Here is a 60,948-nt window from a genome sequence, read left to right on the forward strand (position 1 = left end):
GGGCAGGGAGCGCAGGAGAGGGGGAGGGGCAGAGTGGGGGGGCAGGGAGCGCAGGAGAGGGGGAGGGGCAGAGTGGGGGGGCAGGGAGTGCAGGAGAGGGGGAGGGTCAGAGTGGGGGGGCAGGGAGCGCAGGAGAGGGGGAGGGTCACCGCCCCTAAAGAAGGTAATTGAGGGCTGTCAGGGAGAGAGAGGGGTATGTCAGGGTTAGGGCTCAAGGGGTTAGGGGTCAAGAGGTTAGGGGTCATCCCTAAGGAAGGTAAGGGGGGGCTGGAGGAGAGGGGAAAGGAGAGGGTGTGTCCGTGAGGGGTGTGGCTGGTTAGGGAGGGGCTAAGGAGGAGCAGGGAGGGGCTGGGGGGGACAGCACACTCTGCATCTGTCTCCGTCCGAAGGGCAGGACATTTGGTAAGGCAGTCGATAGAGAACTCCGTAGGGCACGTAGAAGGGCACTTAGGATCTGTCTTTGTGTGGAAGGATGGACACTCCGTAGTGCACTTGGTAAGGCACTCGGTAGGGCACTCGGTCTCTGTTTCAGTGCGAAGGGAAGGGCCTTCAGCAGGGAGTAGGCCTGTCTGCTGGTCTACTGAAGGAAAGTCTGTAGACTGGCCTACTAAAACGGTAAGCTGATGGTCTGTAGACTGATGGCCTATAGGCTGGTCTACAGGGTGGTCTGTAGACTGATGGCCTATAGGCTGGTCTACAGGGTGGTCTGTAGACTGATGGCCTATAGGCTGGTCTACAGGGTGGTCTGTAGACTCATGGCCTATAGGCTGGTCTACAGGGTGGTCTGTAGACTCATGGCTTATAGGCTGGTCTACAGGGTGGTCTGTAGACTGGCAAACTGAATGGTACTCTGAATGGAGGTCTGTAGACAGGCCTAGTGAGTCTGTAGACTGCTGGTCTATAGGGTGGTCTGTAAGATGCTGGCCTATTGATCTGTCTATAGACTGTTCTACTGATTCTACCGGAGCGACACAGTCTGTGACAGGAGGGGTGAGGCTGAGAGAGATGGGCTCGGACGTAGGCGCTTTAGACGTCAGACCGCCCGTGTCACCGTGGAGACCGTGGACCGAGTCTTTGCCGTGGCGACGACGCATGTTGTAAGGGGAGAAGGGTTCCGGTTCAGGGACGGAAACGGCAGACGAGGCGCGTAGCTTCTGGAGCTTTAGCCGTCCGAACTGGTCGTCGGGGAGATGGAAATCCTGGAGGTCAAAGGTTGAGATGACGCGGCCCAGACTCCCAGGGTGCACTGCTGGTCCTCCAGGGGAGAGGGAGGGGAGATGGGGCGGGTGGGAGGAGGGCAGGAGGAGAGACCACACACTCTCTACACACAGACAGAACACATGGACAGAACACACAGACAGAACACACAGACAGAACAACACAGACAGAACAACACAGACAGAACACATGGACAGAACAACACAGACAGAACACATGGACAGAACAACACAGACAGAACAACACGGACAGAACACATGGACAGAACACATGGACAGAACACACGGACAGAACAACACAGACAGAACACACAGACAGAACAACACGGACAGAACACATGGACAGAACAACACAGACAGAACAACACAGACAGAACACACAGACAGAACAACACAGACAGAACACACGGACAGAACACATGGACAGAACAACACAGACAGAACACACAGACAGAACAACACAGACAGAACACACAGACAGAACACACGGACAGAACACATGGACAGAACAACACAGACAGAACACACAGACAGAACAACACAGACAGAACAACACAGACAGAACACACGGACAGAACACATGGACAGAACAACACAGACAGAACAACACAGACAGAACACACAGACAGAACACACAGACAGAACAACACAGACAGAACAACACAGACAGAACACATGGACAGAACAACACAGACAGAACAACACAGACAGAACACACGGACAGAACAACACAGACAGAACACACAGACAGAACAACACAGACAGAACACACAGACAGAACAACACAGACAGAACACACAGACAGAACAACACAGACAGAACAACACAGACAGAACACATGGACAGAACAACACAGACAGAACACACAGACAGAACAACACAGACAGAACACACAGACAGAACACATGGACAGAACAACACAGACAGAACAACACGGACAGAACAACACAGACAGAACACATGGATAGAACAACACAGACAGAACACCACAGACAGAACACATGGACAGAACACATGGACAGAACACATGGACAGAACACATGGACAGAACACATGGACAGAACACACAGACAGAACACATGGACAGAACACATGGACAGAACAACACAGACAGAACACATGGACAGAACACACGGACAGAACAACACAGACAGAACAACACAGACAGAACAACACAGACAGAACAACACAGACAGAACAACACAGACAGAACAACACAGACAGAACAACACAGACAGAACAACACAGACAGAACAACACAGACAGAACAACACAGACAGAACAACACAGACAGAAAGGATGAAAATGTTAGTTGATAAGTGAAGTCATACTGAAAGGTAAAAACCTTCAGATACACCACAGACACGGCTCAGTCCCACCTTTGCGCTGCTTTGGTGTGTGAATGAGGGGAGAGCCACAGCTCCTTCTGAAGATGGGATAAAGCTGTTCCTCCACACCTCCAGAGAGAGGCCAGCGCTCCGGACCTCCACCGCCAGGGAGAGGCTGTGAGGCTAGGGTAAGAGTGGCCGGGGTCTGGGTGTTGTCTGGGCCTGGTGCTGGAGGTTCCGAGTCCAAACTTAGAGAGCGGCCCAGTCTCGGCCTCCTTCCTCTCCCTCTCCTCCTCCGGCCTCTGACAGGCCGAACACTGCAGGCTCTGGAAGGTAAACACTCACTCTGATTGGTCCCCGACTCCGAGGTAAGCATCTGATTGGCTGATGGCCCCTCGACTGGTGTGTGATTGGTCTGTGAGTTGGAGGGTTGTGCTAGTGAGTCTGAGAGTGTGTGTGTGTTGGACGTCCGGCCCCTGCTCCTTCTGTGGCGCCCCCTGTTGAGCTGGTTCAGAATGACGGCCTGCAGGTCTCTGAAAGTAGCATTAACAAACACGTTATATTAGATTTGTGAACCACACACACACGAGACGGAGCAGGCTCACACATGGACACACCCTCACATTCAAATTACAGAAATAGAAATGCCAAATTCAACTACATTCAGCCACGGGATGGATGTACTGCCAAATTCTCTAAAACAACGTTGGAGGCAGCTTATAGTAGATAAATGAATATAAAATTATCTGGCAACAGCTCTGGTGGAACTTGAAAACTTGAGACATCTGTGGCATTGTGTTGTGTGACAAAACTGCACATTTTAGTGTGGCCTTTTATTGTCCCCAGCACAAGGTGCACCTGTGTAATGATCAAGCTGCTTGATATGCCACACCTGTCAGGTGGATGGACTATCTTGGCAAAGGAGAAATGCTCACTAACAGGGATGTAAACAAATTTGTGTACAACATTTGAGATAAATACGTTTTTTATGCATATGGAACATTTCTGGGATATTTTATTTCAGCTCATGAAACATGGGACCAACACTTTACATGTTGCGTTTATATTTTTGTTCAGTGTAGTTAGCTGGTCCATACATCAAAAGTAGTATGTTGAAAAAATTAAATGTGGAAATTTGTATTTCAGAATCTAGACATACTCCAAAAGCACACTATTAGGAGTATAATGACTCCAAGATGTTGTCTGTATCACTTACGGTTCACGGATCATAGGGTCTTACAGGAGGCAGGTATAGAGCTACCGCTTACAAGGAACGGCACACGGACGAATACAAGAAAGGTCGCTACGACCTCCGACGAGACATCAAACATGAAAAAGGACAGTATAGGAGGAAGGTGGAATCCTATTACACCGGCTCCGACGCTCATCGGACTACAATGGGAAACCCAGCTGTGAGATGCCCAGTGACGCGGAACTCCCAAACGAGCCAAATGCCTTTTATGCTCGCTTCGAGGAAAACAACACTTGCATGAAAGCCCCTGTTGCTCCAGATGACTGTGTGATCTTGCACTCCGTGGCCGATGGGAGTAAAACTTTTAAAACAGGTTAAAAACAATTGCAAGGCCGCCGGGCCAGACGGAACACCAGGGCGCAGTCTCAGAGCATGCGCAGACCAGATGGCAAGTGTCTTCACAGACATTTTCAATCTCTCCTTGTCCCGGTCTGAAATCCCAACATGTTTCAAGCTGACCACCATTGTCAGCGTTCAACACCATAATTCCCTCTAAGCTCATCACCAAGCTGGGGACCCTGGGACTGAACACCTCCCTCTGCAACTGGGTCCTGGACTTCCTGACGGGCCGGCCCCAGGTGGTGAGGGTAGGCCACAACACCTCTGCCACAGTGACCCTCAACACAGGGGCACCTCAGGGGTGTGTGCTTAGTCACCTCCTGTACTCCCCGTTCACCCACGACTGCGCGGCCACGCACAACTCCAACACAATCGTCAAGTTTGCTGACGACACGACGGTGGCAGGCCTGATCACCTACGGTGATGACACAGCCTACAGGGAGGAGATCAGAGACTTAGCAGTGTGTTGTCAGGACAACAGCCTCTCCCGCAACGTGAGTAACGCCAAGGAGCTGATCGTGGACTACAGGAGAGTTTTAAGTTCCTTGGCGTCCACATCACTTAACATGGTCCACACACACCTGCAGAGTCGTGACGAGGGGCACAACAGCGCTTCTTCCCCCTCAGGCATCTGAAAAGATTTGGCATGGGCCCTCGGATCCACAAAATGTCCTACAGCTACACCATCGAGAGCACCTTGACTGGCTGCATCACCGCTTGGTATGGCAAATGCACCGCCCTCGACCGCAAAGCGCTACAGAGGGCGGTGCGGATGGCCCAGTACATCACTGGGACTGAACTCCCTGCCGTCCAGGACCTCTATATCAGGCGTCAGAGGAAGGCCCGAAAAATTACCAAAGACTTTAGCCACCCAAGCAATAGACTTCACTCTGCTACCGTCCGGCAAACAGTACCAGGCACCCCTAAGCCATAAGACTGCTAAATAGTTAATTAAATGGTTAACCGGACTATCTGCATTGATCCGATCTTGCACTGACTCTATGCACACGCACAAGACTACAGGTAACTGCCCAAATAATGGAAAAGCTTGAGTAAATGAGGGATGAAGTATATTGAAAGCAGGTGCTTCCACACAGGTGTGGTTCCTGACTTAATTAAGCAATTAACATCCCATCATGCTTAGGGTCATGCTGGGCAGGCCATTATTTTAGCTACCATGGCTATGCCTTCACAGGATGACAATGCCCCCATCCACAGGGCATGAATGGTCACTAAATGGTTTGATGAGCAGGAAACCGATGTAAACCATATGCCATGACCGTCTGTCACCAGATTTTTTTTGTTTTGTCATTTAGCAGACGCTCTTATCCAGAGCGACTTACAGTTAGTGAGTGCATAAATTTTTCATACTGGCCCCCCGTGGGAATCGAACCCACAACCCTGGCATTGCAAGCACCATGCTCTACCAACTGAGCTACAGGAGGCCAACCCAATTGAACCCTTATGGGAGATTCTGGAGCGGCGCCTGAGACAGCGTTTTCCATCACCATCAACAAACCAAATGATGGAATTTCTCGTGGACGAATGGTGTCGCATCCCTCCAGTAGAGCTCCAGACACTTGTAGAATCTATGCCAAGACGCACTGAAGATGTCCTGGTGGCCTAAGCTTTATGTTGGGGTTTCCTTTATTGTGGCAGTTACCTGTATATCAACTACTACGGTTCTCTACTTATATAAATAATGTATATAACACAACATATAACTTATATAACCATATATACAGGACCAGTCAAAAGTTTGGACACGCCTACTCATTCAAGGGTTTTTCTTTATTTTTACTATTTTCTACATTGTAGAATAATAGTGACGACATCAAAACTATGAAATAAAACATATGGAATCATGTAGTAACCCCAAAAAAAGTGTTACACAAACAAAATACATTTTATATTATTCAAAGTAGCCACCCTTTGCCTTGATGACAGCTTTGCACGCTCTACAATGTAGATAATAGTAAAAATAAAGAGAAACCCTTGAATGAGTAGGTGCGTCCAAACTTTTGACTGGTCCTGTAATTGGAGGACTGTAGCCTAGGGCTTTAACATGCCCTAGACCTAGGCTACACAGGTAACCTATAACAGAACAATTTCACTTCTGAACCAAGAAATATACATTTTCAAGACAAGACATGAATTTCATTGATTTAATCATTTAACGTTTACATTTTAGTTTCATTGATAAAGAGTTTTGTCTTGGAAAACATGAATTTATCTCAAATGCTCGCATGAGATCTGCATGAAAACAAGGCACATTAAAGATGTTCTGGCTCAACGCCCTATTAAGACACTACGTTGGTGTTTCCTTTATTTTGCCAGTTACTTGCATATATTTATATTTACATTCACACACACAATCTCTCACAATCCCACACACATTCACTGCATACGCACGCACAGACACACACACTTTCACACTCATCATATGCTGCTGCTAGTCTGTTCTTTAATTTACACTTATTATTATCGATCCCGATGCCTAGTAACTTTACCCTGCCTTCATCTATACAGAAGTTTACATACACTTAGGTTGGAGTCATTAAAACTCGTTTTTCAACCACTCCACAAATGTCTTGTTAACAAACTATAGTTTTGGCAAGTCGGTTAGGACATCTACTTTGTGCATGACACAAGTAATTTTTCCAACAATTGTTTACAGACAGATTATTTCACTTATAATTCACTGTATCACAATTCCAGTGGGTCAGAAGTTTACATACACTAAGTTGACTGTGCCTTTAAACAGCTTGGAAAATTACAGAAAATGATGACATGGCTCTAGAAGGTTCTGATAGGCTAATTGCCATAATTTGAGTCAATTGGAGGTGTACCTGTGGATGTATTTCAAGGCTCAGTGCCTCGAACTCAGTGCCTCTTTGCTTGACATCATGGGAAAATCTAAAGAAATCAGCAAAGACCTCAGAAAGAAAATTGTAGACCTCCACAAGTCTGGTTCATCCTTGGGAGCAATTTCCAAACACCTGAAGGTACCACGTTCATCTGTACAAACAATAGTATGCAAGTATAAACACCATGGGACCACACAGTCGTCATACCGCTCAAGAAGGAGATGCGTTCTGTCTCCTAGAGATGAACGTACTTTGGTGCGAAAAGTGCAAATCAATCCCAGAACAACAGCAAAGGACCCTGTGAAGATGCTGGAGGAAACAGGTACAAAAGTATCTATATCCACAGTAAAACGACTCCTATATCGATTTAACCTGAAAGGCCGCTCAGCAAGGAAGAAGCCACTGCCCAAAACCGCCATAAAAAAGCCAGACTACGGTTTGCAACTGCACATGGGGACAAAGATTGTACTTTTTGGAGAAATGTCCTCTGGTCTGATGAAACAAAAATAGAACTGTTTGGCCATAATGACCATCGTTATGTTTGGAGGAAAAAGGGGGTTGCTTGCAAGCCGAAGAACACCATCCCAACCGTGAAGCACGGGGTGGCAGCATCATGCTGTGGGGGTGCTTTGCTGCAGGAGGGACTGGTGCACTTCACAAAATAGACGGCATCATGAGGAAGGAAAATTATGTGGATATATTGAAGCAACATCTCAAGACATCAGTCAGGAAGTTAAAGCTTGGTCGCAAATGGGTCTTCCAAATGGACAATGACCCCAAGCATACTTCCAAAGTGTGGCAAAATGGCTTAAGGACAACAAAGTCAAGGTATTGGAGTGGCCATCACAAAGCTCTGACCTCAATCCTGTAGAAACTTTGTGGGCAGAACTGAAAAAGCGTGTGCGAGCAAGGAGGCCTACTAACCTGACTCAGTTACACCAGCTCTGTCACTGTCAGGAGGAATGGGCCAAAATTCACTCAACTTATTGTGGGAAGCTTGTGGAAGGCTACACGAAACGATTGACCCAAGTTAAATTTAAAGGCAGTGCTACCAAATACTAATTGAGTGTATGTAAACATCTGACCCACTGGGAATGTGATGAAATAAATAGAAACTGAAATAAATCATTCTCTCTACTATTATTCTGACATTTCACATTCTTAAAATAAAGTGGTGATTCTAACTGACCTAAAATAGGGAAATTTTACTAGGATTAAATGTCAGGAGTAGTGAAAAACTGAGTTTAAATGTATTTGGCTAAGGTGTATGTAAACTTCTGACTTCAACTGTATACAGTGAGGGAAAAAAGTATTTGATCTCCTGCTGATTTTGTATGTTTGCCCACTGACAAAGACATGATCAGTCTGTAATTTTAATGGTAGGTTTATTTGAACAGTGAGAGACAGAATAACAACAAAAAAATCCAGAAAAACGCATGTCAAAAATGTTATAAATGTATTTGCATTTTAATGAGGGAAATAAGTATTTGACCCCTCTGCAAAACATGACTTAGTACTTGGTGGCAAAACCCTTGTTGGCAATCACAGAGGTCAGACGTTTCTTGTAGTTGGCCACTAGGTTTGCACACATCTCAGGAGGGATTTTGTCCCACTCCTCTTTGCAGATCTTCTCCAAGTCATTAAGGTTTCGAGCCTGACGTTTGGCAACTCGAACCTTCAGCTCCCTCCACAGATTTTCTATGGGATTAAGATCTGGAGACTGGCTAGGCTACTCCAGGACCTTAATGTGCTTCTTCTTGAGCCACTCCTTTGTTGCCTTGGCCATGTGTTTTGGGTCATTGTCATGCTGTAATACCCATCCACGACCCATTTTCAATGCCCTGGCTGAGGGAAGGAGGTTCTCACCCAAGATTTGACGGTACATGGCGCCGTCCATCGTCCCTTTGATGCGGTGAAGTTGTCCTGTCCCCTTAGCAGAAAAACACACCCAAAGCATAATGTTTCCACCTCCATGTTTGACGGTGGGGATGGTGTTCTTGGGGTCATAGGCAGCATTCCTCCTCCTCCAAACACGGCGAGTTGAGTTGATGCCAAAGAGCTCGATTTTGGTCTCATCTGACCACAACACTTTCACCCAGTTCTCCTCTGAATCATTCAGATGTTCATTGGCAAACTTCAGACGGGCCTGTATATGTGCTTTCTTGAGCAGGGGGACCTTGCGGGCACTGCAGGATTTCAGTCCTTCACGGCGTAGTGTGTTACCAATTGTTTTCTTGGTGACTATGGTCCCAGCTGCCTTGAGATCATTGACAAGATCCTCCTGTGTAGTTATGGGCTGATTCCTCACCGTTCTCATGATCGTTGCAACTCCACGAGGTGAGATCTTGCATGGAGCCCCAGGCCGAGGGAGATTGACAGTTCTTTTGTGTTTCTTCCATTTGCGAATAATCGCACCAACTGTTGTCACCTTCTCACCAAGCTGCTTGATGATGGTCTTGTAGCCCATTCCAGCCTTGTGTAGGTCTACAATCTTTTGTCCCTGACATCCTTGGAGAGCTCTTTGGTCTTGGCCTTGGTGGAGAGTTTGGAATCTGATTGATTGATTGCTTCTGTGGACATGTGTCTTTTATACAGGTAACAAGCTGAGATTAGGAGCACACTCTTAAACGGAGTGCTCCTAATCTCAGCTTGTTACCTGTATAAAAGACACCTGGGAGCCAGAAATCTTTCTGATTGAGAGAGGGTCAAATACTTATTTCCCTCATTAAAATGCAAATCAATTTATAACATTTTTGACAAGCGTTTTTCTGGATATTTTTGTTGTTATTCTGTCTCTCACTGTTCAAATAAACCTACCATTAAAATTATAGACTGATCATTTCTTTGTCAGTGGGCAAACATACAAAATCAGCAGGGGATCAAATACTTTTTTCCCCTCACTGTATCTACCTCGTACCTCTGCACAGTGATCTGGTACTGGTACTCCCTGTTTATAGCTGCACAGTGATCTGGTACTGGTACTCCCTGTATATAGCTGCACAGTGATCTTGTACTGGTACTCCCTGTATATAGCTGCACAGTGATCTGGTACTGGTACTCCCTGTATATAGCTGCACAGTGATCTGGTACTGGTACTCCCTGTATATAGCTGCACAGTGATCTGGTACTGGTACTCCCTGTATATAGCTCCACAGTGATCTGGTACTGGTACTCCCTGTATATAGCAGCACAGTGATCTGGTACTGGTACTCCCTGTATATAGCTGCACAGTGATCTGGTACTGGTACTTCCTGTATATAGCTGCACAGTGATCTGGTACTGGTACTCACTGTATATAGCTGCACAGTGATCTGGTACTGGTACTCCCTGTATATAGCTGCACAGTGATCTGGTACTGGTACTCCCTGTATATAGCTGCACAGTGATCTGGTACTGGTACTCCCTGTATATAGCTGCACAGTGATCTGGTACTGGTACTTCCTGTATATAGCTGCACAGTGATCTGGTACTGGTACTCACTGTATATAGCTGCACAGTGATCTGGTACTGGTACTCCCTGTATATAGCTGCACAGTGATCTGGTACTGGTACTCCCTGTATATAGCTGCACAGTGATCTGGTACTGGTACTCCCTGTATATAGCTGCACAGTGATCTGGTACTGGTACTGGTAATATTTTCATCCCACCCTGGCGTGGAACCACTCTAGCAACCTGTGGCTCTGAGAAGAGGCCATGCGTAGCCGTCTTGTGGTTCTGACGTAGTCCTCCACAATAGAATAGAGAACAATGCAATCAAGTAGAATAGAACAGTAATAGATATTAAAAGCGACCACTAACCTGTGGCTCTGTGAGGAGGCCATGCGTCTTGTGGTTCTGATGTAGTATTCTACAGGGAACGGCAGACCTTCCACCAGAGTGCACGAGTCCAGTGCACCCCCAGTGTCACACAGCGACAGGTCACACAACCCAACGGCCCCTAACTCTGAGGCGCCCACAGCTCCTGAATCACCTCCCTCTTCTCTCTCTTTCTCTCCATCTCTCCTCAGGTTCGCCCCTTCCTTCTCTATCTCCTTCTGTCCATATTTCCTCTGTTCTCTCTCCTCTCCAGCTCTCCTTTCCTTCATTGCCTCTTTATCTGGAGTTTCCCTCTCCTCCTCCTCCTTTCCCTTCTCTCCCTCCTCCTCCTCTTTCTCTGTCCGTGCGTCCGGCTCCAGTCCATCCTCGCTGGTCTCCGTGTCATACCTCGACCCTGCCCGTCCCCCCTCGCCGCCCTGGGCCCTCCCCCTCCGCTCCCAGCGCTGCCGGCTTCTCCGTGACCTCAGCCGGAGGGAGGGGCTTCGTCTGTGACCCCCTGCCGGGTCAGGGTTAAGGTCAGGGGTCCGAGGGCAAGAGTCATCGACAGAGAGGAGGAAGCGGACGGACGGACTCCTCCACCTGGGGTTCTCAGATTCCACCAGACACGATGCCGCCACAGTCGAATCTGGACACACACACATTACAACGTCATTCCCAATACACATTACAACCTGAACCCACACACTACCACCTTAATGATATCATAGTGGTAAGCTCAAATATGCTAACGTCAAAAAACTATTTACACCACTTAGTTTCTAATACAGGCAGACTGACCTCCAGCGAGGCCTAGTGGTGAGGCCGAACCTGGGGCTGTCCTAGCAGGGCTAACCAGGGAGAGGGAGGGTAGAGCTGGGTTGGGAGAGGTGCTGGCTGTGCCTGGGTCTGTCTGGTCCTGGAGGTTCTGCTCAGAAATCCGGCTCCTCACATGCTTCCGCACGGCATCTGAACGCTCAGCTCGCTGTGTGTGTGTGTGTGTGTGTAGGGGGGATAATGTACATCAATGTTGGCAAACACATGTGCAGTAACACACACACACACACACACACACAACACAGATAGCATCACAATCATGACTGATTACTACACACACTAACCTAACCCCACCAGTGCATGCCCCCCTCCCCTCCCATCCCCACACACACTTGCTGACGCCTTTAGACACAGTATTTCTCACCTGTAATCTCTGCACTGTCCTGGAGTACTCCCTCTGTAGTAGGGCCAGTTTCCGCCTCAACTGGGACACATACAAGTGTAAACACACACACTTACCAAGCTACTTGAGAAGGAAGGTAGGCCTAGCTACATTACATTTTAAGATAGCTTACACAGGGCCCTACTATATGTCAATAATACACCTACCTTCTCCTTGTCATCGCAATGGAGCACGCTCTCCAAATTATCCTCCATTCTTGTCACGCGATCCTAACGGTCACCTTTGACAGTTAGTTAACACACAAGAGACGTTTTCCAAAAAACAATAGATTTAGCAAGTGAACAAGCCTACAAGTCACAGAATCATAGCTAGCGTTAGCTGACAAACTAGCTAGCTAACTAGTGTTAGTTGGCAAATTACTTTAACTAGCTGACATTTTCAGAATATTAGCTTGTAGCTACAGTCTTAATACAATATAATCATTGGATAAACGTACCATTCAAAGCCATTTGTTTCTATATTTATCGGCGTCAATACGCTAGTAAATCACGTTTGACTAAGGAAGGATTTCAATCCATTCGCTGTTTTTTCTGGTTCAGTCAATGAACAAAGCAGACCAGACCCAGCTGGTATCGCATTGGTGTCTATGGGAGAGCCACCCTGTTAAGGAGACCTGAACTGATCATTTTTTTAAATGGTAAACGGCCTGAGTGAACTATATTTATTTATCCCCCATTTTTGTCCAAACTCTCCCGCGACTTCACGGTGCAGACAAGACCAGTGGATAACCGAAAATGCAACCGCCGATTCACTGCCGCATTACACTGACTGCTTCTCAGAAGGAAGGACTGCGAGGGTGGAGTATATCTTCTTCTTCTTTGGTATCATGGTGTTCACACATTTTGTTTGTGCATGCTGCCACCTACTGTGCGGTGGTGTGTGTTCAATCACGTTACATTTGTGATACAAACAAATAAAACAGAGGTAGAAAAGATTGCAACCCCAACCAACCCTACACCTGTATAACACAGAGGAGGCTGGTGGAGGAGCTATAGGAGGACGGGCTCATTGTAATGGCTGGAATGGAATAAATGGGACGTTATCAAACATATAGAAACCACAGCTGTGTTCGAATACCCATACTAACATACTGTATAGTACAAACTTAATGAGTAGATGCTACATTTTAGTTAATATTAGTGTACTGTAAACGAACGGTATCCTTTCAGTTGACCGTACTAGGGCGGCAGGTAGCTTAGTGGGTAAGAGCATTGTGCCAGTAACCGAAAGGTCGCTGGTTCTAATCCCCGAGCCGACTAGGTGAAAAATATGTCAATGTGCCCTTAAGCAAGGCACTTAACCCTAATTGCTGATGTAAGTCGCTCTGGATAAGAGCGTCTGCTAAATGACGTAAATGTAATGTACTAGCGCTTCGTCTGTCTACCGGAAGTTGATGCTGTTGCTATGCAACCGCTTGTTAGCATAATAATGTATAGCTAGACATTTTACGATTTCGGGTGTGTTCGTAAATTCAATCTGGAGTGCCAGAGTGCGCTCAGAGTGTTGTCAGATTGTCAGTCCGTAAATGCAGAGCTTCTGACCGAGGAGTAGGTTGATCCGAGCGTTCTGACCTCACAACGGCAGTCAAGCACCCAAGCTAACTGGCTAACGTTGGCTAGCTTGCTAGCTACTTCCAGACACAAATGAGAGAACACCTCACTCTGACCATTTTACTCGCCCTAGCAGAGCTGGTTAGAATGTTTTCATGTTATCCAGAGCGTTGGTGACTGTAACTGTGCTGCTGGCAACAATGTAATAACACTTTTTTTTGCCGACGTTTACTGACACCTGCCATATTATATTCAACGAGTGTTGAGCGTTCGTAAATTCATCAATTATTCTACGCTCTGGTACACTCAAGCGAGAGTGCTCTGAAATCGGAGTAGATAGTTAATTCTGGCTATGTCCATTGAGAACGCACTACTATACCACTTAGCTAAGAATTACGTGAATAATTAAGTCAATAAACGTTGGGTAGTTAGTTAGATTATAGTTAATATACTGCCTGGCAAGTTTGATGTATTAGTAGCCAACTAACGTTAGGTAACTAGCTAACATAACGGTACATACTGCTGTAATGCTATGCGGTTCGTAAGGATAGCGTAGCTAACAAATTGTCAGCCATGTGACGTAACTTATTTGATAAGTAATTACTTTAACAAAACAATGCAGAGGGACTGAGTTACTGTACCTAATGCCAGAGTGTGTCTGACTGCCTGTCCGCCGGCTCCATGTACATTTTAATGTGTTGCAGGCTCAGTGTTCACCGTTACATCCCAGTCCAAGATGGCAGCATGTCAAGTCGTTTGTCTGTGACTAGTAGTCTTTAACCTACTAATAACCTATTCATTTATGGTGCAGCAAATCTACACTTTCCTTGTTGTGTAGTGCAAATTATTTAGTTTTGCTGGTGTAAAGATCGCGGGTCTCCCTCAACTCGGATAATTTTAATACCTATTTGCACTTCCCTACGCGAAGTTTACCAAATTAACCCTCTCTCTGGCTGGTTCTATCATCTGTTTCCCTCCGCGGAGTGTCTCGTCCAAGCTGCCACTCTTCGCTCTCCACCTGGCTGTCAGCGGCAGCTCAACAATCCCCAACCCGCTCTCTCAATCGACCTCCACCCCCAATCTACTCACATACAGACTCATACATACACAGTCCCTTTCTCCCCTTACTTTTCCTTGGCCTCTATTTCTTACATCTCTCAGAGAAAATGACAATTTTGGTGGCATTGCTTTGCGCACTGACTTTACTGAACTTTGGAGAAAACGAACACTGTCCCTGGGTGAGTACATCTGACAATGTGCTCTCCCGTCCATTAGACATAAGAATAAGAAGAATAAGAGCACCTCCTCCCAGCTGCCCACTGCACTGAGGCTATGAAACACTGTCACCACCGATAAATCTACGATAATCGAGAATTTCAATAAGCATTTTCCTACGGCTGGTCATGCTTTCCACCTGGCTACCCCTACCCTGGCCACCAGTTCTGCACCCTCCGCTGCAACTTGCCTGGCCAAGGCATTCGACTCTGTCAATCACCGCATTCTTATAGGCAGACTAAATAGCCTTGGTTTCTCAAATGACTGCCTCGCCTGGTTCACCAACTACTTCTCAGATAGAGTTCAATGTGTCAAATCGGAGGGCCTGTTGTCTGGACCTCAGGCAGTCTCTATGCGGGTGCCACAGGGTTCAATTCTAGGGCTGACTCTATTCTCTGTGTATATCAATGATGTCGCTCTTGCTGCTGGTGACTCTCAGATCCACCTCTACGCAGAGGACACCATGTTGTATACATCTGGCCCTTACACTGTGTTAACAAACCTCCAAACGAGCTTCAATGCCATACAACACTCTTTCCGTAGCCTCCAACTGCTCTTAAACACTAGTAAAACTAAATGCATGCTCTTCAATCGAACGCTGCTTGCACCCGCCCGCCCGACTAGAACCACTACTCTCGGCGGGTCTGACTTAGAATATGTGGACAACTACAAATACCTAGGTGTCTGGTTAGACCATAAACTCTCCTTCCAAACCCACATTAAGCATCTCCAATCCAAAATTAAATCTAGAATCGGCTTCCTATTTCGCAACAAAGCCTCCTTCACTCATACGGCCAAACATGCCCTCGTAAAACGGACTATCATGCCGATCCTTGACTTCAGCGATGTCATTTGCAAAATAGCCTCCATCACTCTACTCAGCAAATTGGATGTAGTCTATCACAGTGCCATCCGTTTTGTCACCAAAGCCCCATACAGTGAGGGAAAAAGTATTTGATCCCCTGCTGATTTTGTATGTTTGCCCACTGACAAAGAAATGATCAGTCTATACATTTAATGGTAGGTTTATTTTAACAGTGAGAGACAGAATAACAACCAAAAAATCCAGAAAAACGCATGTCAAAAATGTTATAAATTGATTTGCATTTTAATGAGGTAAATAATTATTTGACCCCTCTGCAAAACATGATTTAGTACTTGGTGTAAAAACCCTTGTTGGCAATCACAGAGGTCAGACGTTTCTTGTAGTTGGCCACCAGGTTTGCACACATCTCAGGAGGGATTTTGTCCCACTCCTCTTTGCAGATCTTCTCCAAGTCATTATGTTTCGAGGCTGATGTTTGGCAACTCAAACCTTCAGCTCCCACAGATTTTCTATGGGATTAAGGTCTGGAGTCTGGCTAGGCCACTCCAGGACCTTAATGTGCTTCTTCTTGAGCCACTCCTTTGTTGCCTTGGCCATGTGTTTTGGGTCATTGTCATGCTGGAATACCCATCCACGACCCATTTTCAATGCCCTGGCTGAGGGAAGGAGGTTCTCACCCAAGATTTGACGGTACTGTCACGAGTTGCTAAGCCAGAACCCAGAAGCAGACCAGGACAAGGTAAGTTGAAACGAAGGTGAGTGTTTATTACAAATTCAAGAGTGATGCTGAATAATCCAGGGAACAGAGCGGGCGGCGTTGATTAGTTGTTGGGGGTGCAGTGGTTGATCCCATCCTGGGTCGGCAGCCGCCGACCACCAGGCAGAGGTTGGATGAAGGTTCCGGACGGGTGACTGCAGATGGAACAAAACGGGGGTAAGTAAGCAACAAACCAACAAGGTGCAAAAACAACAAAACTAACGCTAGGCTCTAAGACTGATACTCTGGTAAACCTACTGTTCATGGCTAACGATCCGGCAGGGAATGGATGTTAGGCCAGAGCCTAAGAAGGGTGATGATCAGGACCAGGTGTGCAGATTGCTGATGGGATGCAGGTGCGGAAATCAAGAGAGCTCCCCGGAGCGTTCCCGAACCCTCGGGAAACTGGAGATCACGAACAGAAAAACTAGTCCACAGACAGGACCCGACTCAGACTGCCGGGATCGTTACAGGTACATGGCCCCGTCCATCGTCCCTTTGATGCGGTGAAGTTGTCCTGTCCCCTTAGCAGAAAATGACACCCAAAGCATAATGTTTCCACCTCCATGTTTGACGGTGGGGATGGTGTTCTTGGGGTCATAGGCAGCATTCCTCCTCCTCCAAACACAGCGAGTTGAGTTGATGCCAAATAGCTCAATTTTGGTCTCATCTGACCACAACACTTTCACCCAGTTCTCCTCTGAATCATTCAGATGTTCATTGGCAAACTTCAGACGGGCATGTATATGTGCTTTCTTCAGCAAGGGGACCTTGCAGGCGCTGCAGGATTTCAGTCCTTCACGGCGTAGTGTGTTACCAATTATTTTCTTGGTGACTATGGTCCCTGCTGCCTTGAGATCATTGACAAGATCCTCCCGTGTAGTTCTGGGCTGATTCCTCACCGTTCTCATGATCATTGCAACTCCACGAGGTGAGATCTTGCATGGAGCCCCAGGCCGAGGGAGATTGATAGTTATTTTGTGTTTCTTCCATTTGCGAATAATCGCACCAACTGTTGTCACCTTCTCACCAAGCTGCTTGGCGATGGTCTTGTAGCCCATTCCAGCCTTGTGTAGGTCTACAATCTTGTCCCTGAAATCCTTGGAGAGCTCTTTGGTCTTGGCCATGGTGGAGAGTTTGGAATCTGATTGATTGATTGCTTCTGTGGACAGGTGTCTTTTATACAGATAACAAACTGAGATTAGGAGCACTCCCTTTAAGAGTGTGCTCCTAATCTCAGCTCGTTACCTGTATAAAAGACACCTGGGAGCCAGAAATCTTTCTAATTGAGAGGGGGTAAAATACTTATTTCCCTCATTAAAATGCAAATCACTTTATAACATTTTTGACATTATAGACTGATCATTTCTTTGTCAGTGGGCAAACGTACAAAATCAGCAGGGGATCAAATACTTTTTTCCCTCACTGTATACTACCCACCATTGTGACCTGTACGCTCTCGTTGGCTGGTCCTCACTACATATTCGTCGCCAAACCCACTGGCTCCAGGTCATCTATAAATCACTGCTAGGCAAATCCCCGCCTTATCTTAGCTCATTGGTCACCATAGCAACACCCACCCGTAGTATGCGCTCCAGCAGGTATATCTCACTGGACATCCCCAAAGCCAACACCTCCTTTGGCCGCCATTCCTTCCAGTTCTCTGCTGCCAATGACTGGAACGAACTGCAAAAATCTCTGAAGCTGGAGACACTTATCTCCCTCACTAACTTTAAGCATCAGTTGTCAGAGCACCTTACCGATCACTGCACCTGTACACAGCCCATCTGTAATTAGCCCACCCAACTACCTCATCCCCATATTGTTATTTATTTTGCTAATTTGCACCCCAGTATCTCTATTTGCTCATCATCTTCTGCATATCTATCATTCCAGTTTTAATACAAAATTGTAATTATTTTGCACTATGGCCTATTTATTACCTTACCTCCATAACTTACTACATTTGCACACACTGTATATAGATTTTCCATTGTGTTATTGACTGTACGTTTTGTTTATCCTATATGTAACTCTGTGTTGTTGTATTTTTTATTGCACTGCTTTGCTTTATCTTGGCCAGGTCGCAGTTGTAAATGAGAACTTGTTCTCAACTGGCCTACCTGGTTAAATAAAGGTTAAATAAAAGTAAAAAAATTTAATTACAATAAATACATTGTGTCTGCGGGAACTCGCTCTTTTTCACTCGGTCCACTCGTCCAAGTGCCGATGCAGTTGTGTCATGATGTGAACAGTACGAACTTGTGTCACTACCAAAGTCTAATGTTTTTAAATGACTGTTTTCTATTGTCTGGAAACTCACTTGTAGAATTGGCTTGCAGTAGGTCTCTTAAAAAAAGAGAAGCCATGCAAGGTTATTAAACAGAGGTGCCTAGTTCTTTTTTTGTTGACATCAGGTAACATGTGTCGTATCGGGTGAATGGTGGCAATTATTGCTGTCAATCAAGGAGTCCGCTCAAGCTGCACCGTGTTAGAGGCTTTTATTAAAATCACGAGGTTACAGCATAAGTTATAGACCCGCGGTGTCTGGAGAACGGCGTCCCAGATTGCAATGGCCGTTCTGCCTTCTCCTTCGTTTTTCCCCCTACTTATAAACAATGCAAAAAGATGCTCCCTCTTCTGGCCAATCACCAGTCTCCCCTGTCTACAACACACTTCCTGTCTGTTGTATGTGACGTTACACTAAAACATTCCCTCTTGATACTAAAATCAACATTCTTTCAGTTCCACTTAAAAACATTTAACAACGTCATAATCTCAATACACGACATATCCCCCCTTCGAGACGAACAGTCTCGAAAACAAACAGAATAGGATTATGACAAGTAACAATTTATCTTATTGAGTATCTTTAACATTAAACCAAAAACATTCTTCTCTAGAGTGTAAATACCTTTCTATGAAATAACTGTTTATGAAGTGTGAATACATTACTATGAAATATGAACAAATCTTTATGGAGTGTAAGAGCGAAAAACTGTCCGGCAGCCATCTTTTCAGATATCCATCCATCAATCAAGACAGTAAAATTCTCTCACGGTCCCTCTGCCCCAGGCAACCACCTAGATACTCCAAATAAACTCATAAACCATGTAAATGCATTTGAAACTATGATGCAATTAAATACACATGTAAGCCCCTGCAAACAAAATCCTATCCAAAAAATATCCACTCTAAGGCTGGTCAACCCATTGGACCCTATAGTGGACCTCTCCCTGCCTAGACTCCCTGTCCCTAAGCATTCACGAAATAAACAAAAACATCTAAGATCCTCACATGTATTCAATAACATCAAACATCATTCTACAAAAATTAATACCTAAGAATATGACACAAATTATGTATTACACATGTCTATATTTCATTGCAGACACTGGAATGTAGTCCACTACACTTCATCTCCCCGTAGTCTCCTCTTCCAATGGACTGTTGATGATGGAATCGGCCACACCCTCCTTGTTTCATCTCCTCCAGTCATATTGTCCCTTCATATTGTCCTTGTTTGAGTATTTCAATCTCCACATGTCCCCCAAATGCTTCTGAAAGAAAAGGAAAGACCAAACAGTATCTTTTGCAAAACAACACTTTCAAATTGAACATCAATATCAACTAAGAATATAGAAATGATATATAAATGATGTATGAATCACATTAACCCATTTCCCCCCTTTGATTCATAAATCATACTACAAATCACACTAATATTGGAAAAAAAAAAAAAATGAAAAATGATCAAAACATCAAAAATGATATTTATCCATTCAGTTCCACTTGTCCATCTTCATCCAGATCAGGAACAGTCAACACCGGCATCTGAGTGTTGTCTCCAGGCATCACTCTCCAACCTATCTCAATATCATAGCTTTCTCAAAGGTCAGTAACAAATTACAAACATCACACACAGTGCTATCAAAGCTGCCATTAAAATGTAACCCATCACTGCCCCTACTGGCCTACCTGATCTTGCAACCAAGTCTTCTCAGATCTCCCAAACGCATCCCTTATATTCTTCAACGCATCTATAACACTTGTGATATTATCGGAACTATCTGGACTCAAAGTATACCTAATATTATCAATATGATCTTCCCAAATGTTACACCATACCATGGAAAAAGTCCCCCCTTCTCCCTTAGATTTATCCTTCAATGATAGGCTTGAAGACTATGACATGTAGCCATGTCTCTTTTCATCCAATTTCAAATATAGCTTCAGATTTCTGTGTCCGGTGCTACCCCTCTTATAATGGTAGAAACCTCATATGGAAGCTTCAACGTTGACATGTAACAACATCCTGTCTATCCATAGGGTAAGAATATATATGCTTTATCACCACAAACCCTCCAAATATCTCTAAAATTCCCAATAGTTACATTGACAGGCAAAAGGTGATCTCTCACCATCAAAGTCCTGCTCTTCTTACTACCTGGTACATAAAAAGTTACATTTATATTTCTCATTACTACCCTTAAGGTCATACATACCCAAAGTTATCATATAACATCACAATCTGATATTCCCACAAACATACCCCTTACCTCATATGTTTTATTAGAACAAAACAACTTTTAGCCCTCACTACTTTCACCTCAAACGCTCCAGGGTTCGCTGTTACCTGATTTTTCTTCCCATCTAACAAATGCACACAAGTTAATTCACTTAACCCAATAACACCTAACCCTAGGCTTAAACAAATGTTTTGACAACGACATTATTTTATCGGTTACTGATTGTTGCTGATACCACAGTCATGACAAAGCATAAGATTGACACATACTTGATAGAGGTCGAACCCCATGTCTCTAAAATGTTTGGTGCTGGAATTCTCAACAGACATGGACCCTCAAGATTCCTCACTGATATTACAGAATGAGCTGCTGGAACCTGCCCATCTATCTCTAATTTTCACAACAGAAGAATCAAACCACTCCCTTTAGTTTCTCTCTCCCCTAACGAGCGGTACTGATCAGATACCTCTCCTTGTCTGTCATTAAAATCAAAGACCTCATCCTGTACCTCCATGATGAATCTATATTCTCACTATCATTGACAGCACTCTCCATCCGTAACATAAACCCGAGTCCTTCTTGCTACCCCCTTTAATTTCAGAAAAGTTGTTGTCGGTGTCATACTTCCTACATTTGCTATTGCCATCGTATCATTAATCCCTTCCAAAGTTACCATTAAAGTAGTTGATTTAGTTGATGTATCAACCTTAATTACTTCTAGTGCGAAAGTTCCCGTTATCCTCTGTGTATTATCTACTGTTGGAGTGGCTACTGTAATCTACTCCTCCTGAACTCCCTCAATGACTGTGAAACTTCAACAGATTTCAAATCTTCCATCATAAGCGTTACTTTATGAATTACATAGCCTTTTAACCAATAATTCTTAACCGGAACAAATTCTAATGCTTGCCCTAGATAGGTATACTTCTTCTCCATAATTATCTCTCCATGTGGGAGAAACGTCCCCATCCTAACCCTAATAAGTATTTTTTCCCCTAAAATTGGTGCTGGAGCTATTGGTTCCCTTATAATCAAATGCGATATATTTATGGCTTTAATAACTATCAATGTTGAAAGAGTTAAATTGCTTCTCACTGTTGTTTTAATAGACTGAAGTGTTAATGTCCTTAGTTACTTCATCCATTTTCCAAAGATTTGAAGTCTTTGCTTGTACTTCCATCTATCACCACTAGTGTCACTTTTTCCCAACTCTCAGTCCTATCTCTAATCCCTAACTTTCAAACTTTTGATTATAAAAAATACACCTACAATTACCTTGATCTTCCTACTCTAAAGTGTCCTTCACCATTGTTCTCTCTCTTACTACTAACTTTGAAACTTAGCTTACTGTCTTAGAGTTCCTTCAACCTAGTTCTCCTAATTTATTTTAATCTAATCTTTTCTCCTAACCTTTAAAAACCTTTTCCACTGATTTATTCACAAAATCCCTTTACCACCAAATTTTTTAGAATATGTGATTGGGAAAGTCCCCACCTGCTTCTGACTTCTTTACACACAGACTTGGCAAACGACTAAACACCTTTTAGCCTAGCCTGAAATCTCTTGGTGTAAGAATGTAACCCAGAATAACAGTCACCCCTTTTAACTTTATTTTTCAGACAGATTGTCTAATAGGCAGTCTAATAGATTATCATCCTTCCTATGATATTATCTTTTGAAGCAAATATGATTCCCAAAAACCCTACTTTTAAATCTTCTATCAGACAGCCGTTTAGTGTACATCTTATTGTACAGTTCAATTTAAACAATGCATCTCTTCCCAACACTGCAATAGGTATATGTTATAATATTAGTACCTTAAGAGTAATTAACTGTTTTACTACCTCAACTCCCTATCCTAATTAGTTAATTTTACATAGTGAGATGTTTAACCTCTTTAGGCTGAACACAGATAAGTTTTTCCACTATTCACTATCACTTCTCATAGTCCTCTGGTTTTACTTCAATTGTTAGATATTTTCTTCCTAATTGGTGCTATCAGCTGACACCCCCCTTCGTATCTTCTAGGCACTAACAGGTGATCTTGACTGGCCCCTGTATCTTCCTTAAAAATGTTCTCTGTTGTTTCCTCCTGACTTGTTGCACTCACAGGTAAAGTGACCAACCTGTCCATAATTATAACAGTCTTCTGAAAGTTGCTGGAAGTGTAGCTGAAATCTTCCTCCTCCTTCTATTTCTTCTCGTCCTCTTCCTCTCCAACTCTGTGTCTGTCCAGAAACCGGCTGTGGATATGGAACACCTGGTACCCCCCTTGGCTGGTACAATTGCATTTGATATTGTTCAGTTGAAGCTGTAACAGTGATTGTTGATTTGGTTCACTCTGATTCTTCATAACCAAAGCTTCTCTTCTCCACCAGTTGTATGATTGAGTTTTCTGAGAGTTTCTTCGTCCTGTTCTTTGTTGTTGACATATCAGGATTCTTCAACAGCTTATATTCTAAGTTCTGTCCTCGAAATATCATCTTCCATCATCTTCTTACTTTTCTTCTGTGCCAGTCCTTGTAGGATAAACTCCTTTTGAATACACAGCACCTTTAGTCTCCTCTTTATCGCTGTCTTCATCTGAACTCGAACCTCATTCTTCTCTTAGTTTCCAGACATCTCGGTTTTTCTTCCTTCTGGAGTTTTGGATTCATCTTCATTGTCGTTTCTGCTTGTCCTCTATCTATTATTCATCTTCATCTCTGATGCAACAATCACCCTCCTGGATGATCACTGGAAGCTGAGGATAAACATCCCTAAGCTCTACTTCCCTTAGCCTTATCTCTATAGCTTTGTTTATCTTATCGCTGGAATCTTTTATCAGTTTTTGTTTGAGAATGAAGGGCAACTTTTGTTTCACTTGCCGGATAACCTCGCAATACTTTAGTTAAAGGATTACCATTTTTTCCCTATATCAACCGGTGTAATGACTTTTATAGCCTTGCTGTCCTTTCTCCCCATTGTAACAACCCTTTTATATTCCTTTATCGTGAATTATTTTATTTTAGACTATATAGCCTATGGCTTCCCCCCTCTAATTATTAATATAACTAAACAACTCCCCAAAAAATATTTTTATTTTTATTTTTTATTTTTAAATAAATCAATTAAAAATCATGAATAATTAAAACCAATTTTTATTCCTATATCCTATGTCACCAATTTATCAATTAGTGGTGGCTATCTTACCACAACCCATCAAATGCAAATGTAAGTTAGTCAACTTCAAAGCAATCCCAAAAACAAAGCCTGTAACCCCTTGCTCTATAACCCCTTGCTCTATAACCCCTAATTATCTTAAATTTACAGAATAATGTCAGTCCTTGATTCCCAACACAACTCCAATCAACCCCAGTGATGCACATAGCCTCCAAAATGCAATTTTTAATGAATCAGTTTGCCAAGCCTATGTAAAATTGTCATAACATCAAATATTTTGTAACCAGACCAGTCTCAAAACCTTTTTGACTTGATCCTCTGCCGCGTCACGTGATGTCACGTCAGCACTTCCTGTATCTCCTCTCTCCTCTCGCTTATCGTTCCTCTCATATGACAAAAGAACAAAGACACAGAATAACATTTTAGTAGTTAATGCAATCACTGAGTTATCTCAACCATATTCAACATTCCTTCGTTCACCCATTATTCACTCTAAGACTAAACTCAGAACTAAATAGATCGCTCAAAAACATTTTTATTTTATTTTAATCCGTAATTTAATTTAATTCATTATACTCCGTCAACATATATTTAATGTATAAATTCACTACATCTCAACAAATAGTTTCATGTTCAAACACCAGCCGCTTTAAAACTATAAGATTCGTGTTAAAATTTCTCCTCTTTGTTCCCTCGTCTGTGTCTCCCTGTCTCCCCCTGCAGTGTAACCCCACAGAATATGACACGTTACCCACAATGCCGTTTTGTAGTTTTACTATACCCTCGTGTTGTAGTTTAGTGCCGTAAAACAAAACGTGTCCTACTCTCGTGCCATAAACTCCCCCTTTCTGTAGTGTAGTGTCGCAAAATTAAACGCATGCACAAATGCATTCAATGATACGATTCCCAAACACTAGACCGATAGCATTACGCTACAGCTTCAATATTTTATACCTTATACTCACACAATTACACATAACAGAGCTCACATTTGCGTAGAACTTTGAATTCTACACACACATACATATTTTAAGAGGCTTATCATATCGCAATAGGACCTCTAAGGATACGTTAGCATGTAGCACACAACACAATTAGCATTTAACCTTAGCATTTAGCATTAGCCGCTATGTACCATGTAGCATGAAACACACTCCCATTTAGCATTAACATTAGCCTTAGCCTTTAGCTAACTGCGGCCTACCACGCCCTAAGTAACCTTGCATTGTGCCCAAATCATTGTCCATTTATCACCTGCTAACTTTATGCTGCCGTAAGTTCTGGATAATCATATGAGCGGTTACCCCAAACGAATAATCCGTCGACTATAAGATGAGCATAACATACATATAACCCGTCCATCTTATGGTTCCCAGAACCAACCTGACACCACCCTAGCGCGATGCCAGGATTTCATGGCCCACTCCTAAAGAGTCGCCTCGTTTCGAGGTCTTTCCAGATTCACAATGCTCTAATATTGCATACGTATTCCTGACTTTATTCTGCCAATATCTGCAGTTAATATCTGCCTTCAATCGCTGTACAATTTTAGAATAATTATTACCAGACTCCTAGTCAACAGCAATAACGCCACACGAGGCACGGTCGTATGGTACATCTCTCCAGTGTACAATCACATAGCATCCAAACTAACAAGCTCCAAAGCGGTAAGAAAAACTCACCCTTGTCTGGCCATGACTTCAAAGTGAGCTAGCCTGGCGGCTGAATGAAACAAAGGAGATTTGCAGACCAGCCCCACGTTGGGCGCCATTTGTCGTATCGGGTGAATGGTGGCAATTATTGCTGTCAATCAAGGAGTCCGCTCAAGCTGCACCGTGTTAGAGGCTTTTATTAAAATCACGAGGTTACAGCATAAGTTACAGACCCGCGGTGTCTGGAGAACGGCGTCCCAGATTGCAATGGCCGTTCTGCCTTCTCCTTCGTTTTTCCCCCTACTTATAAACAATGCAAAAAGATGCTCCCTCTTCTGGCCAATCACCAGTCTCCCCTGTCTACAACACACTTCCTGTCTGTTGTATGTGACGTTACACTAAAACATTCCCTCTTGATACTAAAATCAACATTCTTTCAGTTCCACTTAAAAACATTTAACAACGTCATAATCTCAATACACGACACATGCAACCAAACCCTGGCTCTGATATGCAATGTCTCCAAACCCCCTCTCATTTTAAATCTAGATCTGGTCTTTGTATTATTCATTTAAATGTACGCAGCCTGTTGTCTAAAATTGATGGGCTAAATCAACTTATGCTGATGTAATTGTGTTTTCTGAAACCTGGCTCAGCAAGTCTGTTCTTGATAAGGATATTTGTATAAATGGTTACAATGTGTATCGCACTGATCGAGTTAAGAAAGTTAGGGCGGGGTGGCTATATAATTTATGTAAAGACTAAATTCCTTGTAAGTGTGGTAAAGTCTGAAGCTATTTATAAACAGTTGGAATTTCTTGCTTTGAATCTTGAGGTTCCAAAGGGTCTCTCTGTGACTGTGATTGGCTGTTATAGACCCCCCCCCTGCTCTCGGTGATGCATTGTCTTCGCTGACGCACCTTATGTCTAAACTTCTTTACAGTGAAATGATCTTGATTGGTGATCTCAACTGGTGTTGGTTAAAGCCGGTGTCTGATGATTTTAAAATGTATTGTAATTCTAATTTATGAATCTTACCCAGTTGATTAACTCACCCACCAGCCCAAATCTCAAATGTCCAGAGAAATCTACCCTGATTGATTTGATATTGACAAATGTTCCACATAAATATTATGCGGTTGGTGTTTTCTGTAATGATTTAAGTGACCATGATTTAAGTGCTGTTTTTGCTGTTAGAAATACTAAGGTTCCTAAGACAAACCCACGCTTTATTCGTAAGAGAAATGTTAAGAGTTTTAATAAGCAGGCTTTCTTTCATGATGTGTTTTATTTTGACTGGATCAAGACTGAGCGTATTCCTGATGTGGAAACTGCCTGGAAATTCTTTCATGATGTTTTTTTCCAAATAGTAAACAAATTTGCCCTATTCAGCAGGTTCAGAGTTAAAGGGCGGGATAATCCATGTTTATCTTCTGAGTTGTCTTGTATTATTCACAAATGTAATCTAGCCTGGACTAAGGCAAGGAAATCATGTGGCGCAGTGGTCTAAGGCGCTGCATCGCAGTGCTAGCTGTGCCACTAGAGATCCTGGTTCGAATCCAGGCTCTGTCGTAGCCGGCCACGACCGGGAGACCCATGGGGCGGCGCACAATTTGCCCAGCGTCGTCCAGGGTAGGGGAGGGAATGGCCGGCAGGGATGTAGCTCAGTTGGTAGAGCATGGCGTTTGCAACGCCAGGGTTGTGGGTTCGATTCCCACGGGGGGCCAGTATTAAAATAAAAATAAAAATATGTAAGTCGCTCTGGATAAGAGCGTCTGCTAAATGACTAAAATGTAATGATTGGCTTTTTAGGCAGCTACGAAACAAGTGTTGTTCTCTTCTCAGGAAGGCCGAGTCTGAATCTTTTATGTCTGTTACCACTGATAACCTGAATGACCCTAGAACGTTTTGGAAGGCTATTAAGTCTATGTCTGGTAACAGTATTGTTAATGAATTACCGTCATGTGTATTGAAGGACTGTTACTGAAGATACTGAATCAAACAGCCTACCAGATGATACAAAGTGTTCATTGAAACAACTCAGCATTTCAGTTTTGTCATACAGTGGGGAAAGAAAGTATTTAGTCAGCCACCAATTGTGCAAGTTCTCCCACTTAAAAAGATGAGAGAGGCCTGTAATTTTCATCATAGGTACACGTCAACTATGACAGACAAAATGAGAAAAAAAAATCCAGAAAATCACATTGTAGGATTTTTAATGAATTTATTTGCAAATTATGGTGGGAAATAAGTATTTGGTCAATAACAAAAGTTTCTCAATACTTTGTTATGTACCCTTTGTTGGCAATGACACAGGTCAAACGTTTTCTGTAAGTCTTCACAAGGTTTTCACACACTGTTGCTGGTATTTTGGCCCATTCCTCCATGCAGATCTCCTCTAGAGCAGTGATGTTTTGGGGCTGTCGCTGGGCAACACAGACTTTCAACTCCCTCCAAAGATTTTCTATGGGGTTGAGATCTGGAGACTGGCTAGGCCACTCCAGGACCTTGAAATGCTTCTTACGAAGCCACTCCTTCGTTGCCCGGGCGGTGTGTTTGGGATCATTGTCATGCTGAAAGACCCAGCCACGTTTCATCTTCAATGCCCTTACTGATGGAAGGAGGTTTTCACTCAAAATCTCACGATACATGGCCCCATTCATTCTTTCCTTTACACGGATCAGTCGTCCTGGTCCCTTTGCAGAAAAACAGCCCCAAAGCATGATGTTTCCACCCCCATGCTTCACAGTAGATATGGTGTTCTTTGGATGCAACTCAGCATTCTTTGTCCTCCAAACACGACTCTAGCAAACTTCAGACGGGCCTGGACATGTACTGGCTTAAGCAGGGGGACACGTCTGGCACTGCAGGATTTGAGTCCCTGGCGGCGTAGTGTGTTACTGATGGTAGGCTTTGTTACTTTGGTCCCAGCTCTCTGCAGGTCATTCACTAGGTCCCCCCGTGTAGTTCTGGGATTTTTGCTCACCGTTCTTGTGATCATTTTGACCCCACGGGGTGAGATCTTGCGTGGAGCCCCAGATCGAGGGAGATTATCAGTGGTCTTGTATGTATTCCATTTCCTAATAATTGCTCCCACAGTTGATTTCTTCAAACCAAGCTGCTTACCTATTGCAGATTCAGTCTTCCCAGCCTGGTGCAGGTCTACAATGTTGTTTCTGGTGTCCTTTGACAGCTCTTTGGTCTTGGCCATAGTGGAGTTTGGAGTGTGACTGTTTGAGGTTGTGGACAGGTGTCTTTTATACTGATAACAAGTTCAAACAGGTGCCATTAATACAGGTAACGAGTGGAGGACAGAGGAGCCTCTTAAAGAAGAAGTTACAGGTCTGTGAGAGCCAGAAATCTTGCTTGTTTGTAGGTGACCAAATACTTATTTTCCACCATAATTTGCAAATAAATTCATTAAAAATCCTACAATGTGATTTTCTGGATTTTTTTTCTCAATTTGTCTGTCATAGTTGACGTGTACCTATGATGAAAATTACAGGCCTCTCTCATCTTTTTAAGTGGGAGAACTTGCACAATTGGTGTCTGACTAAATACTTTCTTTCCCCACTGTATGACAAAACTGAAATGCTGAGTTGTTTCAATGAACACTTTGTACCATCTGGTAGGCTGTTTGATTCAGTATCCTCGGTCTCTGTCCAACCCTGTGTGGATGAACCGGTGAGAGCTGGTCAAACTTTTAGCTTTTCGCCATTCTCAGTGCAGGAGGTACATAAAGCCCTGAAATCCTTAGATCAGAGAAAGTCTGCAGGTTCTGATCTTCTTGATCCCTGCTTTTTAAAACTGGCAGCTGATTTCATTGCTGAACCACTTACATATCTGTTCAAGCTATCCCTGGAATGTAATGAAATTCCAAGGATCTGGAAATCAGCATTTGTCCTACCACTTTTAAAAGGGGGAGATCCAACTCTTTAAATAATTATAGGCCAATCTCAAAGCTGTCACCCCTGTTGAATTTTTTAAAAATATACTAACTCTATTTTATCAATGTACCAATCGGGCTTCAGGAAGAAGCATAGCGCAATTACAGCAGCCATGAAGGTTTTAAATGATAACACTGAAGCCGTTGACAAAAAATAGCACTGTGTCTCACTTTTTATTGATCTCTCTAAGGCTATTGATACTGTTGATCATGCTATACTAAGGCAGAGATTGTCAAGCGTAGGTCTTTCGGAGCATGCAGTTGCATGGTTTGCTAACTATCTGTCTGCTAGAACTCAGTGCACTCAATTTGATGGGCTCATGTCTGTTAAGTTGTCTGTCTGTAATGGTGTGTCCCAGGGCTCTGTACTTGGTCCCCTCTTATTCACTATTTATATAAATAATTTAGACAAAAATGTGCAAAATGCGCAACTTCCCTTTTATGCTGATGATACTGTTATTTATTGTTGTGCCTCGTCTCTCACTAAAGCTTTCCAGAACTTGCAAACTGCTTTTTATCCTGTTCAACATACCTTGTGTCAATTGAAGCTTATCCTCAATGCTGACAAAACTAAACTAATGGTGTTTTCTAAAGCAAGAAACAGACCTCTGAACCTTTCACCTATTACTACCTGTCAGGGCAATGAGATTGAGGCTGTAACCTCATATAAATATCTTGGAATTTTAACTGATGAAGGCCTCTTTTTAAATTGCATATTGAACACCTTACAAAAAAACTGAAGCTGAAGTTGGGATTTTATTTTAGGAGTAAGGTCGTTTTTTTCTTTTGAAACTAGAAGGAGGCTAGTATCATATACATTTACGCCTATACTAGACTATGGTGATATTTTATATATGAATGCTTCTGCTCAGTGTTTGAGATCAGTAGACACCCTTTACCATGGAGCATTGAGATGTATTTTAAACTGCAAAACCCTAACGCACCATTGCACTTTATATACCAGGGTTGGCTGGCCTTCTCTAGTCACTCGTAGGCTCAGTCACTGGTAAACTTTTATTTACAAAGCCATTTTGGGTTTACTACCATTTTATTTGGGCATTTTTATTCTTCAGAAATGTGGTGGGTACTCTCTACGTTCACAGGATTTGATCCTGCTAACTGTTCCAAATGTCTGAACTGAATTTGGTAAAAGGGCTTTTATGTACTCTGCGCCAGCGGCTTGGAACGCCTTACAAAATACACTGCTCAAAAAAAATAAAGGGAACACTTAAACAACACAATGTAACTCCAAGTCAATCACACTTCTGTGAAATCAAACTGTCCACTTAGGAAGCAACACTGATTGACAATACATTTCACATGCTGTTGTGCAAATGGAATAGACAACAGGTGGAAATTATAGGCAATTAGCAAAACACCCCCAATAAAGGAGTGGTTCTGCAGGTGGTGACCACAGACCACTTCTCAGTTCCTATGCTTCCTGGCTGATGTTTTGGTCACTTTTGGATGCTGGCGGTGCTTTCACTCTAGTGGTAGCATGAGACTGAGTCTACAACCCACACAAGTGGCTCAGGTAGTGCAGCTCATCCAGGATGGCACATCAATGCGAGCTGTGGCAAGAAGGTTTGCTGTGTCTGTCAGCGTAGTGTCCAGAGCATGGAGGCGCTACCAGGAGACAGGCCAGTACATCAGGAGACGTGGAGGAGGCCGTAGGAGGGCAACAACCCAGCAGCAGGACCGCTACCTCCGCCTTTGTGCAAGGAGGAGCACTGCCAGAGCCCTGCAAAATGACCTCCAGCAGGCCACAAATGTGCATGTGTCTGCTCAAACGGTCAGAAACAGACTCCATGAAGGTGGTATGAGGGCCCGACGTCCACATGTGGGGGTTGTGCTTACAGCCCAACACCGTGCAGGACGTTTTGGCATTTGCCAGAGAACACCAAGATTGGCAAATTCGCCACTGGCGCCCTGTGCTCTTCACAGATGAAAGCAGGTTCACACTGAGCACATGTGACAGACGTGACAGAGTCTGGAGACGCCGTGGAGAACGTTCTGCTGCCTGCAACATCCTCCAGCATGACCGGTTTGGCGGTGGGTCAGTCATGGTGTGGGGTGGCATTTCTTTGTGCTCGCCAGAGGTAGCCTGACTGCCATTAGGTACCGAGATGAGATCCTCAGACCCCTTGTGAGACCATATGCTGGTGCGGTTGGCTCTGGGTTCCTCCTAATGCAAGACAATGCTAGACCTCATGTGGCTGGAGTGTGTCAGCAGTTCCTGCAAGTGGAAGGCATTGATGCTATGGACTGGCCCGCCCGTTCCCCAGACCTGAATCCAATTGAGCACATCTGGGACATCATGTCTCGCTCCATCCACCAACGCCACGTTGCACCACAGACTGTCCAGGAGTTGGCGGATGCTTTAGTCCAGGTCTGGGAGGAGATCCCTCAGGAGACCATCCGCCACCTCATCAGGAGCATGCCCAGGCGTTGTAGGGAGGTCATACAGGCACGTGGAGGCCACACACACTACTGAGCCTCATTTTGACTTGTCCTTAAAACGAAAAAAGTATTTAATAAGATTATTTAATTCATTCAGATCTAGGATGTGTTATTTTAGTGTTCCCTTTAGTTTTTTGAGCAGTGTAGATTTAAACTGGAAGAACTTGTCCCGATTGGTGTTTTTAAATAATTGATGAAGGATTTTGAGACTGATTCCTTGAGCTGTCAATGTTTTATGATTTCGTTATACTCCTGTGATTTCTATGGTTTTTACTAGATTACTTGTAGTTTTTCATGTTGTCGGTCTCTGTAATTGTGTATTGACTTGGTGCTACCTATCTTGTCCAGGACGCTCTTGAAAAAGAGATTTCAAATCTCAGAGAGCCCTTCCTGGTTAAATAAAGGTTAAATAAAAATGTATTCCAGTCCAGCCATTACAATGAGCCCATCCTCCTATAGCTCCTCCCACCAGCCTCCACTGGTATACCACCATTTCATAATCTCAAAACATATACACTACCGGTCAAAAGTTTTAGAACACCTACTCATTCAAGGGTTTTTCTTTATTTTTTTACTATTTTCTACATTGTAGAATAATAGTGAAGACATCAACACTATGAAATAACACATGGAATCATGTAGTAACCAAAAAAGTGTTAAACAAATCAAAATATATTTTATATTTGAAATTCATCAAATAGCCACCTTTTCTCTTGATGACAGCTTTGCACACTCTTGGCATTCTCTCAACCAGCTTCACCTGGAATGCTTTTCCAACAGTTTTATATACGTTAAAGAACCAACAATACTGGATCAGTAATGTGGGAGTTGGACGTGAATGAATTTACAAAAGCAAATGTAATTGATTAATCAAATTTTAATGATAAATCGTACCTGTATAGGCTACCTGGGAATTAAACTTTAATTAACCTGAAAGCGTCGCTGTATCTAGGTTAATGTGGAAAAGTTAAAAATGTCTCATTGGTTGGAACAATTTAATGGTCCTTATCCAAATGATCACCCTGAAGGTTTGTTTGGCAATTTAACTTCCTTGTTAAATTCAATGAGACAACGATATCCAATCAGTTGGGATTGGCTGGATATCATAAGTGTAACCGGGTTTTTTTATTTATATACTGGCTGAAACCACACGGGATTCCAGCAAGGCACAGGATTTCACTGTGAACTAATGATGGGAAGTTCGGCTCTTTTCTGAGAGCCGGCTCTTTTGACTCGGCTCCCAAAGAAGAGCCGGCTCTTTCGACTCCCGAACGGCTCTTTATTTAGGATCTTTTGTAGCCTATATTTTACCTTAACTTTGAAAAAAAATCATGGTTTATGTGTTGAAAACCCTTTTGCTTTCAGTGTTTTTATGAGAGACCTTATAATGCCTAATTCTGTGCATTTATTCTGTGACAAAACCACTCTTACATTTGTTTATTTCAATTAAACTTTTTTATTGCACAAATTAACAATAAACTTCAAACAAATCCACAGAACAGAATCAAAACCAGAACCAAACTCCAGCAAACAGCATTAGTCCTCAGGGCAGGTTGGCATTCAGGAAGATCAGATGCCTCAGCTTGGATGGGCTGATAGGCCTGATACGATTTCGCCTCTCCGTGAGTATCTGCCCTGTTTTGGAGAAGATTCTCTCAGAAGGAACTGATGTGGCAACAATACATAGTCTCCCCTCCATCACCTTCACCAGGAGTGGAAAGACTGAGGCCTTGGCCTGCCACCAGCTCAGTGGGTCTTCTGCTCTCTGGATGAGGGGCTCCTCAAGGTAGCTCCTCACCTCCATTATAGCATCAGCTGTCGGATTTCTCCTTGAAGCATCTCCTGTAGCTCTGTCATCAAAAAGCCTCCAAACAGCAGAGGTTTGCTGCTCCTCCTCCACTTGGCCCTGTAATGGTGGAGCTGGCTGGCTGCTGGGGGTGCATTTTGCTGCTGCTGCTGCACTAATCCTCTGAAGAGCTTCATCAACAGCTCTACGATCACTGAAGGCAAGTTTTTTAAACCTTGGATCCAATAAGGTAGTTTCTGAAAGGACAGTGTTGTACTCCATCCGCAGAAATTTGCGGTCCATGGCTGAACAAAGAGCTGCAACTAATTCCTTCACTTTCTGCACAGTTACTGTCCATTGGTTCTCGGCTGTCACCAGCTGCAGACCTTTGCAAAGCAGGAGCATTTTCGAGGCTGTGACATAGCTGAAGGAGAGAAAACAGCAACTTTTAGAATTTAGTTTTTTAAAAGTATGTGGCATATTATACGTGATGCATTATACTGTATGTGTTGTGTTTGCAATGTATAATAGTGACTGAATAGTAGTAGAGAAAACAATGCTTCAATGGTTCTAGGTACCTGTCTGCACTTATCTCCACAGTCACCTCCTGGAATGGTTGCAGGACGGCGCAGACCTCTTTCACCAGCTCCCATTCCTCTTGGCTTAATGGCTCAATAGATGCGTTGATGAGGGCCAGGGTGGAGATGATGGCATCTTTTATTTCAAGCATTCGTTTCAACATATCAAATGTTGAGTTCCACCTGGTGGCACACTCTTGTTTGGGCCTCAGTTCAGGAATCCCCATTTGGCGCTGTGTGGACTTTAGCTTCTGTGCTGCTACTGTGCTTTTGTGGAAAAACTCCACAACAGCCTTCACCTTATCCACGGTTGTTTTGATCACCTTCAGAGCATCTCTAACCACCAGGTTTAGTGTATGCGCCAGACATGGGTGATGGGTCCACTTCAAAACTTTTATGGCTTTGGTGATGTTTGCAGCATTATCACTCACACAGCACACCACTTTGTCCTCTACTTGCCACTCTTTTGCCACTCTTAGTAGCTCCACTGCCAAGTTTTCTGCAGTGTGTCTGTCGGTGAACTCGAAGCAGTCCAGAAGGCAAGATGTCATCTTGTAATCTTCAATAAAGTGGCAAGTGACAGACATGAAAGAGCAGGTTGTTCTGGAGGTCCAGCAGTCAGTTGTCAGGCAAACTGATGGAGCTTTTGTCACCCTTTCTTGCCATAATGCACGTTCTGTGTCATATAGTTTTGGGATCATTGTTTGGGAAAGTGTTTTTCTACTGGGTAGAGTGTATGTGGGATTTAGGGCTTTGACAAAGTTTTTCATTCCTTTGTCCTCCACAATGGAAAAGGGTTGAAAATCAGAAGCTACCATTTTAGCCAACTCATCATCAATACTGTGCTGTTTGGCTGGGGTCATCAGTTTAGGTAAAAACTGACTTATTTTGCTTTGAGTTGCAGTAGGAGAGGTTATACTTGCACGCATGGGGATGGCAGTAGACGTTACAGCAGCTGTTGTTCTGGTATGAGACACACCAGGATCAGTAGATGGTGAGCTGGCTTGCCCTCTCTCCTCTAACTGCACTGTAGGATGGACAGTTCTTGTATGTCTATGCAGGTTTGTGGTGGAACCTGCTCTTATAGTGACCTTCGTTTTGCAGTGAAGGCACTCTGCTTTCTTGTTCCCAATATCTTTAAACTGCAGCCAGATGCTGCTTCGCTTTCTAGTGTCACTCATAGTTAAACGACACGACAATGCAAGACGCACACACGCTCCTCAGTCCGCTCTGTCTCTCTCTTCACTTGCAGTGGAGTCAAGTGGTGTGTCTGCCCCGCCCCCTCTCTGTTTACACATCCTTAATTCTCACGTGAATGCCGCATGCTGGTCGCCATGCTGGCCAATCATAACAGACCTCTGTGAAAGTGAAACCTAAGCAGCGAATGGGCAAAAAACTGGGAGCCGGCTCTCACTCGATGCGAGCCGGCTCTTCTGATTCACTACAAAGAGCCGGCTCTCAGAGCCGATGCTTGTGCGCATGACCCATCACTACTGTGAACAAAGGAAAAATGGCTGCTCTCCCTCTGTTAGCTTTAGCATCTAATGCAAAGCTAGCCCTACTTGTACAGGAATCTCAGTTCCAAGCACAACAGGATCCCCCTATAATAGGGGAACAGGTTTACTAATGACGTCTCACGGTCAACCAAGTCGGCATCTCCTTTGCTAGCAATGTTTTACCGGAACGCGCGGTAACATAGAAGATATATACGCCGTGACCTACCCACGCTACTGAAGCACGATAGACGGAGAGATAATACCTTCGCTCCCGTCAAGCGAATATATCTAGTCAAATTTCTATAATTGGCTGGCCCTATGTCCTCGATCTAGAAATTAATAATGACTGAGTCTACTCGCTCCTGAAACACGAGACAGAAATAGTATTACGTTTTGGCCCAACGAGTCTATTTCTCAAATTTCTATAATTGGCTGGTCCCTGACCTAGCGCTAGAAATTGTATAACTCACCCTACACGCTGACTTCGTCAGATAAACAACACCGGAGGCAACCTCTAGTATCTTATTCAAAAGGAAACACACATCTCAACAACAAATCCTGCCTACAGCTCTAATGGTGTATAACGTAATGTGCTGCACAATTCATATAGACTGAATTCAACAGTAAGGCCTCACTCTGTTTTAGATTCCTCGCACAGGGTTCCAATACGTCGTGACGTGTCTTTCATTAATCTGATGGCTGTTATTTATCCCATCAACTAACTGTTTATTTCTCACTCAATTAAAGTAATAATGTAACAATTAACTCATTAGGATTTTGGGGCACCACGGAAGAAGTTGTTTAACGAGTTATTATCTCCCGAACTAAACTCTTAGAAGATATATAGATATATCGATTACAGTCACGAAACTAATCATTACCTCATATCAGTCTCATTCTGAATGTCACATAATAATCATCTAAGGCACTGGTCTAAGGCACTGCGTCGCAGTGCAAGCTGTGCCACTAGAGATCCTGGTTCGAATCCAGGCTCTGTCGTAGCCGGCCTCGATCGGGAGACCCATGGGGCGGCGCACAATTGGCCCAGCGTCGTCCAGGGTAGGGGAGGGAATGGACGGCAGGGATGTAGCTCAGTTGGTAGAGCATGGCGTTTGCAACGCCAGGGTTGTGTGTTCGATTCCCACGGGTGGCCAGTATAAAAAATATATATATAAATAAAAAAATATATAAAGAATAATGTATGCACTCACTAACTGTAAGTCGCTCTGGATAAGAGCGTCTGCTAAATGACTAAAATGTAATCCTTGAACCTGCAAGAACCCTAACCTTATTGATGAATCAGCAATACACAAATTGGCTTAATTATTTATTTACTAACTAAATAATAACACAGAATACATAAACACACACACACAGTATAGGTTATTGATTACTAACGTAATACAATGAAAACAGGTCCCTAGTGGACTAACAACAGCATGACTGCTTGGTTAGGGGAAGGAGGGTTCAATAGAAAGAGAGTGTAAGGGAGAGACAGAGATTCAACTTATCCTTGTTACATTTGGAAACCACCGCTCACGGTTGTCTGAGATGGGATTGTCCTTCGTGAAAGTTCTAGACAACTTTACTTGCCAGCTGCAGACTGGTAATGCTACGAGTGGCTACGAGTGGCGCTGTGCCACTAGAGATCCTGGTTCGAATCCAGGCTCTGTCGTAGCCGGCCGCGACCGGGAGGCCCATGGGGCGGCGAATAATTGGCCCAGCGTCGTCCAGGGTAGTGGAGGGAATGGCCGGCAGGGATGTAGCTCAGTTGATAGAGCAAGGCGTTTGCAACGCCAGGGTTGTGGGTTCGATTCCCACGGGGGGCCAGTATGAAAAACATAATGTATGCACTCACTAACTGTAAGTCGCTCTGGATAAGAGCGTCTGCTAAATGACTAAAATGTAAATGTAAAATGTCTAGTGAGTGTCTTCTTCTTGTGTAGAGATTGAGAGTTTCTCACCATTTCAAATGTGTGGACGAACGTCTCACGTGTCCTGGTCTTAGAGTATCAACCATTTGTAACATTCAGCTCTGATTCACGTCGGCTGGTCTTTCTGGTCTAACCATTTTAAGCCGTGTAGCCACAGCTCCACGCTTCCTGGTCTTTCTCATTCAAAGTTCTAACCATTCTAAAACGTGCAGTCGCCACTTTCACGTTTTCTGGTCTGAAGGTTGACTTGTTTTTCAAGGCTTTTTATGACCTCTGGGTAAAATGGGGTGTTCCATCGTGATGACACGATCTCTGATATCACTCTGGGCGTGGCTAGACAATGTGCATAGTTTATATGAAAAACTATTATCTCATTAGAAGACTAAAATCACATTCCTATCTTCACCAAAATACTCTCATACTTAATCATATATTTTATAAAACATTTAGATGTAAACTTGATAGATAGAATATGTATACTTTCCGAGTTAGTTATTTCTTGATACCATCCTTAATGACATCACAAAATAATAAACAATATGACATGATTATTCTTTAGATCCCCACTGACCATTCCAAACATTTGGAGGTCAGGAATAATGTCCACTTTTATTGACGTAAGAGTTTTTAGGCAGCAAAGAGTCTCTGGAACAAAGAAAATCTAGAGACCAAAAGGAGTCCTTTTCTGCAAACTATTTATGACCAGCTGTTAAGTCATAAAACCAGCCCAACTCCCCCTTCTCCTCTCCTGTGGGGGAGGTCTGGCTATCGGTCAGCCATTTGCCAAGCTGATCTGGCACCTTTGATCCTCACCAAGGAGAGTCATGACAAAAGTGTTACTACAGTGTCTTTTCCACAGCAGTACAAGTGAAAAAGAAAAAACCTTCACTCACGGAAATATCCTTTACGTTTTAAGGTCTTTTTAAGCAGCAGAGGTCAGAGCAAACGGCTGTGTTTCTGCGACAGCCTTCATCAGACATGAAAACTTAAAGAACAGCCTTTCCAGTAAATATGCCCTTTGTACCCGGCAGTCTAAGACTTTTTGTTACTGTATACTTTTGAGTTGAGCACGCCAATTCCTCATTCTAGTCCAAGTGATGTCCAATGTGATGGTTGATGCTGCTACTCTCATAGCTAATATTGGTTGACACTTCAAATGATCCATTGATATCCACTGTATGCAGATATGACCTGTATTTACTGTTTGTCTGATGTTCTCGTTCATACAGAAGAGAGACGTGACTATTGTGGATCCTCTGGGAAACATCGTGATGCTGATGAGGCAGAGAAGAGTCTCTCAATTCCCACGGGGGACCAGTTTGAAATATTGTGGGAAATGTATGCGCCCTACTGTAAGTCACTCTGGATAAGAGCGTCTGTTAAATGACTCAAATGTAAATGTAAGCCTTACTATTGCTCTGTCTGTGGGGAAATGCTTTGCTCAATCAACCCATCTTAAAGTACACCAGCGCACACAGGAGAGAAGCCTAAGCCGTGTGGGAAGACTTAAGGTTGCCATAGACACCATTGAAAACACACGTGAATTCTGTAATGATATGTGGGTGAAGGGGGTCACTAGGTACTTACACATCCATAATCACTTGCAGTCCTCATCTTATTTCATGTAGACCTACTGTAATGTATTCATATACACAACGTCAGACCTGGGTTCACGCCAGTCAAACTCAATCAAGCCCAGATAAAGTATTTGACATGATTTCAGTCACAAGGTACACAACATTAACAATGTAACACTAGGTATGTTTAAGCAATGTAAAATACAAATAAAAAAGCTTGTTCATCAATTATTTGTTATCAGTAATATTGAGCTGTCTTTTGCCATGTGCTTTCATTGTTTAATTGTGTGTGTTGCATGTATGTGTGTGTGTGTGTGTGTGTGTTTGCGTGCGTGTGTGTGTTTGTGTACATGCATATGTGGTGCAATACATACAGGTGTGTGTGAGATCTCTGAGGTATACTGGTAACTGCCAACATAAAGGAAACACTTGAGTAAATGAGGGATACAAAGTATATTGAAAGCAGGTGCTTCCACAGGTGTGGTTTTCTGAGTTAATTAACATCCCATATAAAAATGCCCACTTGCCCATTACTTTGGCTAGAAGAAGAGATCTCTGTGACTTTGATAGAGGGGTCTCAAAGGAGCATAGGGGGTTTAAAGGGTGTGTCAGTCATCAGATCACAACCCAATTGAACCCCTTATGGGAGATTCTGGAGCGGCGCCTGAGACAGCGTTCTCCACCACCATCAACAAAACACCAAATTATGGAATTTCTCATGGAAGAATGGTGTCGCATCCCTCCAATAGAGTTCCAGACACTTGTAGAATCTATGCCAAGGTGCAGTGAAGCTGTTCTGGCGGCTCGTGGTGGCCGTAAAGATTTATGTTGGCGTTTCCTTAATTTTACCTGTATATGTACTACTACTACTACTACTACTGTTCTCTACTTATATAAACAATGTATATAACACAACATATATTTATACAACCATATATAATTAGAGGACTGTAGCCTAGGGCTTTAACATGCCCTAGACCTAGGCTACACATGTAAACTATAACATAACAATTTCACTTGTGAACTATAAAACAGATTTCAGATAAGACATGTTTTTCATTTAATTAAGCCTTTAAACTACACATTTTATCCTGGTTAGTTTAATTGATAAATGCATTTTTTGCAAGACAGAAATCTTTATCTCAAATGCTCACATGAGATCTGCATGAAGATTTAAGTTACCATGGAAACATATTTAGTCCTAAATATTCTGAAATAACTTCACCATATTTTTTAAAAGGAATATAAGGACTTGAAATTGTCATGGAGGAATTTACTCCTACTTTACTGTGTCTGAGAGCAGTGGGGTGTTCCAGAGAGCAGGATCCTTAAATTAACTCAAACCATTATGATGACATCTCTTAATTCAGGGGTTTATTTTGAAAGCTAAACATGAATATATGTGTTGCTGATTGGCAAGTTAATGACACCATGCCAATTTAAAGTCTATATTTGTAAAACAAATTATGATACTTCAGAATCTTTAGGACAGTAACTCAATGAATCTGCTATCTGGAACAGCCTCCAGGGAAGGGGCAAGTGTAGGATGAAGTTGCCCCTAGATGCGGATCTTGTGTCAGTTTAGCATTTTCCCCACTAATGCTTAAGGATAGGATTTGGGGAGGATAACCTGATCCTACGCCTGTCAGGTGTGTATGTATACAACACAACACTGTAATTTCAGACAATTTAAAGGTGCAATCATTGCTGTGTGTTTCAGTCCAATGCTGAGGACATGTAGTAACCACTCTCAAAAACCACAGTAACCACTCTCAAAAACCATAGTAACCACTCTCAAAAACCATAGTAACCACTCTCAAAAACCATAGTAACCACTCTCAAAAACCATAGTTAACCACTGGGTGGAAAATAAATAAAGGATAACTAGCCAGTTGCACAACTAAATAAATGCCTTAAACATTCCGCATTTAACCCCTCTGAATCACAGAGTTGTGGGGGGCTACATCATATGTGCCCGGGGAGCAGTTGTTATTGGGGGCTAACTGGCTTGCTCAAGGGCAGAACAGCAATATGTTGTTTATCTTACAATCTAACCCCATGGGAGACACACAAACACGCACACAGACAAACCCAGAGGGCGGCAGGTAGCCTACCTGGTTCGAATCGAATCCCTGAGCCGGCAAAGGTTAGAAGAACTTTTGCCAGCTCTGGGATTCGAACCAGATACCTTTCAGTTACAGGCCTAACGCTCTTAACCGCTAGGCTACCTGCCACCCTCTGGGTTTGTCTGTGTGCGTGTTTGTGTTTGTGTGTCTCCCAGGGGGTTAGATTGTAAGATAAACGACATATTGCTGTCTTCTGCAAGTTCTCTCTATTCATAGACAGAGCTAGAATCGTTCTGAGGCCATTCAGGACAGAGTACATCACCTGCAGGATGTCCATGTCCTTTCTTATGTTTCAACATGCCTACTAAATAGGTGAACCTCTCCCCACATATATCACAGCTGTAAGGCTTCTCTCCGGTGTGGGTGCGTTTGTGTACAGCCAATGCGTCGGTTCGGGAAAACCTCTTCCCACACTGATCACAGGCGTGAGGCTTCTCTCCAGTATGAGTTCTCTTGTGTGCAGCCAGGTTTTGTGACCGACTGAAGCTCATCCCACAGACAGAGCATGGGTAAGGTTTCTCCCCGGTGTGTGTTCGCTGGTGATTCATCAAAGAATTGTACTGAGAAAACCTCTTTCCACATTGATCACATACGTAAGGCAGCTCTCCGGTGTGCACACGCTGGTGTGTTGTTAAACCTTGGCGGAATATGAAGCTCCTGCCACAGTCGGAGCAGTGGTACGGTTTCACTCCTTGGTGTATCTTCATGTGAGTTCTGAAGTTGCTTGGATGGTTGAAGGCCTTCCCGCACAAGTCACAGACAATGGACTTGTCTTTACTGTGCCTTTTCTGGTGTTTCTTCAGATATATCGGATGAGAGAAACAATGCCCACACTCAGTGCAACAGTAAGTTCTCTCTCCCCGGTTGTGCGTCAGCTGGTGAAATTTAAGATTACCTTTTGTAGTAAAACACGCCCCACATTTAGAGCAGCGGAAGGGTCTTTCGGCGGAGGGCTTATGTTTATGTTCGTGTTCTTTCAGTAAACTGGCGTGAATGAACCGCATTCCGCAGTCAGAACATTGGAATGTTTTTTCTTCAGTATGCATTCTCATATGCAAATTAAAGGATGCCGAAATACAAAACCTCTTCTCGCAGTAGGAGCATTGGTAAGGCCTTTCTGCGGCAGGCATGTGTGTTAGCTCGTGTGCTTTTAGAGTGGATTTTTGAGCAAAACTTTTCTCGCACTTGGCGCATTGGAACGGTTTTTCTCCTGTGTGTTTTCTTCGATGGTTTTTGAAGGTTGATAAAAAACGGTATCTCTTCCCGCAGTCAGAGCAGTGGTAAGACCTTTCTGCGGGAGGTTCATGTACCGTTTCCTCATGTATTTTTCGATACTGGTTGTTTGCAAAACCTTTCCCACACTTGGAGCATTGGAATAGTTTATTTTCGGTGTGGGTGCTTTGATGGATTTTCAACCTTGATAAAACACTGAAACTCTTTCCGCAGTCAGAGCAGTGGTGAGGTTTCTTCCCAGTGTGTATTTGCTGGTGCATCTTAAGAGTCCTTTTTTGACTGAAAGTCTCCCCACACTGTGAGCAGCGGTATGGTTTCTCTCTTGTATGGATTCTTTGGTGCATTTTGAGTGTCGCTGGATCTCCGAAAGTCTTCCCACAGTCAGAGCAGCAGTGGCATGGTTTCTTCCCTGTATGTCTTTGCTGTTGTTTGTTGAGGTGTTTTGATGTGGGGAGACTCCCATCTGGGTCGTCAGCATGTTGTTGTTGTTGTTGTTGAGGCTCCCCAGAAGATCCACGGTTGCTACGTCTCTCTCCTGTTTGAAAGAGACAATCAAACAAACAGTGAATACAGTTTGTCCTACAGAAGTGACATCATATTGAGGCATTACAGTGTCTTCAGAAAGTATTCACAACCCTTGTCTTTTTCCACATTTTGTTGTGTTACAGCCTGAATTTATACACAATACCTCAATGTCAAAGTGGAAGATTTTTAACAATTAAAAGCTTAAAATGTCTTTAACCCATTTGTTATGGCTAAATAAGTTTAGGAGTAGAAGAAAAATGGAGAAAAAAAAAACAGACATTGAATATCCCCTTTGAGCATGGTGAAGTTATTAATTACACTTTGGACGGTGTATCAATACACCCAGTCACTACAAATATACAGGCGTCCTTCCTAACGCGGTTGCCGGAGAGAAAGGAAACCTCTCAGGGATTTCACCATGAGGCCAATGGCGATTTTAAAACGAAGACTTTAATGGTTGTGATAGGAAAAAACTGAGGAGTACATTGTAGTTACTCCATAATACTAACCTAAATGACAGAGTGAAAAGAAGGAAGCCTGTACAAGGCTCTGCATCTGTCCTCGTGCTCCTAGACCTTACTGCCGCTTTTGACACCATCAATCACCCGATTATTTTGGAGAGATTGGAAACCCTAATTGGTCTACATGGACAAGTTCTTGCTTGGTTGTCGGAAAGGTGTAATTTTGTCTCTGTGGATGGTTTGTCCTCTGACAAATCAATTGTATGTTTCGGTGTTCCTCAAGGTTCCGTTTTAGGACCACTATTTCTTTTACTATATATTCTACTTCTTGGTGATGCTATTCGGAAACAAAATGTCAACTTTCCCTGCTATGTGGATGACACATAGCTGTACATTTCGATGAAACATGTTGAAGCCCCAAAATGTCCGACCCTGGAAGCAGATGGCGGGAAATGTTTTACTTTTATCTCGGACAAAACGGAGATGCTAGTTCTAGGCCACAAGAAACAAAGAGATCTGCTGTTTGATCTGACAATTCATCTTGATGATTGTACAGTCGTCTCAAATGAAGCTGTGAAGGACCTCAACGTTACTCTGGACCCTGATCTTTCTTTTGATGAACATATAAAAAAATATTTCAAGGGCATATTTATTTTATCTTCGTAACATTGCAAAAAATCTTAAACTTTCTCAAAAAATGATGCAGAAAAGCTAATCCATGCTTTTGTGTCAGACTACAGCAATGCTCTACTCTCCTGCTACCCAGATAAAGCACTAAATACACTTCAGTTAGTGCTAACCACAGCTGCTAGAATGTTGACTACAACCCAAAAAATAACTAGCCTCTCTAGGCTGGCTTCCTGTTAAGGCTAGGGCTGATTCCAAGATTTTCTATTACTATTTGTATTTATTAGTGATCCCCATTAGCTACTCTTCCTGGTGTCCAAACACATTAAGGCACTTACATCACACATAAAACAAAAGATAAAACAGTACATCATATAACATTATTACACCACTACATATCTACAACACAAAATGTATAAAACCACCATACTACAATATTACAATGTACGTGTGTGTGCTAGCGTGTGTGTGCGTATGCGTGTCTGTTCCTGTGCGTCTGTGTGTGTGTGTGTTTGTATCTCTTCACAGTCCCCGCTGTTCCATAAGCTGTATTTTCATCTGTTTTTTTAAATTGGATTCTAATGCTTGCATCAATTCCCTGATGTGGAATAGAGTTCCATGTAGTCATGCCTCTATGTAGTACTGTGCGCCTCCCATAGTCTTCTGAATTTGGGGATTGTGAAAAGACCTCTGGTGGCATGTTTTGTGGGGTATGCAATGGGTGTCCAAGCTGTGTGCTAGTAGTTTAAAACAGACACCATTCAGCTTGTCAACACTTCTCATAAAAACAAGTAGTGATGAAGTCAATCTCTACTCCACTTTGAGCCATGAGAGATTTACATGCATATTATTCATGTTAGCTCTCCATGTACAGCCATGCTGCCCTGTTCTGAGCCAATTGTAATTTTCCGATGTCCCTCTTTGTGGCACCTGACCACATGACTGAACAGTAGTTCAGGTACGATTCTACAATAATAATAATAATGAAGGCGTTAAATGTGAAACCTTTGCATTTTAAGTAAGCATTTCACAGTAAAGTCTTCACCTGTTGTATTCGCCGCATGTGAAAAATACATTTGATTGGATTTGATTTGACATGTCGCTGTCCCCTGTTTAACGATTCTACAATGTTAAACACAAAAGTGTTAATGCATCTTACAAACATTGATATCAGAGGCCCCTCGACTGCACTGTAATGTTAGACAACAACAATTAAACTTCGCAATTGTACAAAACTAAACCTATCCTGCTGCACTTACTTTGATGAATCACATCTCCTTCCTCCTCCACGTCTCCTCCTCCAGCAGTTCCTCTCAACCCCAGTGTTTTCCTGCAGTCGACCAGCCGCACAGACACCCTCTTCAGACCCAGCAGTAAGGCCTTACCAGGAGAGGACAGATAGGGGGATCCACTCACTCTCTTCTCTGGTGTGCGTCTCTCTGCAGCTGGCTCAGCCTCCAGACCTTTGCTAGGAAACCAATTCCTGTCCTCCTCACCCCATTCTTCGTCGCAGTCTGCAGCGTCGTTATCAAAGGATTGGCTGGGACTAATGGGCTCCGCCTCCAGCCTTTCGCTACGTAACCAATCCATGTCCTTCTGGTTCCCTTCTTCATCACAGTCTACAGCATCATCATCAATGGATTGGCTGGGACTCAAAGGTGCACATCTACCATCCTCCTGTATCTTTCTGATGTCCTCTTTCAGTTGGTTTAACCAAGACATTCCCTGCTCCTCCGATTCCATTGAATTTGTATTTTCCCAAAGTTGCTCCAGGATGTTACGGCGCAATGAGTGATGGTGATTCTTTCCTTGAACATTGAAGCCATCCTTGCCACCTATTCCAATGCGTTCACACAGGCAGCGTAAATTGTCCTTGGTTAAAGTGTATAAACTCTGTTCGATTTCATCCATCAACGTTTCCCTCTCTCCACTCATATTGACCTGCTCACGTAGCAACAACAGCAATGCAGTCAATGACCTGCAATGAAAATTAAAGATTAGAACACATTAACGATTGCATCTGTCATTTCACTCTAAGAATTTGTTTCTTTTTACTTTGTGTTAAATTGGTTTAGGAATATTCAGGCATGTTTAAATGTTGGTATATTCATAAAATGTCATGAAAAGGCTATACATGTCAAGATGACATGTAAACCGCCATCTATTGTGTTTTGCCTTAGTTTGACTAATACCTAGGAACTAAGATGACATCATATAGGGAGATCTGTGAAAGGGAGCCATTTCAATGTTGGCGGGCATGGGGTCCCTACTTGCAGATCTTCACAGAGGAACACAGGCAGTGGGAGAGCAGGGTTTGGGATACATGTTCCCTGGTTTCAGATACACCAGGGGAGGTGGCTGTCTGATAGAGCTTCGGTCTTCTCTGCTGAGGTGTGGGCACTAGTGTGGCATTGGGGTGGGTGGAAGAAGTGGGGCCTAAAAGGGTTACTTTGTGTTCAGACTGCCGCTGCCCTGGTCACGCTGAGAGAAGGGAAGTCTAGAGCACAACCAGACTAGTTAATCGAGCTGTTGATGGAGCTACATAGGGTGGAAGGCTTCTCTGTGAAATGGAACATCCTCCTCTCTTTATAGGGTGGAAGGCTTCTCTGTGAAAAATGGCACATCCTCCTCTCTTTATAGGGTGGAAGGCTTCTCTGTCAAATGGCACATCCTCCTCTCTGCTACCACAGATATTTGAAAGATCCATTGGATTTACTCATATTTTCATAATGGACAATATGCAACGTGTAGCTACAGCTTTCAATACCAGTGTTGTCCTGAATACAGCTGCTGGTATCGACACAGCTCTCTCTCTTCTGTGGCAAAAGCAGTCTGGACTGGTTGAAGCCGAGCAGTCTGCCGTGAATCATCATAATCCATACACAGGTAAGAGTCTACAGTTAAAATGCCAAGATAGTTACATGTACATACAATATTGTCTCAACTTGTTGAAAGTTGTTTTCATTGCTAGCTATTGTTAGCTATATAGCTAGCTAGATAGTTGCATGTTCAACTAGCTAGCTACCGAAAATAGCCACTGTGGTGCGAATGCTAATCGATTAGCAAGCTAATCAAACCCCATTTTAAGTGATTAGGGACACATGCTAAGTTGGCTAGCTAGCAAACCACAATGAAATGATAGCTAAATAGCTAGCTAGCTATTGGATTATAGATTTCAAGGTCGTTTTTTTTGCATGTTCAACTAGCTGGCTAGCTAGATGAATACCACTTACATCTAGCCAGCTGGTAATTATGAAGCTAAATGTTTGCTAAATCTAGCTAGTAATCTTGTGTCTGCGCTGCCATTCTTGGACTGGAAGCAGGTTAAGTGTGTACAGGGCGTTTTAGTACAGCTGTAGCGGTCAACAGGAAATAACAATCTATAAAGAAATGAATTAATTAATGTTTGAACCCATTTTTCTGGAATTTGTCTTTCAGCATAAACCTGCTCTCCGCCATCAGTACAAGGAGATGATCGAGGGTGAACAAGGAACACTTCAGGTATTTCGTCTTTGTACTTTGATCTTATTGATTGGACTTGGGGGTCAATGAATGTTATTTCTGGTATGCAAGGTTTGAATGTCTTGTCTATTTTAGTCTGCTTTCCTCCTTTACAGCTTTAATTGTCTGGAGCCTGGTGTTGTTGTGGCCAAGGAGCTTTCACTAAGATGGAACCAGGTTTTAGCTGCTGTGCGATGTTGTCGTCCTTCCTCCCAGAGATGTGAAAGCATCCCCCGGACTGGACACAACCCGGCATACATATATTTTTGAGAAGATCAGGACAGTTAGGCCTCCTAAAAAACATGCTTCTGATAAAAGAGCTACAAATTGCCATATTAGACTCACCATGCTCATTAGTTGCTCATTCAACAATTTCTGCTACTTCACTCAATCCCGTTTTAAATCGTCTCCCATCCTAACAGTTTTACATTCCCTGAGACCAACCGGAAATGTTTCCTTGGCCAAATATTCCCAGATTTTCATAAAATCAGCCACACGTCGTCTCGTTTCAGCTTCACCAAATTTTGCGCAAGGCTAAATAAATGGCTACACTTCAATTGCTCGTTCAGTGCTGCAGGCCAGCGCAAACTGGAGCACGGTCCGCCACTTCTCACTATGGCGCTCGTTTAGTAAAGTTAGATAACAGTGCGCGTCACTAGGCAGAATGTGCTTTGATTGAAACAAAATACAGGAAGGCTATATAGTTTAACACCATCTGTTCTAATTTGCTCACAAAACCGTAATTCAAGAAGATCTAAATTAATATGCAAATGTTGCCAAATGGTTTCTTTCATGTAGGCTACACTGTTCCACGAATCTCCGGCAAAATCATCCTGTTGTCCTGCATTTGGGTATTTTAAATGTTGTCACCTTAGGCATGTGTCTGTACACTTTCCCTCTGCTACGCGCAGTAAACAGACACACGAAAGCAGCACAATTGACGTTGAATTCACAGATGGGAGCGGATCAGGCTGTAATTTCATAAAGCAGATGACTCAACTGTTGACTTATTATTTATGTGACCTATTAGTAGTAATTTATACCCGCGTCTGAATCCTTTATCTTATAACTTTTTGACAACCAAGATGACACTTTCTGTAGGCTACAGCAATGACTCGTTGGAATCGAAACTTGGACATTTAGCCTACAATACGTTTAAACTTTCGGTCCGGTAGAAGATTTGGTCAGTGCCATTAGTATCGATATGATACAGTGCACTCGTGTGTGTGGTTCTGGGATGAGGGGTATGTGCGGCAATGCACTGCCTTTTGACGTGCAGCAGGTTGGCAGTGCTTGCTGTTCCTTGTAGTGCAGCGCATCGTGGCCTAATGGGGGAACTTGATGAGATAATGTTCAGAGAATCCCTTTTGGCAATTTGGTTGAAGTATTCCTCAACCTTTTAAAATATTTTTTATATTTATTTTTGTATTTTACCCCCCTTTTACGTCTTATTATGATCTTGTCTCATCGCTGCAATTCCCCAACGGGTTTGGGAGAGGCGAAGGTCGAGTCATGCATCCTCCAAACCGCGCTCCTTAACACCCGCCCACTTAACCCAGAAGCCAGCCGCACCAATGTGTCGGAGGAAACACTGTTCAACTGACAACCGAAGTCAGCCTGCAGGCACCCGGCCCGCCACAAGGAGTGACTAGAGCACGATGAGCAGGCTCTGTCAAACACTCCCATATCAAATCTTATTTGTCACATACACATGTTTAGCAGATGTTAATGCGGGTGTAGCAAAAAGCTTGTGCTTCTAGCTCCGACAGTGCAGTAATATCTAACAATTTCACAACATATACCCAATACACAAACATCTTAAGGAATGGAATGAAGAATATATACATAAATATATGGACGAGCAATGTCAGAGCGGAATAGACCAAGATACAGTAGAATATTATAGAATATATACCGTGGGGAGAACAAAAAAATCCAGAAAATCACATTGTATGATTTTTAAGTAATTAATTTTCTTTTTATTGCATGACATAAGTATTTGATCACCTACCAACCAGTAAGAATTCCAGCTCTCACAGACCTGTTAGTTTTTCTTTAAGAAGCCCTCCTGTTCTCCACTCATTACCTGTATTAACTGCACCTGTTTGAACTCGTTAACTGTATAAAAGACACCTGTCCACACACTCAATTAAACAGACTCCAACCTCTCCCCAATGGCCAAGAGCAGAGAGCTGTGTAAGGACATCGGGGATAAAATTGTAGACCTGCACAAGGCTGGGATGGGCTACAGGACAATAGGCAAGCAGCTTGGTGAGAAGGCAACAACTGTTGGCGCAATTATTAGAAAATGGAAGTTCAAGATGACGGTCAATCACCCTCGGTCTGGGGCTCCATGCAAGATCTCACCTCGTGGGGCATCAATGATCATGAGGAAGGTGAGGGATCAGCCCAGAACTACACGGCAGGACCTGGTCAATGACCTGAAGAGAGTTGGGACCACAGTCTCAAAGAAAACCATTAGTAACACACTACGCCGTCATGGATTAAAATCCTGCAGCGCACACAAGGTCCCCCTGCTCAAGCCAGTGCATGTCCAGGACCGTCTGAAGTTTGCCAATTACCATCTGGATGATCCAGAGGAGGAATGGGAGAAGGTCATGTGGTCTGATGAGACAAAAATAGAGCTTTTTGGTCTAAACTCCACTCGCCGTATTTGGAGGAAGAAGAAGGATGAGTACAACCCCAAGAACACCATCCCAACCGTGAAGCATGGAGGTGGAAACATCATTCTTTGGGGATACTTTTCTGCAAAGGGGACAGGACGACTGCACCGTATTGAGGGGAGGATGGATGGGTTCATGTATCGCGAGATCTTGGCCAACAACCTCCTTCCCTCAGTAAGAGCATTGAAGATGGGTCGTGGCTCTTCCAGCATGACAACGACCCGAAACACACAGCCAGGGCAACTAAGGAGTGGCTCCGTAAGAAGCATCTCAAGGTCCTGGAGTGGCCTAGCCAGTCTCCAGACCTGAACCCAATAGAAAATCTTTGGAGGGAGCTGAAAGTCCGTATTGCCCAGCAACAGCCCCGAAGCCTGAAGGATCTGGAGAAGGTCTGTATGGAGGAGTGGGCCAAAATCCCTGCTGCAGTGTGTGCAAACCTGGTCAAGACCTACAGGAAACGTATGATCTCTGTAATTGCAAACAAAGGTTTCTGTACCAAATATTAAGTTCTGCTTTTCTGATGTATCAAATACTTATGTCATGCAATAAAATGCAAATTAATTACTTAAAAATCATACAATGTGATTTTCTGGATTTTTGTTTTAGATTCTGTCTCTCACAGTTGAAGTGTACCTATGATAAAAATGACAGACCTCTACATGCTTTGTAAGTAGGAAAACCTGCAAAATCGGCAGTGTATCAAATACTTGTTCTCCCCACTGTACATATGAGATTAGTAATGTAAGATATGTAAACATTATTAAAGTGACTAGTGTTCCATTTCTTAAAGTGGCCAGTGATTTCAATAGGCAGCAGCAGCCTCTAATGTGCTAGTGATGGCTATTTTCCAGTCTGATGTTCTTGAGATAGAAGCTGTTTTTCAGTCTTTCGGTCCCAGCTTTGATGCACCTGTACTGACCTCGCCTTCTGGATGATAGCGGGGTGAACAGGCAGTGGCTCGGGTGGTTGATGGCCTTCCTGTGACATCGGGTGCTGTAGGTGTCCTGGAGGGCAGGTAGTTTGCCCCCGGCAGGTAGTTTGCCCCCGATAATGCGTTTGGCAGACCGCACCACCCTCTGGAGAGCCCTGCGGTTGCGGGCGGTGCAGTTGCCGTACCAGGTGGTGATACAGCCCGACAGGATGCTCTCATTTGTGCATCTGTAAAAGTTTGTGAGGGTTTTAGGTGCCGAGCCAAATTTCTTCAGCCTCCTGAGGTTGAAGAGGATCTGATGTGCCCTCACCTCCTCCCTGTAGGCTGTCTCGTCATTGTTGGTAATCAAGCCTACTACTGTTGTGTTGTCTGCAAACTTGATGATTGAGTTGGAGGCGTGCTTGGCCACGCAGTCATGGGTGAACAGGGAGTACAGGAGGGGGCTGAACATGCACCCTTGAGGGGGCCCAGTGTTGAGGATCAGCGAAGTGGAGATGTCGTTTCCTACCTTCACCACCTGGGGGCGGCCCGTCAGGAAGTCCAGGACCCAGTTGCACAGGGCGGGGTTCAGACCCAGGGCCTCGAGCTTAATGATGAGCTTGGAGGGTATTATGGTGTTGAATGCTGAGCTATAGTCAATGAACAGCATTCTTACATAGGTATTCCTCTTGTCCAGATGGGATAGGGCAGTGTGCAGTGTGATGGCGATTGCATCGTCTGTGGATCTATTGGGGCGGTAAGCTAATTGAAGTGGGTCTAGGGTGTCAGGTAAGGTAGAGGTGATATGATCCTTGACTAGTCTCTCAAAGCACTTCATGATGACAGAGGTGAGTGCTACGGGGTGATAGTCATTTAGTTCAGTTACCTTTGCTTTCTTGGGTACAAGAACAATGGTGGCCATCTTGAAGCATGTGGGGACATCAGACTGGGATAGGGAGAGATTGAATATGTCCGTAAAACACACCAGCCAGCTGGTCTGCGCATGCTCTGAGGACGCGGCTAGGGATGCCGTCTGGACCGGCAGCCTTGCGGGGGTTAACATGCTTAAATGTCTTACTCACATCCACCATGGAAAAGGAGAGCCCACAGTCCTTGGTAGTGGGCCGCGTCGGTGGCACTGTGTTATCCTCAAAGCGGGCGAAGAAGGTGTTTAGCTTTTCCGGAAACAAGACGTCGTGGCTGCTTTTCCTTTTGTAGTCTGTGATTGTCTGTAGACCCTGTCTCGTGTCTGAGCCGTTGAATTGCGACTCCACTTTGTCTCTATCCTGATGTTTTGTCTGTTTAATTGCCTTGCGGAGTGAGTGTCTGAGCCGTTGACACTGTTCGCATTCTGCCATATCCCCAGTCACCTTGCCATTGTTAAATGCAGTGGTTCGCACTTTCAGTTTTGCATGAATGCTGCCGTCTATCCACGGTTTCTGGTTAGGGTAGGTTTTAATAGTCACAGTAGGCACAACATCTCCTATACACTTCCTGATATACTCAGTCACCGTTTCAGTGTATTCATCTAAATTATTTTCGCAAGCTACCCGGAACATATCCCAGTCCGTGTGATCAAAACAATCTTGAAGCGTGGATTCCGATTGGTCAGACCAGCGTTTGAGTTTCTGCCTATAGGAAGGGAGGAGCAAAATGGAGTCTTGGTCAGATTTGCCGAAAGGATGGCGGGGGAGGTCCTTATAACCATCCCGGAAGTTTGAATAGACACGGTCGAGAATTTTAGCAGCCTGTGTACAACAGTTGATATGTTGATAGAACTTCTGCAGCCTAGTCCTCAAATTTGCTTTGTTAAAATCCCTGGCTACAATAAATGCAGCCTCAGGATATGTGGTTTCCAGTTTGCTTAAAGTCCGGTGAAGTTATTTGAGGGCCGTCGTGGTATCGGCTTGAGGGGGGATATACACGGCCGTGACTATAACCGAAGAAAATTATCTTGGGAGATAATACGGTCTGCATTTGATTGTGAGGTATTCTAGGTCGGGTGAACAAAAGGACTTGAATTCCTGTATGTTTCTACAATTACACCATGAGTCGTTAATCATGAAACATACACCTCCGCCCTTCTGCTTCCCGGAGAGATATTTATTTCTGTCTGCGCGATGAACTGAGAACCCATCTGGTTGGACCGATTTCGACAGAATATCCAGAGAGAGCCATGTTTCCGTGAAACAAAGTATGTTACAGGCCCTGATGTCTCTCTGGAAAGAAATCATTGCCCTGAGCTCATCGACCTTGTTATCCAAAGACTGAACATCAGCGAGTAATATACTTGGAAGCAGTGGGTGGTTTGCGCGCCTCCTAAGTCGAACCAGCAGGCCGCTCCGAGTGCCTCTCCTCCGCCGCCGGCGATGTTTTGGGTCAGCCGCTGGAATCAGTTCAGTTGCCCTGGGGAGAGCAAACAAAGGATCTGCTTCGGGAAAGTCGTATTCCTGGTCGTAATGCTGGTGAGTTACCGCCGCTCTGATATCAATAGTTTTTCCCGGCTGTATGTAATGATACAAAACACTTTCTGAGCTAATAATGTAAAAAATAATACATAAAAAAACAAAGTACGCCGATGTTTCCTAAGAGCTAGTCGTGAGGCCGCCATCTTCGTCGGCGCTGGGCCAATTGTGCGCCGCCCTATGGGACCCCCGGTCACGGGATCAAACCTGGGTCTGTAGTGATGCCTTAAGCACTGCCATGCTTTAGACCGCTGCGCCACTCGGGAGGCCTAAAGTATTCATTTTCTAAATATTTTTCCCAAGGATAATGTAGAGAAAATGTGAAAATCAAAATGTTTGAAAGCCTTTTTCTCCTAAATGGAATTACAAATTCATCAAATTTCAAAGCAGCATTACTTTCCCATGTTTCCTCCAACTGAAGTGTGTATGAATTGCAATTTTGAAGCTCTGAGTTTATACTTTTTTTATCCAACGTAAAAAACACAATCAAACATTTTGGAAAATAATACCGAAAAGAGATGGTGGGTCACAATTATTTTCAGGTAATTCTCCATGGCTGCACCTCATAAACCGGGAATTAGAGTGGAACTGACAGCGTTGTAGCAACATTAAATCGTTTTTTTTTTTTTACATTTTCTGACAAGCGAGCACTTAGATATGGTCGTTTTCATAAATTCATAGAATGTTTGGGAATTATGTTGAATAAGGCATTTGTGAAAAATTCTAAAGCAATATATTCAACCGTTTTGAGCGTTGGTAAATTCATCAATTATTCTGCATCTGGCGAACACAGACGAGTGCTCGGAAATCGGAGAAGATAGCCAGGGTGACTTTTACGAACGCAAGAGATATACTAACTGGATAACAGTCGTTCAAGTTCAGCATCGCTAGCTAGCAAAGCGATTCACATTTCTTGCTAGCTAACCAAATGACACCTGCATCTAGTTGTAGCCACCGAAAAACGAGTCAGTCACTCACCCACTCCTCCAATGACATGACATCCTACCAGCAGCTAGCTAATGCTAGGCTCCGTGTTTTTAGCTTGTTCAATAAATAGCTTGCTACATAAATAGATACGCTAGCTTATTAGCCACGTTATCACTGACTTGTGATCATTACCCTTGCTAGTTTGATTGTATTGACATTTCCAGCCTTAGTTACATTCGTCCGTTTTTGTAGAAAATATTGAAATCATTGAAACTGAAACGTGCATTCCGAATGGAGGCAGCAAACAATGTACCAGGCCAGCTGTGATTTACAACCTGATAGCAATATTTTTGGGACTACCAAGAAATGTATTGGTGAATAATATTAATCATGCATTGAACTGCACCCATCTGTTCTGTCAACAATGCCTTACTGTACGTAATGGAATGTTGAGTCAAATCAAACCTATTCATAAAACCTCAAAGTTGGTTTTGTAGCATAAATTGGGAATTTGATATTTTTGGACTGATATGATTGTCTGTTTGTTTCATATCTGTAGTTAAAACGCTGTCAGTTCCACTTTATGGTTAAGCAAGTTCTTATCAAACCAAAGCCCTAAACATTAGCTAATCGTTCGTGGGGTTGGTGGTGTACAAAAACACCAAACTGGCTCCAGTAGAAGTGTCCGTAACCTTTGCTACCTACCAGCTACAGTAGAAAGGCTAACAGGCTAGCACGTCTTTGTCCAGCCTGACCACGTTGGAAAGAAGTATACCTCGTGACTTTCGCTTGATGATCCTTCGATAAAGTTGTTCTAAGATCAGTTTTACGCTGTATTTTGGAGATTGAAAGTAGAATATCCCACTATGATGGAAGACTAATCTAGTTAGCTTGCTAGCTCCTGGTTCTTTGCTTGGTTCCGACTTCTGCTAAGCCCGTCATCACACACAGATCAGACCAATCGAGTATCGATATATCAATGTCAACTCCATGGCTCGAGCCTTTATGGCTGATGATGCTTCTTGCATCTCACTTCAGGACAAATTTGCTGCATTTACAATTTTCTCATGGCAAATGTAAAGTGTGAAAAAATGCATTTTGAAGTTCAGAGGAGCTTTTTCTGTGATTTTATTAAACATTACGAGGCTTACTTGTCTAAGGCGTACTTACTACGTACTTCTTAACATGAAAAAAGGCGTGCATAGGTAAAACATTAAATCAAAACACTAACATATATCACTACAATCAGCATACATCAATTGATAAACCCATAATATATATTATTAATCAATGAACTGTTACAGAAGTTTGCAGATGACTCAACAGTAGTAGGCTTGATTACCAACAATGACGAGACAGCCTACAGGGAGGAGGTGAGGGCTCTAGGAGTGTGGTGTCAGGAAAATAACCACTCACTCAACGTCAACAAAACAAAGGAGATGTTCGTGGACTTTAGGAAACAGCAGAGGGTGCACCCCCCTATCCACATTGACGGGACAGCAGTGGAGAAGGTGGAAAGTTTTAAGTTCCTCGGTGTACCTATCACTGACAAACTGAAATGGTCCACCCACACAGACAGTGTGGTGAAGAAGGCGCAACAGCGTCTCTTCAACCTCAAGAGGCTGAAGAAATTTGGCCTGTCACCTAAAACCCTCACAAACTTTTACAGATGCACAATTGAGAGCATCCTGTCGGGCTGTATCACCGCCTGGTACGGCAACTGCACCGCCCACAACCACAGGGCTCTCCAGAGGGTGGTGCGGTCTGCACAACACATCACTGGGGGCAAACTACCTGCCCTCCAGGACACCTACAGCACCCGATGTCACAGGAAGGCCAAACAGATAATCAAGGACAACTACCAACCGAGCCACTGCCTGTTCACCCCGATCTTCCAGAAGGCGAGGTCAGTACAGGTGCATCAAAGCTGGGACCGAGAGACTGAAAAACAGTTTATATCTCAAGGCCATCAGAATGTTAAAAAGCCATCACTAGCACAGAGGCGCTGCTGCCTACATACAGACTTGAAAATCACTGGCCACTTTAATAAATGGAACACTAGTCACTTTAATAATGCCACTTTAATAATGTTTACATATCTTGCATTACTCGTCTCATATGTATATACTGTATTCTGTACTATCTATTGCATTTTGGCCTATGCCGCTCTGACAATGACATTGCTCATCCATATATTTATATATTACTATTCCATTCCTTTACTTAGATTTGTGTGTATTAAGATATTTGTTGTGGAACTGTTAGATATTACTTGCTAGATATTACTGCACTGTCGGAATTAGAAGCACAAGCATTTCGCTACACTCACAATAACATCTGCTAACCATGTGTATGTGACCAATACATTTGATTTGAAGCAGACTGTAGCCTTATCCACACATACTAATTGTTGTTACTTAAATAAATATAACTTCTCTCCGTTCCACTCTGCCCAACTGTGTTCCTAAAGTCGACCAGCCGCACAGACACACTCTTCAGACCTAGCAGTAAGGCAATACCCGTAGAGGTGCGATCCGGGAGGGTGGACGGAGATGTGCTAGGTTTCTTCTTCCTTGGTGGGGTTTATCGGCGGTTGGCATCCAACGTTATGGTGCATTACCGCCACCTACTGTACTAGAGTGTGGGCCAGAGACAGGAAGAAACTAAATCCTACCTGCCAGCCCCGTTGCTCTTAAAAAAGATAACAAAATATTTGAGACTATATCTAATGACGTTCTGCTCAATATACTCTTTAAACTAATTTCCTGTATGCCCTTCTCTCTCATACTATATCTCAGCCTCTCTCTTTCCCTCTGATACTGCCCACACTGTGGCAATAAATGCTCCACGGTCTCCGTTTCCTGACAATATTCACACTTTCCTGTTGGATGCTTTCCTATCACATTTAATGTCTTATTCAACTGGCTGTGTCCCACCCTTAATCTTGTAAAAATAGCCTCCTCTCTTCTGTCCCTTCCTGCCGTCCTCCCCTCCCCGACTTTCCTCTGTAATTGAAATAAATGCCTTCCCTTATTATCTCTATTCCACTGCTCCTGCCATCTCTGCACCATCACTGTATATATCAGTCTTTTTGTCTCTGCCTTGCTCATTGAAACTTCAACATCAACATCCCCACTACTAAGTGCTTGTTTAGCCAGTACATCTACTGCCTCGTTCCCCTCCACCCCCACATGGGCTGGGACCCAAGTAAATCTTATCTGTATACCCATCTGTTTAATCCTGCCATGGGTTTGTAGCACCTCATAAAGCAGGTCTTGTCTGCTACGTGAGCTTAAGGACTGGAGACTCATTAACACTACACATGAATCAGAGCAAATAACTACTCTGTCTGGCTTGACTTCCTCCACCCACTGCAAGGCCAACAGTATGGCCATCAGCTCCGCCGTATATACAGCCAGATGATCTGTAATACGTTTCCTGACTTCCACCCCATGTTCCTACAAATGCTGACCCAGTACGTCCTGTCTTTGAATCTTTTGAACCATCTGTGTAAATGGCAACAAAATCCTGATACACAGTATCCAGACTTCTCTTAAACAAATCAGATGGATCAACACCCTCCCTATCTTTCTGTAGTCTCTCCAACACTTCTAGATCAACTACTGGAGGCGGGAGTAGCCATGGTGGATTTACAGAAATAGCTACCGTTGGACTAAACTCCCTTCCATCCAGTCCCATCTCCTTCACCTGGGTATTACCCACACACCCAAAGCTTGTGTTCTGTCTTCGCTCATGTTCCCAGCATGCCTGTAAAATCCCTTTCGCAGGATGAGACACCCCATGTCCTTGTAGGTTGACCCAATAATTCATTGCCAGCTGCTTTCTCCTAATTTGCAATGGCATATCCCCCATCTCCACCTGTAATGCAGCCACTGGGGACATCCGAGTCCTTGCCCCTGTATGACATTAGCCTTTCCAATGAGGTCCGGGCTGCCGAAACATATGCTATACTGCCAGTCTATTACAGATCATATCAATGCAACATACATTTCAATGAGGAACACCCAGCCCCCCACTCCTTCCCCGTCAGACAGCGCATCACATTTAGCACCTTCTTACACTTTCCCACCACTCTCTCAATGTGTTCTGCCCAGGTCAGTCTAGTGTCAAAGTATACCCCAAGGAACCTGAAGGCCCCCACCCTCTCCAAGTTTCTCCCATATAACCTAAAGCATACCTCATCTCCCACCTTCCTCCTGGTAAAGAACACTGTTTGAGTTTTCTCTACAGAGAACCTGAATCCCCACATTAATGCCCACCGCTCTACCTCATCAATTGCTTCCTGTACCTTCCTGACTATGTATGGCACATTTCTTCCCCTCTTCCATAAGGTCCCATCATCTGCAAATAACAACCTCCCAATATCCTGCTGTACCTGAGAGTAAACATCATTGATCATGATTGAGAACAACAGAGGACAATTCACGCTCCCCTGTGGTGTACCGTTATCCACCAGGTAGCTGCCTGATAAAGACTTCCCCACCCTCACCTGGATAGACCTTCCAAACAGGAAATCCTTTATCCAGTTGTACGTTCTTCTTCCTACCCCCATAATATCGAGCTTGATTAACAACCCCTCCTTCCACATCATATCATACGCCTTCTCCACATCAAAAAAGACAGCTACAACAGTCTCCTTGTTCACCTGAGCCTTCCTGACCTCTGCTTCTAAGCAGAGCATTGGATCAATAGTTCCCCTACCCTTCCTGAACGCACTCTGATGTGGCGATTCTAGCCCTCTGCTCTCCAGGAAGTAAGTTAGCCTCTCCGTAATCATACGTTCCATAATCTTACATACAGTCGTGGTCAAAAGTTTTGAGAATGACACAAATATTATTTTTCACAAAGTCTGCTGCCTCAGTTTTTATGATGGCAATTTGCATATACTCCAGAATGTTATGAAGAGTGATCAGATGAATTGCAATTAATTGCAAAGTCCCTCTTTGCCATGAAAATGAACTTAATCCCAAAAAAACATTTCCACTGCATTTCAGCCCTGCCACAAAAGGACCAGATGACATCATGTCAGTGATTCTCTCGTTAACACAGGTGAGAGTGTTGACGAGGACATGGCTGGAGAACACTCTTTCATGCTGATTGAGTTAGAATAACAGACTGGAAGCTTTAAAATGAGGGTGGTGCTTGAAATCATTGTTCTTCCTCTGTTAACCATGGTTACCTGCAAGGAAACACGTGCCTTCATCATTGCTTTGCACAAAAGGGCTTCACAGGCAAGGATATTGCTGCTAGTAAGATTGCACCTAAATCAACCATTTATCGGATCATCAAGAACTTCAAGGAGAGAGGTTCAATTGTTGTGAAGAAGGCTTCAGGGCGCCCAAGAAAGTCCAGCAAGCTCCAGGACCATCTCCTAAAGTTGATTCAGCTGCGGGATCGGGGCACCACCAGTGCAGAGCTTGCTCAGGAATGGCAGCAGGCAGGTGTGAGTGCATCTGCACGCACAGTGAGGCGAAGACTTTTGGAGGATGGCCTGGGGTCAAGAAGGGCAGCGAGGAAGCCACTTCTCTCCAGGAAAAACATCAGGGACAGACTAATATTCTGCAAAAGGTACAGGGATTGGACTGCTGAGGACTGGGGTAAAGTCATTTTCTCTGATGAATCCCCTTTCCGATTGTTTGGGGCATCCGGAAAAAAGCTTGTCCGGAGAAGACAAGGTGAGCGCTTCCATCAGTCCTGTGTTATGCCAACAGTAAAGCATCCTGAAACCATTCATGTGTGGGGTTGCTTCTCAGCCAAGGGAGTGGGCTCACTCACAATTCTGCCTAAGAACACAGCCATGAATAAAGGATGGTACCAACACATCCTCCGAGAGCAACTTCTCCCAACCATCCAATAACAGTTTGGTGACGAACAATGCCTTTTCCAGCATGATGGAGCACCTTG

At 43.7% G+C, this 60,948-nt stretch overlaps 3 protein-coding genes across 4 annotated transcripts in view; all 3 read right to left on the reverse strand.

Annotated features, from left to right (window-relative positions):
* LOC121560204 overlaps positions 1 to 12,826 on the reverse strand; it is a 12,878-nt gene extending 52 nt beyond the window's left edge. The window contains exons 1-7 of the mRNA XM_045218404.1: positions 12,473 to 12,826; positions 12,183 to 12,256; positions 11,998 to 12,057; positions 11,598 to 11,781; positions 10,803 to 11,445; positions 2,597 to 3,078; positions 1 to 1,321 (exon numbers count right to left, since the gene is read on the reverse strand). The exon at positions 1 to 1,321 is cut by the window's left edge and continues 52 nt beyond it. Coding sequence (XP_045074339.1) covers positions 1 to 1,321; positions 2,597 to 3,078; positions 10,803 to 11,445; positions 11,598 to 11,781; positions 11,998 to 12,057; positions 12,183 to 12,230 — 2,738 coding nt within the window. The 5' untranslated portion in view covers positions 12,231 to 12,256; positions 12,473 to 12,826. The remainder of the gene's footprint in view (positions 1,322 to 2,596; positions 3,079 to 10,802; positions 11,446 to 11,597; positions 11,782 to 11,997; positions 12,058 to 12,182; positions 12,257 to 12,472) is intronic.
* Positions 12,827 to 33,385: 20,559 nt separating this feature from the next.
* LOC121560198 (E3 SUMO-protein ligase ZBED1-like) lies at positions 33,386 to 36,047 on the reverse strand. The gene is made up of 2 exons (XM_041873234.2): positions 34,558 to 36,047; positions 33,386 to 34,403 (listed from the first exon to the last, which is right to left on the reverse strand). The coding sequence occupies exons 1-2, from the start codon at positions 35,736 to 35,738 to the stop codon at positions 33,737 to 33,739; spliced, it is 1,848 nt and encodes a 615-aa protein (XP_041729168.2). The 5' UTR covers positions 35,739 to 36,047; the 3' UTR covers positions 33,386 to 33,736.
* Positions 36,048 to 41,830: 5,783 nt separating this feature from the next.
* On the reverse strand, positions 41,831 to 55,957 carry LOC121560206 (oocyte zinc finger protein XlCOF6-like). Of its 2 annotated transcripts, none has more exons than XM_045218403.1 (3): positions 55,799 to 55,957; positions 45,796 to 46,514; positions 41,831 to 43,458 (listed from the first exon to the last, which is right to left on the reverse strand). In XM_045218403.1, exons 2-3 carry the CDS (start codon positions 46,469 to 46,471, stop codon positions 41,897 to 41,899), a joined length of 2,238 nt encoding a protein of 745 aa, XP_045074338.1. In that variant the 5' UTR covers positions 46,472 to 46,514; positions 55,799 to 55,957; the 3' UTR covers positions 41,831 to 41,896. The 2 variants fall into 2 exon arrangements, with proteins under 2 accessions (XP_045074338.1, XP_041729171.2); XM_041873237.2 differs by having other exon boundaries at positions 55,729 to 55,957.
* Between the last annotated feature and the right edge of the window lie 4,991 nt (positions 55,958 to 60,948).

The sequence above is a fragment of the Coregonus clupeaformis genome, unplaced genomic scaffold, assembly GCF_020615455.1.
Source record: "Coregonus clupeaformis isolate EN_2021a unplaced genomic scaffold, ASM2061545v1 scaf1546, whole genome shotgun sequence".
Classification (NCBI taxonomy): domain Eukaryota; kingdom Metazoa; phylum Chordata; class Actinopteri; order Salmoniformes; family Salmonidae; genus Coregonus; species Coregonus clupeaformis.

Coding starts and splice junctions, on each gene's coding strand:
- LOC121560198 (XM_041873234.2), bottom strand. CDS start 35,738: ATGAGTGACACTAGAAAGCGAAGCAGCATCTGGCTGCAGTTTAAAGAT. Junction 34,404..34,557: donor GTGGAGATAAGTGCAGACAG/GTACCTAGAACC, acceptor TCTCTCCTTCAG/CTATGTCACAGCCTCGAAAA.
- LOC121560206 (XM_045218403.1), bottom strand. CDS start 46,471: ATGAGTGGAGAGAGGGAAACGTTGATGGATGAAATCGAACAGAGTTTA. Junction 43,459..45,795: donor AGGAGATGTGATTCATCAAA/GTAAGTGCAGCA, acceptor TCTTTCAAACAG/GAGAGAGACGTAGCAACCGT.